Here is a 72,089-nt window from a genome sequence, read left to right on the forward strand (position 1 = left end):
CATCCAGAATCATATGACATCTCAGTGGATTTTATTGTACTTGCCGTAGAGATGTGTGTGTTACTTACAAGTAACAAATTCGGAATCTTTCCGTGGTAAGTCGGCCTTGATTATGAAAAATAATGCAGTTAGCAGTGCATCAACTGCACTGTCAGCGCCACGAAGCTCCAAGGCTTGAGCGGAAAGCACTTTGTAAAGTATTATAAGCACCATTTTGCCAAATTTCTGAAGATGACCTCTGCTGAATGTGTGCAATTTTTAAACTTCCTAAAGTTCTTCCAACTCATTAAAGTTGTCGAGGGGTTTAAAAAATTGTGTTTGAAAAATCTGGGAACATTTCAATTGCTGGAAGTTGCTATGTGATTCACCTTTGCAAAAGTTTCCTGACGGAAGTCTACTTTTCCATGCAGTGTGTTTGCCCGGCAGCTTAGGACTGGCTCAGTTGAGTATTGAGTCTCTTTACAGAATGTAGTTAGCGTTACACAGGCATAGCGCTTCAAACCACATGCGTGTTCCATAACTTTACACTTCAGGGAAAAAGTGACGCACCGGTGGCGCAAGGCCTTCATAAATAAGGCCCCAGGTTTTGACACAGGTGTAAGCCTCATCTCTGTCCAATTCTTCGATATATTACATTTCTTTACTTGTTTAAATATGTAAAATATGTATTTTTAAACTTTTTGAAAATGAATTTTATTGGGGAAAATGTACATATCACATTGTCCTGATCGACACATAAAGAGATCGAATGAATACATATGTTACCAGTATAAAAAGTCAATTTATAAGACATTCCATACTTAGACTGAACATACGAGAGAAAGGTCAGAAAAGAGATTTAAGACCAGGCGGATGAAAGGAGCGACATTGAGGGGTGGTGGAAACGGGGTTAAGAGGATATATGTTCCCATACCTTTAAGGCTCGTGACAAGGAGGCCATACACCACATCTCCTACTATAGCATTCCTAGGAGACTCTAGAAACCGCATAAGACAAGAGTCTTGTTTAATAAGATCATCATCCGTGGCCCACATCAAAGATTCTGGGAGGGCGTGTAGTATCAAGATGTTTTTGATGGAGACTTTTCTTGAAAAAAAACATTTTTCTATTCATTTGTCAGTAATAAATAGGTATATTTTCAGAGATTTTTGCTCCACAAAAACGAATTTAGCAGATTTTTTATTCATTACTTTAAAAAAACATTGGCATAGCCAATAGGTCTTGCTTTTGAGACCTAATAAGTATTTACATATGCAGCACAATATCCTTGGTGCAACATCAACTGTTGTGTGGCTAAACACTTATAAGGTCCCAAAGGCGAGACCTATTGGCTATGCCAATGCTTGTTTACTGCTTGGCACCACCAGCAAACCCTGGCAGTAAGTGACGGTAAAAAAAACACAAAATGTTTCCCTCTCCATGGGAGATGGCCTCCATGGTGAGTAGGCATTATCTTTTTTCAATTTAAAAAAGAAAACCCAGCTTTGAGTTTTTCTTTTTTCGACAAAAAAATCGAAAAAATACATCTTGGTGCAAGGTTCCATCATGTTGGCAGAGCCCTGCACCAAACAAAAAGAAAACACACAGGAACCACCATGATGGGGGTTCATGGCAAAGCTTTAAGAAATAACCGCCTGCTTGGTAGTCATTTCTAAATCTGATGGATAGTACCTCCATCAGGGTCACAGAGTCATTTAATTCATGGCCCTTGCAGAGAAACAGGCCATGTGCCAGGATCAAAGTTAGGTCCTAGGTTTGACCTGACATCTAGCACTGACAGATTTCCCTGACTGAGGGTGTTATAAAGAGATCAGAATGTTCAACTCATTAGGGCCCCTTCTAACGCAATGTGATGCCCTTCAGATTCAAAAATGCCCCTGCTACCTTCCAGAGGGCAGTCAGTAAGGGACTACCTTGGCTGGAGACCTGTATTGTGGCATGTCTGAATGATATTGCTGTCTTTAGCTCATCTGGAAGGAAAACATGAATCAACTTTGGGAAATGCTTCATGCCACACAACAGGCTGGACTAATTATCAAGGCCAGCATGTAACAAATAGGGTAGGGGGTCTGTGGTGTATCAGAGCCATCAATTTAGCAAGGTGCAACTATCCAACACAAGTTATAGATTATCATGGTTTGAGAACATCCATAAAGTTAGTATATCCAATAGGTTAGTATGCTTGTTTAACACCCACAATCTCTTAAAAATACTCACACTCACTTGATGATGTTATCATTATTTGAGATGTGATAAGTGATGTCATCAGTGATATCACTGACCATGTCATGAGTGATGTAATATGGCATAAGCAGTGCATTGCGGGGCGGAAGTTATGGTTATAGCTTGCATAACCATAACTGCTGAGTTTCAAGTGAAATCTGAGCCTAACAATAAAGTCCCTGTAACCTTTGTTTTTTAAAGTGAATTTCTAAGGTTTTTTAAAATTCTATTTCCTAACTATAATGTCCATGAAGCCTTTGTTTTTGTAAGGGAGTGTATGTGGGTTTTTAACTAGCAGTCATGTTTGCAGAGTGGTGGCGAAAGGGGGCTGGCCTCCAACCAACTCTCAGGAATCCTGATGTGTTGGACATACTGGAGGTAAGAGGCAGGCTTCTAGGCCCCCAAGACCCCACAGCATTCAAGAGAACTTCATACCCCAACCAGCAGTGTGCCAGGAGGTGTGTTTGCAGAGTCATGAAGAATGGGGGTGGGCTGTTGGCGATTTGCTGGTTCTGCAACTTAAAAAATGCGTTTTGGGGTACATAAGGCTCCCCTCCCCAGGCTGATCATGTCCCTGGGGACCCCATCCCCCAGTGCCCGGCTCATACTTTTTAATTTTTATTTTTTTACAAATGGAAGTGGGGCTATGTGGCCCCCCCTTCCCTGGGCCGATTTCGGACCTGGGGACCCCATTCCCAGGTCTGTCCTTTATTTTTAAATTAAAACATGGGAGGGGTGTGCGGCCTCCACTCCCAATTTGATCTTGGCCTCAGGGACCCCATCCCCTTGGGGACTGGCTGCATTGCTGGGTATCCTGATCCCACCCAGTGCACCTTGTTTGTATCGTTGGGGACCGTGGGGGGAACCTGGAGGCCCCCACAGTCCCTGCTGGCTCCCCACATCCTGTGGGAGCAGGCATTGCTTTTAGACGGAAGGAGCTGTTCAACATGCAGCTCCCTCTGTCCAAAAGCAAATCTGCTCTGCTTTCAGCAATCAAGAGCATTTTTGAAACTCTAGCTTGCTGAAAGCGGAGCAGTGTTTTTTATGGCTTGGCTGGAGGGGGAGCCCCACATTAATATTACATCTTGCCACAGGGAGGTGGCGTTCCCGGGGCTAAGGGGGCCATGGGCCCCCCTGCATTATTAAAACATTTGTCCTGGGGCAGTGGCTGTCCCCAAGGCCCTGGGGCCGTTTAGAAATGAAGCACAGTAGTTCATGCTTCATTTTGTTTTTACGTTTTTGATGGGATTCGAGGATACAGCGCAATACCACGGCACGGTTCAACCAAGTCAAAAGATGGCTGCCAACACTTCCTGGTTTAAAGTGTTGATAGCCAATCAGATCTAGGTACAAAATCGGGAGAGGTCGTGGATCCACAGCATCCCTATGTATATACAACTGGAAATTTCTTTTAATAACACCACAACTACTGAACAAGATTTACACCATTTCACAAAAAGGTCACTTTCTGGACTAACAGTTACCTTTCTGACAGATCTTGTGTAATTCCATTCAGCATTTCGGGCTGTAGACTTTTCTGACATTTCCTATGGAAAAGATCAGGGGCAAAATGTGTTTTGGTACCCCACCTACCTTTTTCTCGGCCTATGCTTGACGGATCACCCTGAAACATTTATATATTCTTTATAATTCCCCAACTGACAATGCGCCAGGGCGCGCATTTGCAGAGTGGTGGAGTAAGGGGACATGGCCTTTGTCTGCCTCTCAGCAATCCCACTGTGGGGGCTTACTGGAGGTAAGAGGAAGGCTAGTTGGCCCTTAAAGGAACCCCAGAAGGAAAGGGGACTTCAATCCCCCTCCAAGAGCACACCAGGGAGTGTGTTTGTAGATTGGTGGGCAAAAGGGGCGTGGCCTGCTCTTCAAACTTAGCAATGCTGATGTGTAGGACTGACTGGAGATAATAAGAGGGGTATTTGGCCCCCAAGGATGTCCTTGGGGGTCAACTACCCCTCTTTTTATCTCCAGTAAGTCCAGCACAGTGGGATTGCCAAGATGTCTTCGGAGGCCATGACCCCCTTTCTCCACCATTTTGCAAACACGTCTCCTGGCAGAATAATTTTTGGGGGAATGGAGTGGATGTCCGTTGTGTGTAGTGGAATTATGTGGTATGCTGTTCAGTAAAATTATGGTGATAGAATGTATGTGGTATTTGGTGTATAGGAATTATGTAATGTAGGATTATGTGTTATGGAGAGTAATTATGTGGTATGGTAGTCTATGTTGTGAAGTGGTAACCTCAGGTTTAGCCTTCCTCATTTCCATTGAAGCTCAACTATGAACTCAGTGAGACAAAAAAAGATGGAATCACTGATGAGCCCTGGTGGACCTACTTAGAGGTATGACCATGGCCACTTGAATTATGTGACTGTTTGACTGCACTGACTTTCACACAATTATACATTTTCTGCAATAGCCACATAATTCATAATCTGCACCCTAATATGCAGATTTGAACAACAAAAGCCTTCTTTCTAGCTAAAACGGGTCAAACGTTACCACAAATGTAGCAACAAGTGTTACAGCATGGTGGAAGGCCCTTTGCAAACCTAGCATGGTCACCTGTTACTTATTGCTAAATGTGGGTGTAAAATTGCTACTAATGGTGTGCAGGCCACTCTTGCGTGCTTCTTTCTGCAACCCTATTGTCTCTTTATGTACCTTTATGTTCCTCTTTTGCCTCTTTCAGCACTTTTCTTGCCTTTTCTGCACCTCTCTCCCCTCTTTCTACACATCTGTTACCTCTTTCTGCACCACATTTGCTTCTATCTGCTCACCTATTGCCTAAGGTACAGAAAGGTCCCTCTTTCTGTACCTTTCCTGCCTGTTTTTGCATCTCACTTGCCTCTTTCTTCACTTTCTTGCTTCCTTCTACACCCCTGTTGCTTCTTTCAGCAATTCTCTTGTGTCTTTGTGCACTTCTCTTGCGTGTTTCTGCACTTCTCATGCCTGTTTCTGCACTCCTCTTGCCTCTTTCAGAACCCCTGTTGCTTCATTCTACACTTTCCATGCTTCTGCACCTGTCTTGATTCTTTCTGCACACCTGTTGACTCTTTATGTACCTCTTTTGCTTCTTTCTGCATTTTTCTTTTCTTTTTCTGCACATCTCTTCGCTCTTTCTGCGTGTCACCTGCTTCTTTATGCACCCTTGTTGTCTCTTTGTGTACCTCTTGTGCCTCTTTCTGCACTTTTCTTGCCTTTTTCTGCACATCTCTTCCCTCTTTCTGCTCGTCTCGTACCTCTTCCGGCACGTCATTTGCTTCTTTCTGCAACCCTGTTGTCTCTTTCTGCACTTGTTTTCCCTCTTTCTGTACCTTTCCTGCAAGTTTTTGCTCCTCACTTGCCTTTTTCTGCACTTTTCTTGCTTCTTCCTACACATCTGTTGCTTTTATCAGCAATTGTCTTGCCTCTTTGTGTACTTTCTTTGCCTGTTTCTGCACTTCTCTTGCCTGTTTCTGCACCCCTGTTGCTTCATTCTGCATTTTCCATGCTTCTTTCTACACCTGTGTTGCTTCTTTATGCACTCCTGTTGTCTCTTTATGTACCTCTTTTACCTCTTTCTGCACTTTTCTTGCCTTTTTCTGCAGTTCTCTTCCCTCTTTCTGCACGTTTTCTGCCTCTTTGTACACCTCATGTGCTTCTTTCTGCTTCCCTCTTGTCTCTTTATGCACTCGTCTTCCCTCTTTCTGAACTTTTCTTGCCTTTTCTATGCACATCTCCTCCCTCTTTCTGCATGTCTCTTGCCTCTTTCTGCACCTCATTTGCTTCTTTCTGCACCCCTGTTGTCTCTTTCTGCACTCGTCTTCCCTCTTTCTGTACATTTCCCACCTGTTTTTGTTCCTCACTTGCCTCATTCTGCACTTTTCTTGCTTCTTTCTTCAACTCTGTTGCTTCTTTCAGCACTTCTCTTGCCTCTTTCTCCACCTCTGTTGCTTCATTCTGTACTTTCCATGCTTCTTTCTGCACCTGTCTGACTTCTTTCTGCTCCACTGTTGTCTCTTTATGTACCTCTTTTGCCTCTTTCTGCACTTGTCTTGCCTATTTTTACACCTCTCTTTCCTCTTTGTGCATGTCTCTTGCCTCTTTCTGCACCTCATTTGCTTCTTTCTGCACCCAGTGTTCTATTTCTGCACTCATCTTCCCTCTTTCTGTACATATCCTGCCTCTTTTTGCTCCTCTCTTGCCTCATTCTGCACTTTTCTTGCTTCTTTCTGCACCCCTGTTGCTTTATTCTGCACTTTCCATGCTTCTTTCAGCATCTGTCTTGCTTCTTTCTGCACCACTTTTGTCTCTTTATATACCTCTTTGCCTCTTTCTGCACTTTTCTTGCCTTTTTCTGCACATCTCTTCACTCTTTTGTAAGTCTTTTGCCTAAGCATGGGCTGAAAATTTGCTCCGCTCGCGGAATTTGCGAATTTTCCGCGATTTTCCGATCCGCGAATCTCGCGAAATCGCGGTAAAACCCGCGAATCAGCGGGGACGAATTTTCAGCCCAGCACTTACAGGGTTACAGCAGCAGGTGCAAAAGTAGAAACTAATTTTTTGTAACCTTTTTCAAGAGGGTTACAAAGAAATTAACTTCAACTTGGGCACCTGCTGCTGTAAGCCTGTAAGTGCTTCCTGGCGCCTCGTTGCCTACTTGCAACTATTCTCTGACCCTGCTCTGACCCTTGAAGCAGGGTCAGAGAATAGTTACAAGTCGGCAATGAGGCACCTGTCACGAAAATTAAACCTCAACAGGAAGCACTGACAGATAAAAACAAGCATTTGCAATGCATTAGGTCTCGCATTCGGAAAGTTTGAGCTATTGGTCCTGTAAATGACAATTTTTTTTATTTATGTGTTGATTTTGAAAATATCCTAATTAATAGCTATGTCATTTACAATGCCAATAGTTATAACTTTCGCAAATGTGACACCTATAGCATCTGTAATGCAACATGTTTTGTATTTACGTGACTTAGATGTATTGATATTACAAATTACAATGGCTTTTAATTTTTTTAAATAATTAATACTTAAGTAAAAGTAATTTTAATTTATAATGGCAATAGCTTAAACTTTTGTAAATTCATTTTTGTGAAGATTATGTTCAGTGTATTTTATTGTGACGAAAATCCAAGAACAGAAGTGAAATATTAAAATCTTTTTGTGACATTTGTAATAAAGCTTGAAACATTGAGAGAACATATTTGAACGAGTTGTTGTTGAATGGTTGTGCAGATTGATGCTGGGGTGGCGCTGAGTGGTGCTGTGGTGGTGCTGAGTGGTGCCTTGGTGATGCTGGGTGGTCCTTGTTGGTGCTGAGTGATACTGGGATGGTGCTGAGTGATGCTGGGGTGGTGCTGAGTGGTGCTGTGGTAGTGCTGAGTGATGCTGTGGTGGTGCTGAGTGATGCTGTGGTGGTGCTGAGTGATGCTGTGGTGGTGCTGAGTGATGCTGTGGTGGTGCTGAGTGATGCTGTGGTGGTGCTGAGTGATTATGTGGTGGCGCTGAGTGATGCTATGGTGACGCTGAGTGATGCTGTGGTTGTGCTGAGTGATAATGTGGCGGTGCTGAGTGATGCTGTGGTGACGCTGAGTGATGCTGTGGTGGCGCTGAGTGGTGCTGACTTATGCTGTGGAGGTGCTGAGTGATTCTGTGGTGGTGCTGAATGATGCTGTGGTGGTGCTGAGTGATGCTGTGGTGGTGCTGAGTGATGCTGTGGTGGTGCTGAGTGATAATGTGGTGGTGCTGAGTGATAATGTGGTGGTTCTGAGTGAAGCAGGGTAGCGCTGAGTGATGATGTGGTGATGCAGTGGGCAGAAAGGCACAAAAAGCAGTCTAACAAAGGGCAGAAGGGCAGAAAAATAAGGGGAAAACGAGTCTAACGGAGGGCAGAAGGGCACAAAAAAGCAGTCTAACAGAGGACAGAAGGGCAGAAAAACAAGGGAAAAATGAGTCTAACAGAGGGCAGAAGGGCACAAAAAACGAGTCTAACAGAGGGCAGAAGGGCAGAAAAACAAAACGCATCTGTGCCGTAAAAGCAACGCATTGCTGGAGCTGCGTTGCAGGCACGACGCAGCTCTAGCAATGCTCTGGGTGGCCCTATCTCCTCAATGCTGCGTCAAGCCTTGCGCCTGCTTCAAGAAGAGGCAGGGTTTTGACGCAGCATTGGCCTAAAAGTGACTGAGTGAAATCTTGTAGATTTCACTCAGCCACTTTTAGGAGGCGTTCCTGCGCAGGAACGCACTCCCCTGCACCGATACGCCTCCTGATGGCGCAGGGCTTTACAACGTGAGGAATCTCTCAGCATTGCTGGACGCAGCTCCAGCAATGCTCTGGGGTCCCTATCTCCCCAATGCTGCATCAAGCCTTGCGCCTGCTTTAAGCAGGCACAGGGTTTTGACGCAGCATTGGCCTAAAAGTGACTGAGTGAAATCTTGTAGATTTCATTCAGCCACTTTTCGGAGGCGTTCCTGTGCAGGAACGCCCACCCCTGCGCCGGAATGCCTCCTGATGCGCAGGGCTTTTACAACGTGATGCATCTCTCAGATGCGTCACGTTGTTAAAACCCAGCACAATGGCGCATCTTTTGGGGCTGCCGCTGCGTCACAAAAGTGACTTAACTGCGGCGCAAAAGAGGCGCAAGTGGCTTGTAAATCTGCCCCATAGTGCTTTTACTACATTGTAGCTGCGTAAAGGGCCAGAAGATGTGTCTCCAGTGACCATGTGTGCCTGTGCCTGTGTTACAGGCACACATGGTCACTGGAGACACGTCTTCTGGCCCTTTACGCAGCTGCAGTGTAGTAAAAGCACTATACATTTACCCAATGAGGGAGCACTTACTGGATTAGCCAGTAGAAAGTACTCCAGGGCAAATCGTAAAACAATCTGCGATTTCGCGGGAAAATTTGCAAACTTGTGGACTTTTTTTGCGATTTTGCGGGGAAATCCGCGAATTCGCGGAACGCGAATTCGCAAATTTTGCCCATGCTTACTCTTGCCTCTTTCTGCACCTCATTTGCTTCTTTCTGCACTTGTCTTCCCTTTTTCTGTACCTTTCCTGACAGTTTTTGCTCCTCACTTGCTCCTGACTTTTCTTTCTTCTTTCGACAACTCTGCTGCTTCTTTAAGCAATTCTCTTGCCTCTTTGTCTACTTCCTTTGCCTGTTTCTGCACTTCTCACTTCTCTTGCCTCTTTCTGCACACCCCTGTTTATTCATTCTGCATTTTCCATGCTTCTTTCCCCACATCTCCTGCTTCTTTATGCACTCCTGTTGTCTCTTTATCTACCTCTTTCGCCTCTTTCTGCCCTTTTCATGCCTTTTTCTGCAGTTCTCTTCCCTTTTTCTGCATGTCTGTTGCCTCATTGTACACCTCATGTGCTTCTTTCTGCTTTCCTATTGTATCTCAATGCACTCGTCTCTCCTCTTTCTGCACTTTTCTTGCCTTTTTTATGCACATCTCCTCCCTCTTTCTGCAAGTCTCTTGCCTCTTTCTGTACCTCATTTGCTTTTTCTGCACTCCTGTTGTCTTTTTCTGGACTCGTCTTCACTCTTTCTGTACATTTCCTACCTGTTTTTGCTCCTCACTTGCCTCATTCTGCAGTTTTCTTGCTTCTTTCTACAACTCTGTTACTTCTTTCAGCACTTCTCTTGCCTCTTGCTGCACCCCTGTTGCTTCAGTCTGCACCATCCATGCTTCTTTCTGCACCTGCTTGACTTCTTTCTGCATCACTGCTGTCTCTTTATGTACCTCTTTTGCCTCTTTATGAACTTTTCTTGCCTTTTTCTATACCTCTCTTACCTCATTTCGCATGTCTCTTGCCTCATTCTGCACCTCATTTGCTTCTTTCTGCACCCCTATTGTCTATTTCTGCACTCATCTTTCCTCTTTCTGTACCTTTCCTGCCTGTTTTTGCTCCTCTCTTGCTTCATTCTGCACTTTTTTTGCTTCTTTCTATAACTCTGTTGCTTCTATCAGCACTTATCTTATCTCTTTCTGTACCCCTGGTGCTTCATTCTGCACTTTCCATGCTTCTTTCAGCATCTGTCTTGCTTCTTTCTGCACCACTGTTGTCTCTTTATATACCTCTTTTTCCTCTTTCTGCGCTTTTCGTGCCTTTTTCTGCACATCTCTCCCTTCTTTTGTACGTCTCTTGACTCTTTCTGCACCTCATTTCCTTCTTTCTGCACTTGTCTTCCCTCTTTCTGTACCTTTCCTGACAGTTTTTGCTCCTCACTTGCTGCTTTCAGCACTTTTCTTTTTTCTTTCGACAACTCTGTTGCTTCTTTCAGCAATTCTGTTGCCTCGTTGTGAACTTCTCTTGCCTGTTTTTGCACCTCTCTTGCCTCTTGTTGAACCTCCATTGGTTCTTTTTGCACATCACTTGCTCCTTTCTACACTTCTCTTGCCTCTTTCTGCACGTTGGTGCTTCATTCTGCCCTTTCCATGCTACTTTCTGCACAACAGCAGCAACAGCAGCAGCCACCTGAGATGCATCCTGCTCAACACCCGCTCCGTCCACAGGCACGCCATCGAGATCTGGAACCTGCTCGACACCACAGCCCCAGACGTCGCCTTCTTTATGGAAACCTGGAAGAACGCCTCCTCTGCACCTGACATCGCCATCGCCATCCCAGACAGCTACAAGATCATTCGAAGGGACCGCATCAACCACACCGGAGGAGGCATCGCCATCGTCCACAGGAACACCATCCGCATCACGACCAACACCGATGACACCCTCGCTAACGCCGAGCACCTGCACTTCCAAGTCCACACCAACCACAAGACCACCCTCAGAGGCACCCTCATCTACAGACCCCCTGGACAACGCACACAATTCAGCGAAGACATCGCCGACTTCATCAGCCCGCACGCCCTCTGCTCCGCTGACTACATCCTCCTCGGGGACCTCAACTCCCACCTGGAGAACAACAACGACCGCAACACCACCACCCTGCTGGACAACCTCGCCAACCTGGGACTCAAGCAACTGGTGACCACCCCCACCCACTACGCCGGACACACACTCGACCCCGTCTTCTCATCCAGCAAGGACATCGCCTTCAGCCACGCCACCGGACTCCACTGGAAGGACCACAGCTGCATCCACTTCAGCTTCGGAAGGACCACGATCCACCACCACCAGCAACAGGCTGCAAGCAGGAACTGGAACAAGATCACAGCCGACCAGCTCGCTTCCTCCCTGAGCAAGAACCCCCCCACCAGCACAACAAACCCTAGCCAGGCGGCCACCAACCTCACGAAGTGGATCAGCGACTGTGCAGACGAGCTCGCCCCCTGACGACCCCGCCCAGCAGACCCGGCAGCAAGAAAGCCCCATGGTTCACCGACGAACTCAAGAGCTCCAAGAAGAACTGCCAAGCCCACGAGAGAACCTGGCGCAGAGACCCTACACCGGACAACATGACTGCCCTTAAGCTCGCCACCCAGAAACACCACCAACTCATCCGCGCCACCAAGAAAACTGCATTCAAGGAACGACTGGACAACAACGCACACAACAGCAAAGAACTCTTCAACATCGTCAAAGAACTCTCCAACCCCAACACCGGAAACAACGACATCACCCCTTCGCAAGACCTCTGCAACTCCCTCGCCTCCTACTTCCACAACAAGATCGCGGACATACACAACAGCTTCAGCACCCAACCGACGAGCACCACGACCGAACCACCGCCCCCCACCACCACCCTCCTCTCCTGGACTCCGGTCAGCACCGAAGACACCGTCCGCACGATGAACTCCATCCACTCCGGATCTCCAACCGACCCCTGCCCTCACCACGTCTTCAACAAGGCCGACGCTATCATCGCACCGCACCTGCGGGACATCATCAACACCTCCTTTGACACCGCTACCTTCCCGGAGAGCTGGAAACACGCCGAACTCAGTGCTCTACTCAAGAAGCCATTGGCTGACCCCACCGACCTCAAGTACTACCGCCCCATCTCGCTGCTCCCGTTTCCTGCAAAAGTCATCGAGAAGACCGTCAACAAGCAGCTGGCCGCCTTCCACGAGACGAACGGCTCCCTCGACCCCTCGCAGTCTGGCTTCCGGGCCAACCACAGCACCGAGACCGCCCTGATCGCAGTCACCGATGACATCCGAGCGCTGCTCGACAACGGAGAAACAGCGGCCCTCATCCTCCTCGACCTCTCCGCGGCCTTCGACACTGTCTGCCACCGCACCCTAGTACAACGCCTCAGCAACGTCGGAGTCCAGGAGAAGGCACTGGAGTGGATCATCTCCTTCCTCGCTGGAAGGACACAGAGAGTCCGCCTCCCCCCGTTCACATCAGAAGCCACCGAAGTCATCTGCGGCGTCCCTCAAGGCTCCTCGCTCAGTCCAACCCTCTTCAACATCTACATAAGCCCCCTCGCAGACATCGCACGCCAGCACAACCTCAACATCATCTCCTACGCCGACGACACCCAGCTGATCCTCTCCCTTACCAATGACCCCGCCACCGCCAGAGCCAACCTTCACGAAGGGATGAAAGAGGTAGCCGAATGGATGAAGAACAGCCGCCTGAAACTGAACTCGGACAAAACGGAAGTCCTCATCCTGGGATCCTCACCCTCCGCCTGGGACGACTCCTGGTGGCCCCCCGCCCTAGGCAGCGCACCCAAACCAACAGACCACGCATGCAACCTGGGCTTCATCCTGGACTCCTCCCTCTCCATGACCAGACAAGTTGGTTGCCTCTTTCTGCACCCCTCTTTTCTCTTTCTGCTCCTATCTTGCTTAATTCTGTATCCCTGTTCCCTCTTTCTGTACCTTTCATGCCTGTTTCTGTGTCCCTTTTTTGTCTCTTTCTGTACCTCACTTGCCTCTTTCTGTACTTTTCTTGCCTATTTCTGCACCCCTTTTGCCTCTTTCTGCTCCTCTGCTGCTACTTTTTGCACTTCCATTGCCTCTTTCTGCACTTCTCTTGCTTCTTTTTTCTCCTCACTTGCCTGTTCCAGCACCTCTGTTGCTTTTTTTTGCAGATCTCTTGCCTCTTTTTGCACCAATCTTTTTGCTTTCTGCAACTCTCTTGCCTCTATCTGCTCCCCTGTTCCCATTTTCTGTACCTTTCCTGCCTGTTTCTGTACCTCTCTTGCCTCTTTATGTATATCTGATGCATCTTTCTGTCCTTGCCTTGCTCTTTCTGCACCCTTTGCGACACTTTCAGAACTTCTGTTACTTCTTTCTGCACTTCTCTTCCTTCTTTCTGTACCCTTCCTTTCTCTTTCTGTACCTCTCTTGCCTTTTTGTGCACCCATCCTTCCATCTTTTCACTCTGTAAATATCTGATATATACTTGTCTAAGCCGAATCGTTAGTAAAATGGAATCCTGAGAAAATCTACTATTTGTATATACGTGTATATAGAGATAACTCTAACCACTAGTATATGTAGTAGACCTTTGTACTCACTACCATTCCTATGTGATTCATAGAGTTTATCCATTTGTATCTCTTCCTTGAGTGACTTTACAACTTGTACGTTTTTCTATTTGTATCACTTCCCTGTGCGACTTTACAACTTGTACATTTACAAGTTTTTTTTCCTATTTGTATCTTTTATGTAACTCATGTAATCCTAAGTCCTTATGTATCGCAACTGATTCTATTGTAAAGCGCTCTGACACCATCCGGTAATGTTTGCACTTTGGAAAATCGCATTAAATAAATAAATAAATACATTAAAAAAACACTTTTCTTTTTCTCCACCCCTCTTCCCTCTTTCCGCACATCTGTCGGTTCTTTCTGTACTTCTCTTGCTTCTTTCTACACCTCTGTTGCTTCCTTCAGCAATTCTCTTGCTTCTTTCTGCACCACTGTTGTCTCTTTATATATTACTAGCAGCCCGTCCCAACGTTGTCCGGGTATGAATTGCTGCCGGCCAGTAGTATATTGTTTTGTAGGATTTCCGTTTGATAGCATTTCTTATCTGTGACAGGCTTGAGAAACGCTCTGATTCACAGTGCACTGCTGATGCACTTAAGAGTGCGCGTTCAGTAGTGTGTAAACTCGAGTTTCCCTACTTTATTTTTCCTTGCAATATTATATAGCGCGAACTCGACAACATGGCATGAGCACAATTAACATTACAGAAGAACACATTTATTTGTGGTAGGCATAGGGAGACAAAGCGATTTGCCTGGAATCACAGGATGTTGAGCTGATGCTGAGATTCGAACGTAGCTCCCCAGCTCTAAAGTTCGCAATTCTAGAACTTGTGGCAGGAGTTGTGTCTAAAAGTGTATGTTGGTGCTGGCCATCAATGAGAGAGACCTGTGCATTTTTCAAATGGGTGGTGAAAAGTACATTGCTGGAGATGTGGGCTGCCGTGCCACCAATGTTCTTACCGGGGGAGGGTAAACACCCATTATTCCGCAACTTTCTTTCCGTATACCATCACTCCGCATACTTTCATTACGAAAGTACCATGACTCCGCAATGCCATTATAACGCATGGCATTACATTTTATATGCTTTTACCTCTCATACATTTACAACAAAATTCGTTGTAAGTGCATGAACGGTAAAAGCATGTTTTTTATGTTTAGATAAGGTAATTGTGGGTATATATGTTTTGGGGTACTGAGGTATATGTTTTGGGGTGTTTGAGTATTTTATGGGTTCAGATATATTTTTGGGTTATGGAGTACAAGGGTAGTTTTAGGGTTTAGGGATAGGTATGAGTTTTGGGGTACAGGGGTATTTTTAGGGTTCAGGGCTAGGTTTTGGGGTATAGGGGTATTTTTAGGGTTCAGGGTAGGTTTGGGTTTTGGGGTACAGGGGTATTTTAAGGGTTCAGGGCTAGTTTAGGGTTTTGGGGTACAGGGGTATTTTTAGGGTTCAGGGCTAGGTTTGGGTTTTGGGGTACAGGGGTATTTTAGGGTTCAGGGGTAGGTTTGGGTTTTGGGGTACAGGGTTATTTTTAGGGTTCCGGGCTAGGTTTGGGTTTTGGGGTACAGGGGTATTTTTAGGGTTCAGGGGTAGGTTTGGGTTTTGGGGTACAGGGGTATTTAAAGGGTTCAGGGCTAGGTTTGGGTTTTGGGGTACAGGGGTATTTTAGGGTTCAGGGGTTAAGTTTGGGTTTTGGGGTACCGTGATATTTTTAGGGTTCAGGGCTAGGTTTGGGTTTTGGGGTACAGGGGTATTTTTAGGGTTCAGGGGTAGGTTTGAGTTTTGAAGTACAGGGGTATTTATAAGGTTCAGGGCCAGGTTTGGGTTTTGGGGTACAGGGGTATTTTTAGGGTTTAGGGATAGGTTTGGGTTTTGGGGTACAGGGTATCTTTATAGGGTTAAGATGGGTTAGTGTTTAAGGGTGTTGGGGTATTTTAAGGAGTAAGGGTGGGTTATGATTATGGGTTCAGGGGTATTTAAAGGGAGCAGGGTGGGATTAGCACACGATATGAGACATGGCATGAAGGGCGGAACGTACCACACGCCCCCAGCGTTTGTCACGCCCCCAGCACACACCCACAGCACAACGCAGACAGGCCCACAAGAGACTACTTTGCTGGCACGGTTCTTTTACCTTTTAAATGTATCTGGTGGGCGTCTGCATAGCCTATGTCCTTCTGCTGCAACTGCCCTTTCCAACGCTGTATTGGGTGTTGTGATTGGTGCTGTGGTTCTTGAGATTACCCGCCTCAAAGGTTTGGGCTCTCTCTTTATTATATTAGTATGGATGTACCTACTTCGTCTCTTTCTGTACTATTCTTGCCTTTTTCTGCACCTCTCTTCCCTCTTTCTGCACGTCTGTTGCCTCTTTCTGTACCTCATTTGCTTCTTTATGCACCCCTGTTGTCTCTTTCTACACTCATCTGCCCTCTTTCTGTACCTTCCCTGCCTGTTTTTGCATCTCACTTACATCTTTCTGCATTTTTCTGGTTTCTATGTACACCTCTGTTCCTTCTTTCAGCAATGCTCTTGCCTCTTTGGGCACTATTTTTGTCTGTTTCCGCATCCCTGTTGTCTCTCTATGTACCACTGTTGTCTCTTTCTGCACTTTTCTTGCCTTTAATTTCACTCCTATTGCCTCTATATGCACCTCACTTGCTCCATTCTACAATTCTCTTGCCTCTTTCTGCACCCCTGTTGCTTCATTCTACACTTTCCATGTTTCTTTCTGCACCTGTCATACTTCTTTCCGTACCCCTGTTGTCTCTTTATGCCCCTCTTTTGTCTCTTACTTGTTTCTTGTCTTTTTCTGTAGTCCTCTTGCCTCTTTCTGCACCTCTGTTGCTTCTTTCGGCACTTCTCCTGCTTCTTTCTACAACCCTGTTGTCTCTTTCTGCACTCGTCTTCCAACTTTCTGTACCTTTCTTTCCTGTTTCATCATCTGACTTGCCTCTTTCTGCACTTGTCTTGCTTTCTTCTACACCTCTGTTGCTTGTTTCAATACTCGTCTTCCCTCTTTGTGCATCTCTCTCGCCTCTTTCTATATCTATCTTCCTTCTTTATGCACCACCTATGCCTTTTTTTGTACCTCTGTTGCTTCTTTCTTCACTCTTGTCTGTTTCTGCACCCTTAGGGCCTCTTTTAGCACCTCTGTTGCTTTTTTCTGCATGTCTCTTTTTTTGTATGCACTCCTCATGCCTCCTTTTGCACCTCTGTTGCTTCTTTCTGCACTTCTCTTGGTTCTTTATGCACTGTTCTTGCCTCTTTCTGCATCCCTCTTGCCTCTGTGAGCACCTCTTTTGCTTCTTTCTACACTTCTGTCACCTCTTTCTGCACCTCTCTTGCCTCTTTGTGCATCTCTGATGCTTCTTTCTGTCCCTGACTTGACTCTTTCAGCACCTCTGTTGCTTTTACCTGCAATTCTCTTTACTCTTTCAGCACCTCTGTTACTTCTTTTTGCACTTCTCTTCCTTCTTTCTGCATCTTGCTAAATTCCGCACCTCACTTGCCTCGTTCATCACCTCTTGCTTTTTCTAAAGATCTCTTTCTGCACCTCACTTGCCTCTTTCTGCACCTTTGTTGCTTTTTTTGCAGATCTCTTGCCTCTTTCTGCACCCCTCTTTTCTCGTTCTGCTCCTCTATTGCTTCATTCTATTTCCAGTTCCCTGTTTCTGCACCTTTCATGCCTGTTTTTGCATCTCTCTTGCCTCTTTCTGTACCTCCCTTGCCTCGATCTGCACTTTTATTGCATCTTTCTGTACCCCTTTTGCCTTCTTTCTGCTCCTCTGCTGCTTCGTTCTGTACTTCTATTGCCTCTTTCAGCACTTCTCTTGCTTCTTTCTGTACCTCACTTGCCTGTTCCAGCACATCTGTTGCTTTTTTCTGCAGATTGCTTGCCTCGTTTTGCACCCCTCTTTTCTCTTTCTGTACCTCTCTTGCCTCTATCTGCACCCCTGTTCCCTCTTTCTGCACCTTTCCTGCCTGTTTCTGCACCTTTGTAGGTATAGTTAGAAATTAGCCTAACCTTTGAAATTCACTGAAAAAAACACAGGGTTCAGGGGGTTTATAGTTAGAAATTAGCATTTAAAAAAAAACCTTTGAAATTCACTGAAAAAAACATCCGTTTCTGGAACGTTATAGTTAGAAATTAGCATTTAAAAAAAACCTTACAAATTTACAGAAAAAAACACAGGTCCCATTATAGTTAGTTGGACATTTCCCTCATACAAAACCAGAGAAATTTGTCCGTTATAGTTATTTCAGCTAACTATAACTTGCGCCCCCGCATTGCACTGCTGATGACATCACATATTACTTCATTCATGACATGGTCAGTGACATCACTGATGACAGCTCAAATGACATCACTGATGACATCATCCATGTGATATTCTGATGCACCTCTTCATACTCTAATATAACCTTTGATACACCCAGTCTAAAATACAGACTACCATTTTTGAAATCATAGACACACCAATTCCAGTTAGTACATACCCACTCAGTAATTCCTAGGTCTACACACACATCTACTCATTCACTCATACAGTCACTCATACATGTAGTCAACCATCAATACAGTACTATCATATGCACTCACCTATCTATACAGACACTCACACACCGTCCTTCATCCATATAGTTACTCACATACTGAGTCAGTCAGGAAAATAATCAATAACACTCCCATTTATTCACCTATACAGTTATACACACACCACCTCACTTATTAAAACATATACAAAAACATACTTACACTCTTGTACAATAACTAATACCAGCACTTACTCATCCATACAGCCACTCTCACAATCACTCACTCTCGCATATAGTCATTTATATACTCCAACACTCACATATACTGCCTTTCACATATGCAGTTACTCACACATGTACAACTAAGGCATCTATTCACTTACCAACACACCCATACATACACTCACCCTCCCATACATCCCTTCATAGATGCACTCTTGAACCCATACACCCAAAGAATCACCCATTCATACATCTGTGCACAGAGTCACACCCCACCCTTACACAGACACTCAGGCACCCATACAGATACTCAGAGAACCAATCAATGACGCATATAGACCCTCATTTAGCTACTCACCAACCCATGCAACCACTTACACACCAACTGACAAACTAAACTGTGTGAATGTCTTTATCAGTTACTAGCCCATGCATTCAGTAAGACACATTTAATCACTCACTTATACAGCCAGTCACTACCTATTAAATCATCCATTTAGACAATTATACACCCACCCATTATTCAATGCACCTTAGCTTATATATATATATATATATATATATATGCCATTAAAAACAATTGAAACACAGACCCTGGAGTGCGAGTCTCTTTGTGTGGTTCCTGCTAGAACGTTGGCCGGGAGCCCTTTCTGACATATATATATTACCTACTGGCGGTCGCCAGTAGGTATATATAGTTAGGATTTTTTCTCTATGGGATTTTTGAAAATTCTATGTCTAATAACTTTGGCGTTTGTGGACGGAATTGGCTGAAATTTTCAGGAAAATGGAACATTTTGTTTCTGAGCAGCCCCTGACAATTTGGGGGGGTTTTATCAAGGGGGGGCCGAGAAAAATGGGGGGTCCCAAAACGCGTTTTTCCCATGTTAATTTCCATAGGGCGGTTGGCCTCACTTTTAGCTCGAACGGCTGAATGGATTTGCACGAAACTTGGCAAAATTGTAGGGACTGTTAGCCCGATGTGCCTTTGCTAGGTCTCAATATATGTGCTCCAGTGGATTTTGAGTAATTTAGGTTCAACAAAAAAGATATATATCTGGGCGGAGCCTAACCACACATCTGATCTGATTGGCTGTCAGCACTTCATCCAAGAAGTGTTGGCAGCCATCTTGGGACCAATATACATGATAGCACCTCATTAAAAAGCATTGTAGTTAATAGAGGGTTTTAGGACTTTAGTTACATTATAAATCATTTGTTGATGGTACCATACTTGTTTTAGGAATTGTGGTGGGTTCTAAGGTGATTTTACCATGTGAAAAAACCTTCTGCTGTGATATCATGAATATTGTTTGAAAGAAAACTAATATCTCATGATTTTCCCACAGTGGTTTGGAAGGGGATCTATAAGCTAAACTGAAAGCATATTTTCTGTAAATTCACATTATCTTTCTCAGTCATGTGAAAATGAAGTCTGACATTCTCAGTAAAACATGTACATCCAACAAGGACAGAGACTGTCAGTTGATTCCTTTGTGTTCTACTGCAGCCTCCTAGAGTGTTCTAAAGAACAACTAGAGCGCTAACAGTCCTACTTATTACAAAGGTATGGCACACCTGAAGCCATCTTGATTGGAATAAAGTGGTAACTCTTAAAACATTTAATTTAAAAAGAAACAACATGAGGGGGTATATTTTGCCATAGAAAGTATGATTAGTGCTGCAGAATGAAAAATTAGGGCACATTTTGAGTGACTTCTCAAATCCTTTTCTATTTCATTAAAACATTCTGACATGCAGTCTCCCAAAATGGCCACCAGAGACAAAAGAGCCCAAATGTAGCCCAAATATCACCCAGATGTAGCCCAAGTATAGCCCAATGACAGAATGTCCCAGAGTGTTCTAAAGAACAACTAGAGCGCTAACAGTCCTACTTATTACAAAGGTATGGCACACCTGAAGCCATCTTGATTGGAATAAAGTGGTAACTCTTAAAACATTTAATTTAAAAAGAAACAACATGAGGGGGTATATTTTGCCATAGAAAGTATGATTAGTGCTGCAGAATGAAAAATTAGGGCACATTTTGAGTGACTTCTCAAATCCTTTTCTATTTCATTAAAACATTCTGACATGCAGTCTCCCAAAATGGCCACCAGAGACAAAAGAGCCCAAATGTAGCCCAAATATCATCCAGATGTAGCCCAAGTATAGCCCAATGACAGAATGTCCCTGAGTGTTCTAAAGAACAACTAGAGCGCTAACAGTCCTACTTATTACAAAGGTATAGCACACCTGGAGCCATTGTGATGGGAATAAAGTGGTAACTCTTAAAACATTTAATTTAAAAAGGAACAAAATGAGGGGGTATATTATGCAATAGAAGGTATTATTAGTGCTGCAGAAAGAAAAATTAGGGCACATTTTGAGTGACTTTTCAAATCCTCTTCTATTTCATTAAAAAATTCTGACATGCAGTATCCCAAAATGGCCACCAGAGACAAAAGAGCCCAAATGTAGCCCAAATATCACCCAGATGTAGCCCAAGTATAGCCCAATGACAGAATGTCCCAGAGTGTTCTAAAGAACAACTAGAGCGCTAACAGTCCTACTTATTACAAAGGTATGGCACACCTGAAGCCATCTTGATTGGAATAAAGTGGTAACTCTTAAAACATTTAATTTAAAAAGGAACAAAATGAGGGGGTATATTTTGCCATATGAATTATGATTAGTGCTGCAGAAAGAAAAATTAGGGCACATTTTGAGTGACTTCTCAAACCCTCTTCAATTTCATTAAAAAATTCTGACATACAGTCTCCCAAGATGGCCACCAGAGACAAAAGAGCATAAATGTAGCCCAAATATTACCCAGATGTACCCCAAGTATAGCCCAATGACAGAATGTCCCAGAGTGTTCTAAAGAACAACTAGAGCGCTAACAGTCTTACTTATGACAAAAGTATGGCACACCAGAAGCCATCTTGATTGGAATAAAGTGGTAACTCTTAAAACATTTAATTTAAAAAGAAACAACATGAGGGGGTATATTTTGCCATAGAAAGTATGATTAGTGCTGCAGAATGAAAAATTAGGGCACATTTTGAGTGACTTCTCAAATCCTTTTCTATTTCATTAAAACATTCTGACATGCAGTCTCCCAAAATGGCCACCAGAGACAAAAGAGCCCAAATGTAGCCCAAATATCACCCAGATGTAGCCCAAGTATAGCCCAATGACAGAATGTCCCTGAGTGTTCTAAAGAACAACTAGAGCGCTAACAGTCCTACTTATTACAAAGGTATAGCACACCTGGAGCCATCGTGATGGGAATAAAGTGGTAACTCTTAAAACATTTAACCCCTTCCATGCTGGGCCGATTTTCCTCGTGTGCTAGGCTTTTAAAGAATCAATGGCTTTATGACGGCCCCCAGCCGTCATCAGCACATGAGCACTGTAATGCATGACGGATGGGGGCCGTCATCAGCATGGAAGGGGTTAATTTAAAAAGGAACAAAATGAGGGGGTATATTATGCAATAGAAGGTATTATTAGTGCTGCAGAAAGAAAAATTAGGGCACATTTTGAGTGACTTTTCAAATCCTCTTCTATTTCATTAAAAAATTCTGACATGCAGTCTCCCAAAATGGCCACCAGAGACAAAAGAGCCCAAATGTAGCCCAAATATCACCCAGATGTAGCCCAAGTATAGCCCAATGACAGAATGTCCCAGAGTGTTCTAAAGAACAACTAGAGCGCTAACAGTCCTACTTATTACAAAGGTATGGCACACCTGAAGCCATCTTGATTGGAATAAAGTGGTAACTCTTAAAACATTTAATTTAAAAAGGAACAAAATGAGGGGGTATATTTTGCCATATGAATTATGATTTGTGCTGCAGAAAGAAAAATTAGGGCACATTTTGAGTGACTTCTCAAACCCTCTTCAATTTCATTAAAAAATTCTGACATACAGTCTCCCAAGATGGCCACCAGAGGCAAAAGAGCCTAAATGTAGCCCAAATATTACCCAGATGTACCCCAAGTATAGCCCAATGACAGAATGTCCCAGAGTGTTCTAAAGAACAACTAGAGCGCTAACAGTCTTACTTATGACAAAAGTATGGCACACCAGAAGCCATCTTGATTGGAATGAAGTGGTAAGTCTGAAAACACTCAATTTAAAAAGGAACAACATGAGGGGGTTAATTTTGCCATAGAAAGTATGATTAGAGCTTCAGAAAGAAAAATTAGGGATCATTTTGAGTAACTTCTCAAATCCTCTTCTATTTCATTAAAAAAATTCTGACATGCAGACTGAAATATGCACTTTGAATACCAGCAGCAGACGTCCCTGGTGAGCAGTAGCTTTACTACAGTGATCTAATGTGCAACTAGAGTGCTAACATTCAGAATTTATGGCAAATGTGTGACACATCTGAATGCCTTCTTGATGGAACCAAAGTAAACAAGCATTGAAAATGCAATAGATCTCGCCTTCGTTTAAGTTAAAGCCATTCTGTTTGTAATGAGGTGGCTTTTTAGCTTTGCTTTTATTAGTGTTTTTTCAACTTTCATGTAAATAACATGCATCTGTATGCATATAAGTATATGTATGCAAGCATTTATGTTTGTATTTATATAGATATACAGATGATATATGTTTATATATGTATGTATAAATATATATTCACTGAAAAAACCATAGGCTATAGACCATATATAGTTAGGAATTAGCATTTACAAAACCTTGAAAATTCACTGAAAAAAACCATAGGTTATAGACCATATATAGTTAGGAATTCGCATTTACAAAACCTTATTTTACTCACACAAAACCATTGAAATTCCATATATAGTTAGTTGCACTAACTATATATCGCGCACCCGCAATCCACTGCTGATGATGTCACATATTACATCATTCATGACATGGTCAGTGACATCACTGATGACATCTCAAATGACATCACTGATGACATCACTGATGACATCTCATTTGACATTACTGATCAGATCACTGATGATATCATTCATGTGATAATACGATGAACCTCTTCAGACTCTAATATAACCTTAGATACAATCAGTGTAAACAGACACTCACAGACTGTCACTCATCCAAGGAGTTACTCACACACCTAGTCAGTCATGCAAAGAATCAATAACACCTCCATTTCCTCAACTATACAGTTATACAAACTTTACTTATTCAAACATATACTAACACATATTTACTCTCTTATACAATCCTTGATACAAGTTCACAATGATCCATACAGCCACTCACACATTCACTGGCTCTTATGCACAGTTATTTATATATGTCAACTCTCACATGTACTGTGTTTTACATATGTACTTACTTTGACATGTAGCACTGAGATATCCATTCACTTACCAATACACTCATGCACACAGTCAACCGCCCATACAGCTGTTTCCACATGCACTTTTGAAACCATACAACTAGTGAATCAACTGCTCACACATCTATGCACAGAGTCATACACCTCCCAGCCACCCACACACACACTCAGTCTCCCATACAAATACTTGGGCAACCAATCAATAACCCATATAGTTACTCATATAGCTACTTATCAACACATGCAACAGTTTACAGAACAACAGACATAATGATGCACAAATTAAGACAGTTTAGTCACTAACCCATGCACTCAGTGAGACACATTTAATCACTCACTCATACAGTCAGTCATGCACCTACTAAATCCTTCATCCAGACACTTATACAGCCACTCATTCTTCAATATGTAATACATATTTTAACTTTACAGAAACATACAGTCACTGGATGTTGTCATCAGTGATGTCATCAGTGATGTCATTTGAGATGTCATCAGTGACGTCATCAGTGATGTCACTGACCATGTCATGAATGATGTAATATGTGACATCATCAGCAGTGGATTGCGGGTGCGCGATATATAGTTAGTGCAACTAACTATATATGGAATTTCAATGGTTTTGTGTGAGTAAAATAAGGTTTTGTAAATGCGAATTCCTAACTATATATGGTCTATAACCTATGGTTTTTTCAGTGAATATATATATATATATATATATATATATATATATATATATATATATATGGTTAATCAAGGCATCACCCTACTGAAGGTGGCCCACCAGGGGGCTGAAATGTATAAATGAACGGAAATGACTTCGTGGCTCACAGATGCTGAAAGACTATCCTTTGATAAAGGTCGAAGACGACCGAAACGCGTCAGGAAAAGGCACGAAACAAAATAAAATAATTGCATCTATAATCACTGTTCGGAGTGCGGCTCAATTTCCTTTGGAGGAGGGATTTAGGTTAATATTCAACGGCGTGGTTCTGCCGTAGAGGAACGCACTGCCAGTGAGAGCGCCGCTACTGCCCGAAAATGAACCATCTCTGTTAAAACGTGAAAACGTCAAGGGACAGTTTGTGCGCCGCCGAAGACTGGCTTCGGCATGGTCTCCTTTTGCACTTTTGAAAGTGAAGATGCGACGGAGCAAACAGTGAATGCAAACAAACGAAAACATTTAAAAAAGAAAGTGAATTGATGGTTAATCAAGGCATCACCCACCGGAGGGTTGAATTTTAAACCACAAGTCCCAAGATTCATTGCACAACCTACTGAAGGTGGCCCACCAGGGGGCTGAAATGTATAAATGAACGGAAATGACTTTGTGGCTCACAGATGCTGAAAGACTATCCTTTGACAAAGGTCGAAGACGACCGAAACGCGTCAGGAAAAGGCAAGAAACAAAATAAAATAATTGCATCTATAATCACTGTTCGGAGTGCAGCTCAATTTCTTTTGGAGATATATATATATACAAGCGGAGTGCGAAACGCGTCACGTAGGGCTTATGGCGTGAATAAACCCTACTTGTTGGCAGACCCGATTTGTTGGTGTGGTTATTGCTGTGCCTGAGTGCGCGCTTGGGACGCCGTTTTACTTTGCATATTAACTACCGGATACCTCACCGGCAGCGCGCCACCCCCACGAGACGACGGATGCCCCATTGAGGTAATCTTTGGACTCATATATATATATATATATATATATATTACCTACTGGCGGTCGCCAGTAGGTATATATAGTTAGGATTTTTTCCCTATGGGACTTTTGAAAATTCTATGTCTAATAACTTTGGCGTTTGTGGACGGAATCGGCTGAAATTTTCAGGAAAATGGCACATTTTGTTTCTGAGCAGCTCCTGAAAATTCGGTGGGGTTTCGTCAAGGGGGGGCTGAGAAAAAAGGGGGGTCCCAAAACGCGTTTTTTGCATTGAGTTTTCCATAGGGCGGTTGGACTCACTTTTAGCTCGAACGGCTGAATGGATTTGCACGAAACTTGGCAAAATTGTAGGGACTGTTAGCCCGATGTGCCTTTGCTAGGTCTCAATATATGTGCTCCAGTAGTTTTTGAGAAATTAACGTTCAAACCAAGATATATATCTGTAACAGCGCTCTGGGCAGCGATCCGGTCCGCTTACTTTTCGCTTATCGGAACTTTGCGCGCAGAAAGCTGATTGGCTCTCCGGTGTCTGTCAACATTCTAAACAGTCCGGAGCGGACGCCATCTTGTCTCTCGGTAGGATCGAGAGAGAAGAAGAGGTGGAAAACGAAGGGGGAATTTAATGAAAGGGGGCAAGGTATCCCCCTCTTGACCTCCTAGGAATGTTGTTGGGGTTATTAAAGGGTCCCGTGGGGAAAATAAAAAAAAAATGATTTTTCACAGTAGAAGCGCGGCCGCGAACTGGTAGCGAAACGGGAATTCGCCATTTTGTGCTTCGTAAATTAAATTACTAGTTATAAGTGGGTACGGGAGACGTATCCTAATCCCCTATGTTTCCTGAGGGTGGGTGAGGAGGCTGATATATGTTGATACATCTCTTCCAGCGGCTGTGCGTGAGCTTTTTTTTTTTTTTTGCTGCGTGACAGTCCGGAGCGGCCGCCATCTTGTCTCTCGGTAGGATCGAGAGAGAAGAAAAGGTGAAAAACTAAGGGGGAATTTAATGAAAGGGGGCAAGGTATCCCCCTCTTGACCCCCTAGGAATGTTGTTGGGGTTATTAAAGGGTCCCGTGGGGAAAATAAAAAAAAAATGATTTTTCACGGTAGAAGCGCTTCACGGGCCGCGAACTGGGCCGCAAACTGGTAGCGAAACGGGAATTCGCCATTTTGTGCTTCGTTAATTAAAGTACTAGGTATAAGGGGGTGCGGGAGACATATCCTAATCCCCTATGTTTCCTGAGGGTGGCTGAGGAGGCTGATATATGTTGATATATCTCTTCCAGCGGCTGCGCCATCTTGCCTTTTTTCGAATGCCACAATTTTGTCGTGCACGGCAGCCATTTTAGATGCCAGGCTGGTCCCAGGCTATCACCTACCCCTGCGGATGTAGTTTATGGCCCCAGCTGTAGAGAATTCAGACATGCCAATTCTCCTGATTCAGGCGTGTGAGTACTGATTTCAGTGCTAGTCTCCCGCCTCCCGATTTCTGCAAGCAAAAACCCGGGGGCATATTACTAACAACTAGCGATAATTTTTGTCTATAACTTGTTTAGAGACAAAAATTATCGCCGCACATCGGCGATTTTTATCGCAGATAAACCTTGCTATTATCGCAGAAAAGTCAGCGATATTCATGTATTATCGACCTAATGCTCTTAGCCATGTTATCCACCTCCCATTGGATAACATGGCTAAGAACTGCTCAGGGCAGGTGTTAGCTTTTGGAGATATTCGCGCTTAGTGCGAATATCTCCAAAAGTTGGTAATAGAAGGCAGCGATGTTAGGGACTGTTTCCAGTCGCTAACATCTTGGCACGCCACTTTGCATGTCATTAGTGATAAGTATCACTGACATGCAAAGCCGGGCCCAAGATGGTCGCTATCTCCTTTTAGGTGTCACTAACTGGTGTTAGCGACAGCTTGATAATAGGGAAATAATTTTATCTCCGCTTTCATGGTTTTTAAAGCCAAAAAAAGCGGAGATAAACCCCCTTGATAATATGCCCCACGATTCCTTGGGGGTTTCAGCTGATAGGGCTTGGTATTGTGTTACATGGTAATTTTTCCATGAAACGTCAGAGGGTCGATGTAGGGGTTCTAGAAGAGGTGATAAACCATTTAAGCCTCATGAACAAGCGCATGGTCTTTTAAAGATTTCTGAAGTACTCGGGGCGGCGGTGTGTGTGTGCCCTCTTTCAGGAGTGGGCGGGGGGGCACTGCCAGCAACTTGCCAGGTCAGGTAGTGTTCAACACGTGCATCACCCTTTCTCTGCCTGCTATTGCGCTCCATGCTTCGGAAAGGTAAGAAAAAGAACGTGCATTTGAGTTTGAAATGTCCGATCCTGCAGCAGCACACTTCCAAAGCCCACACATGACAATAACCCGATTCAAGGCCCCATTCACCCGTTTTTCAAAAAATAGATAACACTCCAACAAAGTAAGGTTATAAAACTTTATTAACTTTTAACGATAATGAACAGAACAAAAACTAAAAACATTTAAACATTTATTAACACAAAAAGCAACAATGGTTAGAAGCTGTCTTTTGTGCGAATAGTCCCAAGGCAGCACAACGTGCAGAGTTCTGGACGGCACCCAGGTGATGTCGCCTGGGTGCCGCACTGGTTTAGGGATCCTACAATGCTGCTCCGAAAATTGGCGTGGGGCGTCCCGGGTGGGGCGGGGGGAGGCCTCGTCAGTAGCGGTCTGTTGTGCGAATAGTCCCAAGGCAGCACAACGTGCAGAGTTCTGGACGGCACCCAGGTGATGTCGCCTGGGTGCCGCACTGGTTTAGGGATCCTACAATGCAGCACAGAAAAACAGCGTGGGGCGTCCCGGGTGGTGCGGGGGGAGGCCTCGTCAGTAGCGGTCTGTGTCCAGTGTCACATGGCTGACACAACATGTACGACAGGCACCCAGGTGATGTCCAGTAAACTGCCGCACTGGTTTTGGTATCCTACAATGCTGCTCCGAAAATTGGCGTGCGGCGGCCCGGGGGGGGGGGGAGGCGGCGTGAACGGGCCTCCCCAGGTGGCGGCCATTCAGCTGTTTACCGCCCGCTCTTGCGACTACAGCGTCTCGCTCACCATGTAGTTGAGTTGTTCCCACTCTTGCGGTGCAGCGATAGGCGGCTGCCACATGACTCTTAAAATGGCGGACGGCTCTTCGGTTTTGGGCCTGGTCCACTGAAATGGCCCTGGGACACCTTGGAAGTCGGATGCTTGCCTGCTAGGGCTTGGGCTCCATTCTCGAAAAGCGTCCCCTCAGCCGTGAAGATTGTATAAAAGTCTTGGGGGCTCCCGACTCCCGCAGGCTTTCGGTGGGGAGCGGTTGCCATGATTGCTCGCGGAATGACCACGACGGAGCCACGAGATGGTGGTGCTCTCATGCTGACGCCAGCTTCAGTCTGAATGATCCAGAAACAAGGTGGGGCTTTCATCGTTTGGGAAAAAAAAATGTTCTAAACCAATGAAAAGTGTTATTTTTAGGTCATATGACCAAGCCTTCCATCTTTAGGAAACCAAAAGTAAAATGAACCAATGAAAAGTTTTATAAACAAGTCACATGACCTGTTATGCGACATAGGGCTACAAAAAGCGTAGAAAATCCGTTGGCACGTGAGGCGGCGTCAGTAGCGGACCGATGTGCGAATAGGCCGAAGGCAGCACAACGCGCCGAGGTCCGGATGGCACCGAGGTGGTGTCCAGCAAATTGCCGCACTGGTGTGGCCATCCTACAATGCTGCGCCGAAAGACGGCGTGTCCAGCTGAGTTGCGGTCACTGTTGCGGTACAGTGACTCGAACGCGCCGAGATCCGGATGGCGCCGAGGTGGTGTCCAGCAAATTGCCGTACTGGTGTGGCCATCCTACAATGCTGCGCCGAAAGACGGCGTGTTCAGCTGAGTTCCGGTCACTCTTCCGGCACAGTGACTCGAACGCGCTGAGATCCGGATGGCACCGAGGTGGTGTCCAGCAAGTGGCTGCACTGGTGTGGCCATCCTACAATGCTGCGCCGGAAGTCGGTGTGGGGTGCCCCGTTGGCTTATGAGGTGATGTCAGTAGTGGACTGATGTGTGAATAGGTCGGAACCAGCACAAGGCGCCAAGATCCGAATGGCAAGTCCTGGATGTTGAGTGCCTCAGTTGAGATTTCTGAGCAGTGCTTGTAGAACTGTCTGAAGCTTATTTGCACCTGCTGCAGCTTCACTAGGTCCGGCGGAACTTGTTGCCTTTTCCTTTCTGCTTCTTTTCCTACAATGCGTTTCTTCTGAAGACACGACCAGGTCCCTGAATGTGTGCAGGGGGACGCTATTGAATGAATGAACGCGCCGAGATCTGGATGGCACCGAGGTGGTGTCCATCAAATTGCCGCACTGGTGTGTCCATCCTACAATGCTGCGCCGAAAGTCGGCGTGGGGTGCCCCGTTGGTTTATGAGGTGATGTCAGTAGCGGACCGATGTGTGAATAGGTCGGAACCAGCACAAGGCGCCCTGCACTGTTGAGCCTTTTTCAATGTCTGTTTTTTGTTCTTTCCCTTCCATCAAAAACAAAACAAAAATACAAGGCGCCAAGATCCGAATGGCAAGTCCTGGATGTTGAGTGCCTCAGTTGAGAGTTCTGAGCAGTGCTTGTAAGACTGTCTGAAGCTTATTTGCACCTGCTGCAGCTTCACTAGGTCCGGCGGAACTTTTTTCCTTTTCCTTTCTGCTTCTTTTCCTACAATGCGTTTCATCTGAAGACACGACCAGGTCCCTGAATGTGTGCAGGGGGACGCTATTGATTGAATGAAAATGGCGGCTTGACACAAAGCTGACTCAAGCATTACTGTTGGTGCTATACAGACAAAAATTGGTTTTCAGTTTGTACATTCTTCAGGTTTTTTTTTCCATCCAAGTCTGATTGAGAGTTTGTAGAAAAATGGCTTCAGATTTTCCACATACTACTCTTCAACATTCTTCCTAAATGTAACAATGTGAAACTCACTAGGAGAACGGCTGTTTCTGTTTCCTTTCAAAATGCTGCCACCAATATTTTCTGAATGGAAGACATCATCTTGTAACATAAAGGGCCGAAAGGGGTTCTGGTCTGGCCGATGGTTGGTGGAGACATTTTGACTATATCTTGGACCTGCCCGGCCTCGCCCAAAATGGCGCCGGTATAAATGGGACTCGTAACTCTTTGCCCGCAAATGTATATCTAGAAAATGTTATTGTAAGTGGCCCTGTCGTATTTTAATTACAAAATGTACGTCCACCGATACCGCAACTGTTAGACACCTTTGTTCTTGTCACCTAATGGCCCGCTCGTTACGTTCTTCTACAGTGTAAATGTCTCCTCATCATATACGATTTGAGTTTGCTCTGTGGCCGGCCCACGTGGTTATAGGCCCGTATTTGTATACTGACATTTTCACAATAAAGGTTTTTAAAACAAAACACGGTAGTAGTATTTTCATTTGTAAAGTTTTTACTTTTAGTGACTGTTTTCGAATCAGTAAAAGGCAAGTGAAATAAAGCAGTCCAATTACATGACGGATAAAAGGTATAATATGTAGGAACGCAGTAAAGATAAATGGTCAAGGGCAGTTGTGTTTTTCATGTCTGCAACATAAAGTGATCGATAAGAATCTGATAATCAGGCGTATCGGCGACTAAGACAGCAGGCCGAATCTCTTTTACTCAACGGCTCCGTCATGGAAGGAAGAAACGCCCTTTTTCTCGAAAAAGGAATATATTTTACTTGCCAGACAGTTGTAAATTTTCCGGGAAAGTACATTAGCCTGGAATATTATAACATATGTTTGAAAAAAAAATATTGTTCGAAAATAATAAAAAGCGTAATTTTTAGGTCATATGACCAAGCTTTTCATCATTAAATTAACAAAAGTAAAATGAACCAATGAAAAGTTTTATTAACAAGTCACATGACCTGTTATGCTTACGTTACGCGCTGCGCGCCGCGCCTCGGATCACTTCCGGGTGCGCTAACGCGGCGTGTCATAAAACGCATTACGCGACAACGTAGGTCAAGAATATAGTCTAAATGTCTCCACCAACCAGCGTTCAGAACACAACCCCTTTCAGCAGTCCAAAAAGTTCTGTTAAATGACAACAGAGGGGACAGGCAACAAGAACCATCAGTCAAAGAGGGGAGGGCAAGTTCTTCTCTTCCGGGTCATGTTGGGGCGCTACCGGAACTGATCGAATTGGTAGTCTACAGTGTTTCTGGATGTTTCAGACTAAAGCTGGCGTCAGCATGAGACCACTACCATCTCGTAGCTCCGTCGTGGCCATTCCACGAGCAATCATGGCAGCCGCTCCCCACCAGAAGCCTGCGGGAGTCGGAGGCCCCCAAGACTTTTGTAGAATCTTCACGGCTGAGGGGACGCTTTTCGAGAATGGGATCCAAGCCCTAGCAGACAAGCGTCCGAGTTCCAAGGTGTCCCAGGGCCATTTTAGTGGACCAGGCCCAAAACCGAAGAGCCGGCCGCCATTTTGAGAGTCCTGTGGCAGCCGCCTATCGCTGCACCGCTAGAGCGGGCGCATCTCAACTACATGGTGAGCGAGACGCTGTAGTCGCAAGAGCGGACGGAAAACAGCTGAATGGCGGAAGAGGCACAGTGTAGCAAAAGCGGGCGGAATGGCAACTAAAACGATAAAGGGGCGCCTCACTACAGCTTGTCTTCAGGTCAAACGGATTGTGGGACAAGGTCCAGAATTGAAGAGTCATCAAAAGGCAAAAAGTACCGCCGGACCCCGGGAGCCGGCCGCCTATGTCGGGGGCGATCTCAGGCTACACCAGTGCTATAAGACTTGGGGAGGGTGTCGGAGCCAAGCGTCTTCTCCGAGTCCATGGCCATCACAGCGCCCCTCAGGGGCCTCCGTCAAGCTGTTTAGGAAGGTAACATATCATATTGTTTTCTAATGCAGTCAGGTCCACAAACGACACTCACTTACTTTGAGAATAGTGAAGCTGCAGTAGGAGGAAATAAGCTTCAGACAGTGTTACAAGCGCTGCTCAGAACTCTTAACTATGGCACCCAACATCCAGAACTTATGCTATTTGAGAATGGTAGTGACATCGAAGCATCTCGGGGACCAAAACCATTAACGTACTTTCACGTATGAAAATCTTACTTGGGGAGGGGGCAGGAGCGAAGCGCCCCCTCCCAGTCAGCGCCACCACACCGTATGTTGAAAATCTGAAGCCATCGTTCTACAAAGTCAACCAAACTTGGATTGAAAAATCTAGAAAAATGTACAAACTGAAAACCAGTTTTGGTCTGCATAGCATCAGTAACAACGCTTGAGTCAGCTTTGTGTCAAGCCGCCATTTTGATTCAACAAAGCACAGGCATTGAAAAAGGCTGAAATTCAGAACTCTAAACTATGGCACCCAACATCCAGGAGCTTGCTATCCGGATCTTGGAGCCTTGTGCTGTTTTCGATCTATTCACACATCGGTCCACTACTGACATCATCTTATAAACCAACGTTATGTAAATAGTTTTTTAATAAAATGTTTTACCCTATTTCTTTGCTGGTGTGTTGTCTATATTTTTAATATTTGCATGGGGTTTGTCGTTATTTTGTGCGGGATGGGTGATGGAGCCGAGCTGTCTTGCAGCCCTCATGGTGTGGAGCTCAGTTCATCTCACTATTTTCGTATTTCTCAAGAAGGGTTGTTCCTAATATTTCTATTTTAGCGAGGTCAAAAAGAGATCCAATTAGTGGCCTACTGATTTTGCTCGATTACTTTTATTTTTTTACACGATTTTTCACTATCTGCAAAGACTAAACAGAGTATTGCGACTTTGTGCTTGTTTGTAAATAGAGAATGATCCAAAGAGAACCAATTCTAAAACAGTAAATGCTTGGACAACAATCAATCAAATGGAGAGACAAGGAGGTACGACGGATTACAACGGGGGTAAAGGCCTGCGTTAACTACCCTTCTGTATCTGCAAAGAGAGAGTACTAACAAAGGCAAAAGAGGGGAGGGGGGGGGGGCAGCGTTCAAAGCACATCAGCGTGCATAAATACGAAAATGTTTTTATCTATCAAGTACTTGACATTTTAAAGCTTTTCATATTTGCTATTAAAAAACCAATGAAATTCACAGAAAAAACCATAGGTTATAGTGGATATATAGTTAGGAATTTGGATTTACAAAACCTTGAAAATTCAATGAAAAAACCATAGGTTATAGGCCATATATAGTTAGGAATTAGCATTTACAAAACCTTATTTTACTCGCATAAAACCATTGAAATTCCATATATAGTTAGCTAACTATAAGCGCTAACTATATATCGCGCACCCGCAATCCACTGCTGATGATGTCACATATTACATCATTCATGACATGGTCAGTGACATCACTGATGACATCACTGATGACATATCAAATGACATCACTGATGACAACTCAAATGATATCAATGATGACATCTCAAATGACATCACTGATGACAACTCAAATGACATCACTGATGACATCTCATTTGTCATCACTGATCACATCACTCATGTGATAATACAATGAACCTCTTCAGACTCTAATATAACCTTACATACACTCAGTATAAACAGACACTCACAGACTGTCACTCATCCATGGACTTACTCACACACCTAGTCAGTCATGCAAAGAATCAATCACACCTCCATTTCCTCAACTATACAGTTATACACATCTTACTTATTCAAACATATAATAACACATATTTACTCTCTTATATAATCCCTGATACAAGCTCACAGTGATCGATAAAGCCACTCACACATTCACTGGCTCTTATGTTCAGTTATTTATATATCTCAACTCTCACATGTATTGTGTTTTACATACGTACTTACTTGCACATGTAGCAATGAGAAATCCATTCACTCACCAACACACCCATGCACAGTCAACCGCTCATATAGCTGTTTCCACATGCACTCTTGAACTCATACTCCTAGTGAATCAACTGCTTACACATCTATGCACAGAGTCACGCACCTCCCAGCCACCCACACACACACTCAGCCTCCCATTCAAATATTTGGGCAACCAATCAATAACCCATATGGCTACTCTTATAGCTACTGATCAACACATGCAGCAGCTTACACAACAACAAACATACTGATGCACGAATTAAGACAGTTTAGTCACTAACCCATGTACTCAGTGAGACACATTTAATCACTCACTCATACAGTCAGTCATGCACCTACTAAATTCTTCATCCAGACACTTATACATCCACTCATTCTTCAATATGTGAAACATATTTTAACTTTACAGAAACATACAGTCACTGGATGTTGTAATCAGTGATGTCATCAGTGATGTCACTGACCATGTCATGAATGATGTAATATGTGACATCATCAGCAGTGGATTGCGGGTGCGCGATATATAGTTAGCGCTTATAGTTAGCTAACTATATATGGAATTTCAATGGTTTTATGCGAGTAAAATAAGGTTTTGTAAATGCTAATTCCTAACTATATATGGCCTATAACCTATGGTTTTTTCATTGAATTTTCAAGGTTTTGTAAATGCAAATTCCTAACTATATATCCACTATAACCTATGGTTTTTTCTGTGAATATATATATATATATGTATATATATATATATTTATATATATATATATATATATATATATATATATATATATAGGTACCCACCTGTTTTAGACGCACTCTGACATCCACTTTAGCAACCGTCATGAATTAAAAGACGGATCAGTGAGCGGATCCAGTTTATAGCACGCCTGTCGATTTACGCCGGACGCATTTCGTGCTCATTGCACTCTTCAGCAGTTTGACAGTAATTTTGGCATAGAGGCCACACCTCTCACCTAAAAATATGAGCCCTCCAATGGGTGACTCAAATGAGTCTGCGTTGGTTTGGGGGTCTTGTAGTGTGTGTTTCAGTTATGTGCCGCTGTCTGAGCTGTTTCAAGCCCACCAATGGGCCTCCACTCGCACATCAGGCTTGTCAATCCTCCATGGATGCTTCCACATTGAGACTCCATGGATCGGAGCTCCGTGGCCCCAAATTTCCGGGTGGTGCATCTCCCGTGGCTGGAAGGCCGCGTATAAATCAAAGCTCCATGGTTCCCACCTGTTAGAGACGCACTCTGAAATCCACTGCAGCAACCTTCATGAGGTAAAAGCCGGAGCGACGAGCAGATCCAGTTTATAGCATGCCTGTGGATTCACACCAGACGCGTTTCGTGCTTATTGTACTCTTCAGCAGCGCGACAGTAATTTTGGCATAGAGGCCACACCTCCCACCTAAAAGTATGAGCCCTCCAATGGGTGACTCAAATGAGTCTGCGTTGGTTTGGGGGTCTTGTAGTGTGTGTTTCAGTTATGTGCCGCTGTCTGAGCTGTTTCAAGCCCACCAATGGGCCTCCACTCGAGCATCAGGCTTGTCAATCTTCTATGGATGACTCCACATTGAGACTCCATGAATCGGAGCTCAGTGGCCCCAAATTTCCAGGTGGTGCATGTCCCGCGGCTGGGAGGCCAAGTATAAATCAAAGCTCCAAGGTTCCCACCTGTTGGAGATGCACTCTGACATCCACTGCAGGAACCTTCATGAGGTAAAAGCCGGATCGGCGAGCGGATCCAGTTTACAGAATGCCTGTCGATTCACGCCGGATGCTTTTCGTGCTCATTGCACTCTTCAGCGGCACGACAGTCATTTTGGCATAGAGGCCACACCTCCCACTTAAAAATATGAGCCCTCCAATGGGCGACTCAAATGAGTCTGCGTTGGTTTGTGGGTCTTGTAGCGTGTGCTTCAGTTATGTGCCGCTGCCTGAGCTGTTTCAAGCCCACCAATGGGCATCCACTCGCACATCCGGCTTGTCAATCCTCCATGGATACCTCCACATTGAGACTCCATGAATCGGAGCTCCGTGGCCCAAAATTTCCGGGTGGTGCATCTCCCTTGGCTGGGAGGCCACGTATAAATCAAAGCTCCAAGGTTCCCACCTGTTGGAGACGCACGGAGACGCACTCTGACATCCACTGCAGCAATCTTCATGAGGTAAAAGCCGGATCGGCGAGCGGATCCATTTACAGAATGCCAGTCGATTCACGCCGGACGCGTTTCATGCTCATTGCACTCTTCAGCGGCACAAATATAATTTTGGCATAGAGGTCACACCTTCCACTTAAAAATATGAGCCCTCCAATGGGCGACTCAAATGAATCTGCGTTGGTTTGTGGGTCTTGTAGTGTGTGCTTCAGTTATGTGCCGCTGCCTGAGCTGTTTAAGGCCCATAAATGGGCCTCCACTCACACATCCAGCTTGTCAATCCTCCATGGATGCTTCCACATTGAGACTCCATGAATCGGAGCTCCGTGGCCCCAAATTTCCGGGTGGTGCATCTCCCGCGGATGGGAGGCCAAGTATAAATCAAAGCTCCAAGGTTCCCACCTGTTGGAGACGTACTCTGACATCCACTGCAGCAACCTTCATGAGGTAAAAGCCGGATCGGCGAGTGGATCCAGTTACAGCATGCCTGTCGATTCACGCCGGACGCGTTTTGTGCTCATTGCACTCTTCAGCGCCGCAACAGTCATTTTGGCATAAAGGCCACACCTCCCACTTAAAAATATGAGCTCTCCAATGGGCGACTCAAATGAGTCTGCAATTGGTTGTGGGTCTTGTAGTGTGTGCTTCAGTTATATGCCGCTGTCTGAGCGGTTTCAAGCCCACCAATGGGCCTCCACTCATACATTTGGCTTGTCAATCCTCCATGGATGCCTCCACATTGAGACTCCGTGAATCAGAGCTGCGTGGCCCCAAATTTCCAGGTGGTGCAACTCCGTGTGAGTGGAAGCCCATTGTTGAGCTTGAACAGGCACAAAGTGGTTTCAGGACTCAGCATCAATTTAATTAATCATGTCGCCCTCAATCCCAGGTACAAGAGACGTGTTTCGGCCTGCACAGAGGCCTTTGTCAATCCAGTTTGGCTATATTAATCAAGCTCATTATATATCCCTTCCCACTGGACCTCATCATGGACATAGAAAACACATTCTTGTGTAACCATTCGTTACATAGCCCACATAATGCATGTGTGTATATGTAAAATACAGCTTGAAGTCTGCAACATAACAGGTCAAACAAAACGTAAGAATAGAATTCACGAACTATGTAAACTCAACTGATGGGGAATCCCATTAGAGCAGACAGAGTAAATAACACACATGCATTAAATTATGTCACAGTAGGAATTCTAAAGGCAAATCAAATCTGCAGCCAAACTCGTAGTCCTGTAAAGTCTGTTTCAAGTAATAAAATTAAAACATACTTAAAAGTCCATGCTGTGACTGTTAGTCCAAAATGACAGGCACCTTAGTCCCAGAAAGCTCCCTCGAGCCGATAATATTTCCGTTCATCGCGTCCTTTGCCCTCAGCTGCACATGTTTAAACTTGTTGAAAAGGTTGCCTGCCAAGCTGCCATAATTGTTTGTGAAGAGATCGGATGATAATAGTCTCACCTCGGGGTTACATTTTCCAACATCGAATGTATTTTAAACTCAATGTCAAAATTTGAGCCTGTGCAACACACCCCTCGGGACTACCGGTCTCATAATGCCCCACAATAAACGGTTACTATGAGCAGGCACAAGTCAAAAATTGTTGTTTTTGCTGGGTCAGACTTTTTAATAAATGGATAAAGCTGGGGCAGAGGCATATACCTGGCAGCATGGATGTATTTCCAATCAGACATTAACTTGGGGTTGAGGGTGACCCCTCAACAAAATGATGTTTGTGCTGTAACCACCTTACCGCATCACCATATGCTTCAGCGGTGCCCAGTCACTGGAAAGCACCAGTTTTCCGGGCGATGCATTTCTTGTAGCAGGAACACCGGATACCATGCTGGCAGCCGCAAAAACCGCCCGGCTATGAGACCACCGTCCCTCACCACAGTCATTCACAATCCGCTTCCTGACTGCACATCCGGGGGCTTCCCCTATAGCACTCATGAACTCCTCCAAGCATCCGGTCTGAAAGGGAGAGCCACAGATGACTGGTGTCCCATGAAAGCGTGACGACTGCTCACGCTGCAATTAATGAACAGAACATCCAGCTCCCACAAAGACAAACTCCATGGAAGAAGGCACAGGCACTAAGTGGTTTCAGGATTCGGCATCAATTTAATTAATCATGTCGCCCTCAATCCCTGGTACAAGAGACGCGTTTCGGCCTGCACAGAGGCCTTTGTCAATCTAGTTTGGCACCATTAATCAAGTACATTATATAGCCCTTCCCACTGGACCTCATCATGGACATAGAAAACACATTCTTGTGTAACCATTCGTTACATAGCCCAAATAATGCATGTGTGTATATGTAAAATACAGCTTGAAGTCTGCAACATAACAGGTCAAACATAACGTAAAAATAGAATTCACGAACTATGTAAACTCAACTGATGGGGAATCCCATTAGAGCAGACAGAGTAAATAACACACATGCATTACATTACGTCACAGTAGGAATCCTAAAGGCAAATAAAATCTGCCGCCAAACTCGTAGTCCTGTAACGTCTGTTTCAAGTAATAAAATTAAAATATACTTAAAAGTCCATGCTACTGAACATGACTGTTAGTCCAAAATGTCAGGCACCTTAGTCCCAGAAAGCTCTCTTGAGCCAATAATATTTCCGTTCATCGCGTCCTTTGCCCTCAGCTGCACATGTTTAAACTTGTTGCAAAGGTTGCCTGCCAAGCTGCCATAATATATAAATATAAAACATATTTAAGCTTTACAGAAACACACAGTCACTGGATGATGTCATCAGTGATGTCATCAGTAGTGTCATTTGAGATGTTATCAGTGATGTCATCAGTGATGTCACTGACCATATCATGAAGGATTTAATATGTGACTTCATCAGCAGTGCATTGCAGGGCCATGAGTTATAGTTAGCTGACCTAACTATAATGGCCGAATTACTCTGGTTTTGTATGAGTGAAATGACCATCTAACTGTAACGTCCCTGAAACCTGTGGCTTTTTTAGTGAATTTCTAAGGTTTTTTAAATGCTAATTTCTAACTATAATGTCCCTGAAACCTATCTTTTTTTTAGTGAATTTCAAAGGTTTTTTAAATGCTAATTTCTAACTATATCGTCCCTGAAACCTATGTTTTATTCTGTGATTTTAAAGGTTTTTTAAATGCTAATTTCTTACCATGCCTACATGGGTAGGACATGTGCAGTAAGAGGAAGAAAGGAGCAGAAAGAAGTAAGAGAAATGCAGAAAGAGGCAACAGAAGTGCAGAAAGAGGAAGAAAGGTGCAGAAGGAAGCAAAAGATGTACAGAAAGAACCAACAGAGGTGCAGAAAGAGGCCTTGTTGCAAAGTCATTCTGTGCCCTGGGCACCCCCTAACTTTTTGCTGACTGGTACATTGTGGTACCTGAATCTGAATGACCATGGGCGCTGTCTAACCATGCCGGGTGCTAGTGCTATGCTGAAAGACACTTAGAATACAGTGAAAACACCTACATTCACTAGTGTACACTATGGGTTGGGGTACCCCTGTGATTGGCAAGTTCTCCCCTGTAAGGCCCAGTACATAATAACGCAGGGGGTTAAATATACCCCTAAGTCACTAGCATACAATATGGCATGGCAGTTTAGAGGCCAGCAGCACGTTTCTGCATTTGCATGTGTGCAGTGCTGAGCCTGAGGTCAGTTTAAAAGTAGCCCGGTGTGTGCAGAAAGAGGCAAGAGAGGTGCAGAAAGAAGCAAGAGAGGTATAGAAAGAGCAAGAGAAGTGAATAATACAGTAAGAGAGGTGCAAAAAGAAGCAAGAGCAGTGCAGAAAGAACAAGCAGAGGTTCAGAAAGAAGCAAGAAGGGTACAGAAAGAAGCAAAAGAAGTGCAGAAGGAGGCAAGAGGGGTGCAGAAAGAGGTAAGAGCAGTAAAGAAAGAATAAAGAGATGTGCAGGAAAAGGGAAGAAATGTAATGACGTAAATAATTAATTTACTCTCTTAATTTCTATGCAGGTAAGTACTTAATCAATAATAACTCAATCGGAAATGAAAGAAAACAGAGTCCGTGGTGTTAGAGTTTCTAAGGGTTTTATTCCTCATAAAGGAATCAGGATATCATGTTCTGACCACCACAGGGGTGTCAGAAGGGATAGAGCGCTGAAGTTTATTATCAATACATAGCTTATATACTTGATTTATACATAGGAGTCAATGTAAGAGGCGTAACAGCTGAGAGAAGACAAGATAACAGTATACACGTGGTACTAGTACATCATCAAGAGGCGTAAACTAGGCGTGAACTAGAGGTGTGTGCTAGAAACGTCACTGATAGGTGACGCAAGTGGGTGGCACCAAGGGGTGGTGCTAACAGAATGTTGCAATGTCAGCAGAAAATCGGAAGCTTGGATGCGCGCGCAGCTGCATGACGTGTGATTGACGGGGTGCAGGGGACTTGACATTTACACTGACGGAAAGAGACAGAAGTCTGGCATGTCAGATCAACTTGTACTTCTATCATATCTGATATCTGATGTTTAGGAACTATACTATCTGGGCGGAAAGGTCTCTAGGGCAGAAGCTACTCTATGCTAACTGTGGATGCGTGTATGAGCGCCTAAGTGTCTACATGTGAAGCGTGGGGGCACGGGGCCTTCCATGGAAGCATGGCAACGGAGGCTATGAATTACTTGCATTAAGACAGGTCGGCCCTTTGGCTATGCAGCTGGAGAGGATGTTTACAGGATCTAGTAGGCAGGAATGTATTCTCGGGGAGCGGAACAGATAACTCGAAGGTTATAGTCAGTCTTGGCAGAAAGCAGGCTTGAGCTGAGCGCGAGGGGCCGCGCTGAAAGTAGGACAGAGTTCACGAGTACAGAAGTAGCCTGGGCAGAGCCAGGAGCCACAAAAGAGGTTCAGATGGCAGGAATTCAGGGCCTACTCTGGCTAGAGCAGGGAAAAATGAAAAGTGTACTACAAAAAGACGGTGGCATAGCATACTTAGGAACGGACTATATAATCCATTCATGGTGGATCTGAAAGAGGACAAGTTGACGGTGGACGCAAATGTATTTGCGTCTTCATAGCTGGCACAGGAGGGAAGTTACATGCACTTTAAGCTGGTACATGGAGTCGGTGGGGTACGCGCTAGGGAACACATCATGACCAAAATTTAATTTTCCTCATTCCCTCCTTGTTCCCTACGGACCCTTCATGAAATATCGATCCTCATGAATCGATCAGTCTGTTCTTGTAACATCATTTGCTCTTCTTTCTTTCGGTTACGTTTTGAATGAAAACTGGAATGTTCAATACAAGAGGTGGCACACAGTCCACAAATCGCTGGCCCACACTGCAGGCACAGGCAGCAACTGAACACTAGGACTAGGCCAATGCCTAGGAAGGATAGGATCTTCCATCCCCAAGCTGTTAACGTTGTCCAGAACCAACCGGACCAAGTCCAGGTACCTGGAGTCTGATGTATCTGATTTGCAATCTTATGGAGACGGGTGATAGCTTGATATACAGATGGTGCATTTTGTGGGATGAAAACACAGCAGCTTGACCCGATGACCTTACAGGCTCCACCTCTATCTGCCAAGATGACGTCAATTACAAGACGATTCTGAAGGACAACAACCCGCATAGCGGACTGCTCTTCTGTTAAGTTACCTAGGGCGGAGGTAGTTTCATTTACTACTGCTTCAAGTGTTCTAGTTAATCTGCGTATTAATTTACTATTCTGGACAGGGCCTAAAAAGAAAAAGAATCCTTTATTAAAATCAGTGTACTGTTCCCATGCCGTTTCTGTGTAGTCGACAAGGGGGGCATCTCTTCTGGGTCTATTCTTTACTAGATTGCTATTTCTATGGTAATCAGAAGGAGCTAGAAAAACAGGTGGTAGGAGGAATGCAATATAACAGGTACCATCCCAATCTGGAGGTAGACGAATGTATGCGGTATGACCACACACAAAGTAAGAATGACTGGTAGCTTTAAAAGATGATTTCCCATCATCACTGAATTCGACCACAGTAGTGCATTTACTATGACCTAAGTGTACTGAACCTTTCTTCTTGATACATAATTCACCAGTGACTGGCAGCACTGACATAATGGGTAGAACTGGTGTGGCTTCGGATTCGACAGTAAGAATCATAAGGCTAATTGTATAATTACCTAATCCATATACTTCATTTTCTAGATCAGTTCCTATTCTAGTGGGGAGTCCCTCCTTATCCGGGTAACAGACATCGAGCAGGACCAAGTTCAGGTTTCCCCAAACCCAACCCCCATCGAAAACAGCGATGTCGGGATCTAAAGAATTAATTATCTTAAACCATGCTCCGCAGGAGCCATTGTGAGTGAACGGATACGGAAAGAGAGGCAGGGCTCCCTTGTAATTCTGGTAGGGAGGGAGTCGGCCACATATCCAGCAATTTGTAGCATTGTTAGTTTGATGAGAATGATGTAACATACTAATGAATGTATTGTTGCGCAGCGCGAGTCTGTAGGAAAGCTCATGAGGAGGTAACTCACTAAAAGTGTGTTCAGCAGAGACATTGTAAGCAGATTGTTCACGCTTGAAAATAGGATAGTAGATAGGTAACAAGATGCTAGCAACAATGATTAAAATACTGAGAATAAACATAATTATTAGTGTCACTATGCAGTGACTACGAAGTGATTTGCAATATGTTCTTTTCTTTTCTTCTCTCTCTCTAACTCGATCTAGGGGATACATGTCAGAAACTATTTAACCGATTCACCTAGGGGAGGACTTAAACAATTAAACTGTCTGACTTGCTAGATCGTAATTTCATGCGGTATTGTTCTTGAGGAGTTTTTTCTCTCTTGACTTCGGTAAAGTCTTTGTTATCACAGTCTTTGGTGGGGGTGGGTGTGTCCTGTTCCGGTTTCAGTCCTGGGAATGTTTTGATATGGCTTAGGTGGACCCACCCCTTTCTGCCTTCCAACTTGACTGCGGTCTTTGTAGTAAGGAGAACGGTCTTCGGAGACTTCCAGCGGGGCTCCAATGGACTTTTCCTGTCGAAATTACGGACGAGGACAACGTCCCCGGGGCGGACGTCATGCGGCTTCACATCGGTGTTGTCAGGGAAGGCTGCGGCAACCTGTGAACGACATGATTGGAGTGCAGACATCAAGGAGGCAAGGTAATCTGTCAACATATTAGAATCAACATCGGTTATCTTTTTAGGAATGGGCGTCCCCCACATATTCGGTGGTCTGCCAAAGACCACTTCGTACGGAGATAGCCCTGATCTCGAATGGGCGACCATTCTCATATAGAATAGTGCCACTGGCAGGGCGACTATCCAGTCGACCCCTTTTTCCTGACATATTTTGGCAAGGCGGACCTTTAATGTCTGATTATGCCTTTCTACAAGGCCTGCTGCTTCTGGATGTCGGACACAATGGAACTTCCACTGGTATCCCAATAACAAGGAAACTTCTTTCATTAGGGCAGACGAGAATGGCTGACCGTTATCTGAGTACACGACACAAGGCAAGCCGTACCGTGGGAAAAATTCACGAACCAACTGTTTGGCAGTGGTCGGAGCAGTGTAATCTGGGACTGGGTATGCTTCGGTCCAGCGGGACAGAGCACAGACAATTACGAGAACATATTTAAATCCTCGACAACGGTCCATCTGGATATAATCCATCTGGAGGACTTCAAAAGGGTGATCGGGAGGATGGAATCCACCTTGCTCTACAGGGACGCTTTTACCTGGATTGAACTGACAACAGATCATGCAAGTACGCACTTTCTGTTTTGCTGCTGCTCGTAAGTTTTTATTGTACCAGAGATTTTGCAAACTGTCTAGCATTGCTTTCTCTCCTAGGTGGGCCGGACTATGTGCTGTATTTATCATGACTTGAACCATGGAGTCAGGGAGAAACCATATAGATTTCCCCTTCGTCACCCAACCTTGATCTGTCTGGATCCCTCCTAGTTCAATCCATTTCTTTATTTCTTCTGGAGTAGCATGTGTCTGAATGTCAATAACATCTAGTGTGGGATCTCTGACTGTCATGCAGTTTGTCGGATCTGTTGTCTTTATCGTATCAGTTGTCTGAGTGTGAGTCAGTGCTGTATGTTTTGCTGTCTGATCTGCCAGGTCGTTACCCTGGGAAACAGAATCTGTGACTTTAGTATGTGCTTTGCACTTCATGACGGATATGCCTGAAGGCAGATGTATTGCTTCTAACAGTGCTTGAATGAGTGGACCATGTTGTATTTTTGTACCATGAGAGGTCAGAAAACCTCGTTCCTGCCAGAGCATGCCGAAGTCGTGTACGACTCCGAACGCATAACGGGAATCAGTGTATATGTTAACATTTCTGTTCTTGGCTAGTATACAGGCTCGGGTCAGAGCGATGAGCTCTGCCGCTTGAGCAGACAGTGTATCAATACGATGTGTTTCTTTAACTTCAGTTTCAGTGGTCACGGCATATGCGGCCACTAACTCTCCTGTACTTGTTCTCATGCATGAACCATCCACATAAAGTGTCAGGTCTGGATTTGTCAATGGAACATCTGTTAAATCTCGTCTGGGCTTTGTTACTGCATTAATGATTTCTATACAATCATGTGGAGCTGGATCTGTCATAACTGTAGGTAACAATGTCGCTGGGTTCAAGATACTGCAGCGTCTGATTTCTATGTGTGGCTGGAATAATGTCAATTCGTAACCCGTAAGTCGTGCTATAGTCAAGTGTTGAGTCTGGGTTCTGTTTAACAGAACCTCTACAGAATGTGGAACTTGTACTGTTAACTGATGACCTAAAACAATTGAGTCGCTTTGTCTGATTGCTAATGCTGTTGCTGCTACTGACTTTAAACATGCAGGGAGTGCCTGGGCTACTGAATCCAATGTACTTGAAAAATAAGCACAAGGCTTATGTGAACCTGCTTGATCTTGAGTGAGGACAGACAACGCTGTACCGTCACGTTCTGTAACAAAAAGTGTAAACGGTTTACTGTAACATGGTGTCGCTAAAACTGGTGCTTGGCATAAAGCTTTCTTTAATTCCTCAAAGGCTTGTGTGTGTTCCTGAGTCCAAGGGAGGACAGTCGAAGTCGCTGCCTCCTGTGTCGTTAACTGAATGAGTGGTTTAGCTAGAAAGGCATATTGAGGAATCCATTGTCTGCAGTACGAGGTGAGGCCTATGAAGGCCCGCACTTCCTTTTGTGTCTGGGGTTGTGGCATGTTTACAATTAATTGAATGCGATCGGGAGTGAGCTGTCTCCCCACTTTGGACAGCAAGTGACCCAGGTACACAACTTGCTGAACACAGAATTGGAGCTTTGAAGGGGACACCTTGTGTCCCTTGTCGGCCAGGAAATGCAAAACTGTTAGTGATGCTTGTTCACATTCGGGCTCACTTCGTGCGGTGATCAGTAGATCATCGACGTACTGTAGTAAGGCGGTATTAACTGGCATTTGAATACAATCTAGTTGTCTTTTCAGTGCTTGACTATAGATGCTGGGGCTTTCTGTAAATCCTTGAGGTGCGCGTGAAAATTTGAAACTTCGTCCATTTAAACTGAATCCGAAGAGATATTGGCTCTCCGGGTCAATAGGTACACTGAAGAAAGCGTTCTTGAGATCGATTACAGTAAAGAACGTTGCTTCTGAATCAATAGCCGTCAATAGGGAGGAGATATCAGGGACCACAGGGTACTGTGGCACACTACATTTGTTCAGTTCTCGAAGGTCAATCACCAGCCGATATACTGGCGGTGCATTGCGGTCTGTACGTTTAAGAATTGGAATGATGGGTGAATTACAGATATTGGAGTCGGTCTCTACGACCACTCCTTGGGCAATAAGCTCTTCAATGATTTTCAGTAAAGCCACTACAGCATCGGGTGGTAACTTGTATTGTCTGATTCTGGGTAGAACAACTCCTGTCTTGAGTGTAACACGATATGGAGTGATATGCATACAACCTACATCAGCTGGGCCTTTTGCCCATAAGTGATCTGGTACATTTTTCAATCTGGCATCAAAGTCACGTAAAACGTAATGACCCTTGAAATCCCGTAGAAAGAGTCTGACTCCTTCCGGGGAACAGCATATGATAGCTCCTAGAGCCTTCAGTGTTTTAATTCCTAACAGATTTTCTGGACATGATTTCGTAAGTAACAAATCTGTAACTCGAGATAATGGACCCACAGCTAGTGGTACTGGTTCTGACACTTCATTTACAATAGGCTGTCCTGAAAAACCAAGGGAAACATTCTGTGAGCCTGAGAGGGGTGCCCCTGGAACTTCATTATGACTTATAGTAGTGCGACTTGCCCCTGTGTCAATTAGAAACTTTCTGTCTTTTCCTAATACGTGACTATGTACATAAGGACCTTCTTGATCTACAGGAATTTCAATAAGAGGCAAATCACCTTCCCTCTCTAGGCTGTTTCATGTATATCGCTGATAATCTGGATATGCCGACTGGGCATACTGGTACATCTGTTGTGAAACTTGCCGGGTTGCGGCAGCGGGCTGTGTCTGAGCATGCTGTGGCTGTGGTAATGCTACTGTCTGTACTGTATGGGACTGATCATGCATAGGCTGTGTATTCTGCATTGGCTGTTCGTTCTGTGAGGTCTGTTGATGACCCTGTTCATGTCTAGGCGGACGCGGTCTTTCTTTAGTTTTACCTGTCTCGATGTTATGTTTCAGGACTGGACATTCATGTACGTAGTGACCTGGCTGCTTGCAATAATTACATGTCCCTTTAACGGGAGCGGCAGAATGATTGGTCTGGGCCCCACCTTTTCTATGACCCTCGGCTGGAATTGTCTGAGCTACTAACATTTTCATTTTCGTGTCTTTCATACGTTTCTGTTCCTGATCTTGTTCTTCCCTAATTCTGTTCTGGTGATATTGTAACATTTGTAACATCTGTGATGGCGTATTTGCCTGCCAAGTACTTTCAACCTTGTACACTCTATTTTTAACTAGTGGTAGGGCATTCTCTACTAATTTTGTTACAAAAAGGTGTGGATATGACTCTCTACTAGTTTTTAGACCACTATTTATGATGAAACATTTCTCGAATCGTGAATAAAAGTCACTAGTATCTTCATCTTGTTTCTGTTTACAGGACGAGATTGCGTCCCAATCTTCCTTTCTAGTTGTCAATAATCTTGGCAAAACCTGTACGATTAGACCTGGTAATGCTTTAGTCAGATCCCCAAGGCCTAACCCTGGGACTCGTTTGCTTTCTTCGTCTTCTATTTCCGCCCATGCTATCTTTGACTCTCCCACCTCCCAATCCTTCTCCTTTAATTTCTCGTAAATGCCCGTGGGCAACAGTACTTTCAACATTTTCGTAATATCATCATACGTGTAATCTCCCATTAGTAACATGTCTTTGAGCTCTCTGTGAAAACCTGCAGGGTCTTTATCATGGCACGGAACTAATTTCTTCATTTCTAACAGTTCTAACTTAGTCAGTGGTGTGTGAACATACACACGCTTCAAGCGTTGGTCCGTACCCATAACTGGGTGTACTTCTCGTAAGGGATTCTGACTTTCAATGCCACCACCGCATTGCATGTGGTACGTTTTTCTTTCTGGAGGCGGGGCGGGAACATATTCAGAGCTTAGGAAGTTGTAATACTTACGTCGTTGCTCTAGAATTATCTGTATTAATTTGGTACTAAAACCTCTCCATCTATCCATGAGTAGTGCTTCTAATGTCTCGTGTAAGGGACCTGGATCAGAATGATGATTTCTGAACTTGATGAGGAGGTGCTGAATCATATATACACCTGCTATTTTCTGTTCTTCCGGGGAAAGGTTCAAGAATGTCTGTACTAACGTGTCATCATTATACATGTCTGGATTTTCGGCCCATAATACAGCTGACCGAGCTAATTCCTGTTCGTCCATAGAGTTCAGTACATGGTACCCCATTCGGTCTCGAAGCCTTTTATCAGTTTCCTGGAACTGATGTTCAGAAGAATTCGGATTTGTTAACTCAGAGAGAAAGACTCTCTTGCTTTCTGGACGGACACCCTTCCTAAGGTAGGCTCCCCTACCTACATACGCTATAGTATCTGTAGATTTTCCTGATGCTTTTCCTGACGTTTCTTGTTCCTCTTCCTCCTCCGAGGAAGTTTTATCATTCTCTTCCTGGTGTGCTGTCAATACTGCCTTTCTTATTTTCTGGGACATACTGGCTATACAAGTCCCTTTATCATGCCTTGCGTCTGCTATATTTTGACCCCACTTGTTCAATGCGTCTAATTCACTTTGATCTGTCCCAGGCCTGTCTCGTTCCCTTATCACACAATTTATGAAAAATCGTAATATCTGTGCTTGAATGTCAACTTTCTGTTTATGCATGGCAGCTTTAACACTTTCGGGGTCTTTCCCTGTCAGTATGAACTTGTATAGTCTGTCGAGAATTTCCTGCATTCCTACATAGCATAGCAAGTTATCGGTGGCAGATCTTAATCGGAGTGATGCTAATACCATCAAATCGTCTTTTCCGGGTACCGGATCATATCTACAAACTGACATCCTATCTTTGAATGCGTCAAGCCGGGATGAGTAGGGAGACTGGAAAGGATTCTGCGTGTCCCTTAAATGCAATCTGTGTGTCGGTGGCGGGGTCTGTAGACCCGCTGTCGCACCTCCTGAGGCGGATGCTTGGGCATTATCTCTTCGCGGAGTCTGGATTTGGACTTGAATTTGTCGTTTAGTAAGATCAGGTAGGACTGGTTTCGGTAGGTCCGTTTTAAGTGGGGGAAGTGGCGGAGCTGGCGGAACAGGGGAGGTCTGTCGTGGTACCGGCGGAACATTATCTGGGGGCGCAGTGCCACCCCCATCCCTGTCAGTAGGCAGGGCACGAACAGGCAGATTGGTATAAGCTGGTACTACATCCTCTAGATATGAATTTAGGAATATGTCTTTAGTAGTTTTATGCATTACTTTAGTTGGAACTAATGGTGTCGGTAAGTTTTTCGGTATTTCTGATTCAGTTTCAGATGTGCCATCTGCGGCAAGATACATACCATTTACAAGATTATTTCGGGCACGGTCTATTTGTTCTGTTTTTACTCGGATCCCTTCAGTAACTAATTCGTTTTCTTGCTCTTTATCGGATTCTTTAAGTCTGTCTTCTCTACGGAGTGCTTTGTCAGCACGCTTACGTGATTCCTTACGCCAAAACTCTATGGCGTCCTTCTGAGATTGTCTGGCTTTCTTTTTCCATAATGCTTCTTCTACCCTCATGATGCACTCGGCATCCCACGTTCCAGTGACAGGCCATCTGTGTCTTTCGTCTAGGTGTTTGGTATAATCGGCCCATAAATCTAGATATAGTATGGCATCTATGCCGTGTTTTTGATACATAAAATTGCCTGGAGTGTCCCTAGGGGGGATAGGAATTTCTTCCTCCAGTAACCCTTTCCTAGTTCCTATCTGTTTTAACTTGTTAAAGAACGGCATCTTGCTTACTTATTACTGAACGCTAGATCTTTATTCCTTAATACTTTTGACAGCTAGATTATACGAGAAACACAATAATACACGTTTGAACAGTCACATTCATACCACAACATTAATCACATAACACATTGTAGACATAGATGACTACCCCCTATACTAGATGTACTGCTCAACAGTACGGATACACTGCTGTAACAGTGCAGGAATTCGGAATACTTGATATACTGCTAAACAGTACAGATACACTGCCTAAAAACAGTGCAGACCGGACTTGCGTACCCAAACCCGTCTAGATACGACCCAGCAATGGTACTCACCGGGAAGCACGGAAACAGAAGGCCTCGGAAAACTCGACTGGACTCGACTCGGAACTTCGGAAAACTTCAGAAAACCTCGGAAAACTTCGGAAACTTCGGAAAACTGGTGGGCCTCTTCACACCTCGGACCTTGCTTCTTTCGGCTGGGCTCTGGTCGGGATCCTCCGCACTCCTCACCGCCTCGTCTGGGCACTGATCGCAGTCTTCGTCACCTCCGTGGGTCAGAGGGGGATGCAGGAAATCCTGCCAGTACACGTGTAGTCCGTCTAACTGATGGCAGGGGACACAGTATGCAACGCACCAACCGGCGCGTGAGGTGGGGGAGGGGTCCCTATTCGGGCGCCAAAATGACGTAAATAATTAATTTACTCTCTTAATTTCTATGCAGGTAAGTACTTAATCAATAATAACTCAATCGGAAATGAAAGAAAACAGAGTCCGTGGTGTTAGAGTTTCTAAGGGTTTTATTCCTCATAAAGGAATCAGGATATCATGTTCTGACCACCACAGGGGTGTCAGAAGGGATAGAGCGCTGAAGTTTATTATCAATACATAGCTTATATACTTGATTTATACATAGGAGTCAATGTAAGAGGCGTAACAGCTGAGAGAAGACAAGATAACAGTATACACGTGGTACTAGTACATCATCAAGAGGCGTAAACTAGGCGTGAACTAGAGGTGTGTGCTAGAAACGTCACTGATAGGTGACGCAAGTGGGTGGCACCAAGGGGTGGTGCTAACAGAATGTTGCAATGTCAGCAGAAAATCGGAAGCTTGGATGCGCGCGCAGCTGCATGACGTGTGATTGACGGGGTGCAGGGGACTTGACATTTACACTGACGGAAAGAGACAGAAGTCTGGCATGTCAGATCAACTTGTACTTCTATCATATCTGATATCTGATGTTTAGGAACTATACTATCTGGGCGGAAAGGTCTCTAGGGCAGAAGCTACTCTATGCTAACTGTGGATGCGTGTATGAGCGCCTAAGTGTCTACATGTGAAGCGTGGGGGCACGGGGCCTTCCATGGAAGCATGGCAACGGAGGCTATGAATTACTTGCATTAAGACAGGTCGGCCCTTTGGCTATGCAGCTGGAGAGGATGTTTACAGGATCTAGTAGGCAGGAATGTATTCTCGGGGAGCGGAACAGATAACTCGAAGGTTATAGTCAGTCTTGGCAGAAAGCAGGCTTGAGCTGAGCGCGAGGGGCCGCGCTGAAAGTAGGACAGAGTTCACGAGTACAGAAGTAGCCTGGGCAGAGCCAGGAGCCACAAAAGAGGTTCAGATGGCAGGAATTCAGGGCCTACTCTGGCTAGAGCAGGGAAAAATGAAAAGTGTACTACAAAAAGACGGTGGCATAGCATACTTAGGAACGGACTATATAATCCATTCATGGTGGATCTGAAAGAGGACAAGTTGACGGTGGACGCAAATGTATTTGCGTCTTCATAGCTGGCACAGGAGGGAAGTTACATGCACTTTAAGCTGGTACATGGAGTCGGTGGGGTACGCGCTAGGGAACACATCATGACCAAAATTTAATTTTCCTCAGTAAGGCCCAGTACATAATAACGCAGGGGGTTAAATATACCCCTAAGTCACTAGCATACAATATGGCATGGCAGTTTAGAGGCCAGCAGCACGTTTCTGCATTTGCATGTGTGCAGTGCTGAGCCTGAGGTCAGTTTAAAAGTAGCCCGGTGTGTGCAGAAAGAGGCAAGAGAGGTGCAGAAAGAAGCAAGAGAGGTATAGAAAGAGCAAGAGAAGTGAATAATACAGTAAGAGAGGTGCAAAAAGAAGCAAGAGCAGTGCAGAAAGAACAAGCAGAGGTTCAGAAAGAAGCAAGAAGGGTACAGAAAGAAGCAAAAGAAGTGCAGAAGGAGGCAAGAGGGGTGCAGAAAGAGGTAAGAGCAGTAAAGAAAGAATAAAGAGATGTGCAGGAAAAGGGAAGAAATGTACAGAAAGAGGCACGAGCTGGATAGAAAGAAGCAAGAGAGGTACAGAAAGGAATAAGAGAAGTGCAGAAAGAAGCAACAGGTTCAGAAAGAGGCAAGAGAAGTGCATAAGGAAGCAATAGAGGTACAGAAAGAGGCAAGAAAAGTGCAGAAAGAGGCAAGAGAGTAGCAGAAACAGACAAACGATGTGAACAAAGAGGGAACAGGGGTGTACACAAAGGCAAGAGAGGTACAGAAAAAACAACAGAGGTGCATAAAGAGGCAAGAGGGGTGCTGAAAGAGGTAAGAGAGGAGAAGAAAGTGCAAGAAAGGTACACACAGGGGCACAAGGGGTACAGAAATTTACAAGAGAGGTACAGAATTTAGCAAGAGAAGTGCAGAAAGAGGAAATAGAGGTGCAGAAAAAGGTAAGAGGGGTGAGGAAACAAGCACGAGAAGTACAGAAAGAAGGAACAGCAGTGCAGAAAGAGGCATGATGGGTGCAGTCAGAGACAAGAGAGGTGCAGAAAGAGGGAAGAGGTATGCAGAAAGAGGCAAGAAGGGTGCAGACATTTTCAAAACAGGTGCAGAAAGAAACAAGAGCAGTACAGAAACAACAAGGAGAAGTGCAGAAAGAGGCTAGTGGGGTGCAGAAAGAGGCAAGAAGGATATCGAAAAAAGCAAGAAAAGTGCAGAAAGAAGCAACAGAGGTACGGAAAGAGACAAGAGAACTGTAGAAAGAGGCAAGAGATGTGCAGAAAGAGGGAGCATGGGTACAGAAAGAAGCAAGAGAGGTGTAAAAAGAGGGAAGAGAGGTATAGAAAGAGGTAAGAAGCATGTAGAAAGAGGAAACAGGGGTGCAGAAAGAAGCAACAGAAGTGCAGAAAGAAGCAAGAGAAGTTCAGAAAGAAGCAACAGAGGTGCAGAAGGAGGCAACAGGGTTTCAGAAAGAGTGAGACAAGTCCAAAAAAGAAGCAACAAAGGTACAGAAGGAGGCAAGAAAAGTACAGAAAGAGGCAAGAGAGTTACATAAACAGTCAAAAGAGCTGCAGAAAGAAGCAAGGGCAGCGCAGAAAGAACTAACAGAAGTATAGAAGGAAGAAAGAGGGGTACAGAAAGAGACAAGAGATAAGCAGAATAAGGGAAGAAGGGTGAAGAAAAAAGCAAGAGAAGTGTAGAAAGAGGCAAGTGAGGTACAGAAGGAGGCAACAGAACTACAGCAAGAGGCAAGAGAGTTGAAGAAATAGTTAAAAAGGTTCAGAAAGAGGGAACAGGTGTGCTGACAGAGGCAAGAGAGGTACAGAAAGATGGAAGAGGGGTACAGAAAGATGCAAGAGGGATGCAGAAATTTGCAACAGAGGTGCAGTAACAAGCAGTAACAAGCATGAGCAGTGCAGAAAGAACCGACAGAGGTGCAGACAGATGCAAGAGGGGTAGAGAAAGAGGCAAGAGGAGTACAGAAATATTTAAAAGATATGCAGAAAGAGGCAAAGAGGTGTAGAAAGATACAAGAGATGTGAAGAAAAAGGGATGAAGTATAAAGAAAAAAGCAAGAGAAGTACAGAAAGAGGCAAGTGAGGTACCGAAGGCGGCAAGAGGGCATGAGAGTTGCAGAAACAGGCAAAAGGGGAACAGAAGGAGGGAACAGGTGTACAGACAGAGGCTAGGCAGGTACATAAAGAGGGTAGAGGGGTACAGAAAGAGACAGGAGGGATGCAGACATTTGCAACAGAGGTGTAGAAAGAACCAAGACCAGTGTCGAAAGAACCAACTGAGGTGCAGAAAGAGGTAATATGGGTACAGAAATAGGTAAGAGAGGTGCAGAAAGAGGCAGGTAAGGTGCACAAAGAGGCAAAAAGGTGAGAAAAGAGACAAGAGGGGTACAGACAGAAGCAGCAAAAGTGCAGAAAGAAGCAACAGAGGTGCTAAAATAGGCAATACCGGTGCAGAAAGGGGTAAGAGAAGTGCAGAAACAGGCAAGAAAGGTGCAGAAAGAGGGAGCAGGGGTGCAGAAAGAGGTAAGAGTGATACAGACATTTGTAACAGGTGAAGGAAGATAAGTGTAGAAAGAAGCAAGAGAGGTGAAGAAATGGGGAAGTGGGGTGCAGAAAGAGAGATGAAGACATTTGTACAGAAATAAGCAAGATCAGTGCAGAAAGAACCAACAGAGGTGCAAAAATAGGCTAGAGGGAGCAGAAAGAGGTAGGAGAGGTACACAAAGAGGCAAGAGGGGTACAGAAAGAGGCAGGAGGGGTGCAGAAAGAAGCAATGGAGGTGCTCAAAAAGGCGCAAAGGGTGCAGAAAGAAGCAAGAGAAGTTGAGAAAGAAGCAACAGAGATTCAGAAAGAGGCAAAGAGAGGTACAGAAACAGGCAGGAATGGTGCAGAAAGGGAACAGGGGTGCAGAAAGAGGCAAGAGTGGTGTAGAAAGAAGCAAGTGAGGTACAGACAGAGGCAAGAGAGGTGCTGAAAGTAGGAGAAGAACAGAAAGAGGCAAACGAAGAACAGAGAAAGAAAGGTGTAGAAAGAAGCAACAGAAATGCAGAAAGAGGTAAGAGTGGCGCAGTAAGAAGCAAAACTGGTTTGCACCCCATTAGTATCAATTTAATACCCATATTTAGCAATAACTAACAGGTGACCATTCTAGGTTTGCAAAGGGCCTTCCACCACGGTGTAACACTTGTTGCAGCATTTTTGGTAACGTTTGAGCCGTTTGAACTAGAAACGAGTTTTTTTGTTCAAATCTAGAGATTATGCAGCAGATGATGGATTAGGTGGCAAACCTCAAGTTTAGTCTTCCTCAATTCCATAGAAGCTAAACTATAAACTCAATGAGACATAAAAAAGAAAGAACCACAGAGGAGCACTTCTGGACCTAGTCAGAAATTTGTGCAGGGCCACTGGAATTATGTGACTGCACCGACTTTCACACAATTATACATTCACCGCATGTGCAGCATAATCCATCATCAGCTACATAATCTGCAGATTTGAACAAAAAAAGCCTTGTTTATAGCTCAAGCAGCTCAACCAAAAATGCAGCAACAAGTGTTATAGCGGGGTGGTAGGCCCTTTGCAAACCTAGAATGGTCACCTGCTACTTATTGTTAAATGTGGGTGTTAAATTGGTACTAATGGTGTGCAAACAACTCTTGCTTCTTTCAGCGCCTCTCTTGCCTCTTTCTGCACCTCTCTTCTACTTTCTGCACATCTCAGGCCTCTTTCTGTACCTCTGTTGCCTCTTTCTGCACCTCACTTGCTTCTTTCTGCACCCCTCTTGTCTTTTTCTGCACCCTTCTTCCCTCTGTCTGCATCTCTCTTGCCTCTTTCTGCACCTCTGTTCCCATTTTCTGCACCTCTCCTGCCTGTTTCTGTAGCTCTCTTTCCTCTTTCTGCACTCCTCTTGCCTCTTTCTGCACCTCTGTTTCTTCTATTGGCACTTCTCTTTCATCTTTCTGCACCCCTATTGCCTCCTTCTGCACCTCTCTTGCTTTTTTCTGCACTTCTCTTGCTTCCTTCTGAACTTGTCTTGCTTCTTTGTGCAACTCTCTTGCCTCTTTCTGCTCCTTTCTTCCCTCTTTCTGCACCACTCTTGCTATTTTTTCACACACCTGCTCCCTTTTCTGCACCTCTCTTCCCCGTTTCTGCAACTCTCTTGCCTCTTTCTGAAGTTCTTTTGCCTCCTGCTAAACCTCTGTTGCTTCTTTCTATACTTCTCTTGCCTCTTTTTGCACCCCTCTTGTCTGTTTCTGCATCTATGTTGGTTCTTTCTCCACTGCTCTTACTTCTTTCTGGACCTCTCTTGTAAATTTCTGCATCCCTCTTGCCTCTTTCTGCACCCTTCTTGCTTACTTCTGCACCTCTGTTGGTTCTTTCTGCACCACTCTTGCTTCTTTATGCACCTCTTTTGTCTGTTTCTGCAACTCTCCTGCCTCTTTCTGCACTTCTTTTGCTTCCTTTTTCACTTCTGTTGCCTTTTTCTGTACTTCTTCTTTCTTCTCTCTGCACCCTTCTTACCTCTTTTTGCACCCTTCTCCTTCTTTCTGTACTTCTCTTGCCTTTTCTTCACCCCTGTTACTTTTCCTGCACCCCTCTTACCAGTTTCTGAAACTCTCTTCCCTCTTTCTTCAGTTCTCTTGTCTCCTTCTGCACCTCTGTTACTTTTTACTGCACTTCTCTTTCCTCTTTCTGTACCCCTCCTGTTTGTTTTTGCACCTCTGTTGGTTCTTTCTGCACTGCTCTTTCTTCTTTCTGGACTTCTATTGCAATTTACTGCACCCCTCTTGTCTCTTTCATACCCCTTTTCTCTCGTTCTACACCTTTGTTGGTTCTTCCTGCACTGCTCTTGCTTCTTTCTGCACCTCTTTTGCCTGTTTCGCAACTCTCCTCCCTCTTTCTGCACGTCTCTTGCCTCCTTTTGTACCTCTGTTGCTTCTTTCTACACTTCTCTTTTCTGACCCCTCTTGCCTATTTCTGAAGCTTTGTTGCTTATTTCTGCTGCCCTCTTGCTTCTTTTAGCATCTCTCTTGCTTCTTTATGCATCTCTCTTGCCTCTTTCTGCCCCATTCTTCCCTCTTTCTGTAGCTCTCTTATCTCTTTCTGCACCCATTGTTCCCTTTTTATGTACCTCTCTTGCCTGTTTCTACAACTCCCCTGGTTCTTTCTGCAGTTCTCCTACCTCCTTCTGTATCTCTGTTGCTTCATTCTGCACTTCTTTTGTCTCTTTCTGTACCCCTCTTGTCTGTTTCTGTACCTCTATTGGTTCTTTCTTTACTTCTCTTGCCTCCTTCTGCACCTCTGTTTCTTCTTTCTGTACTTCTCTTGCCTCTTGCTGCACCCCTCCTGCCTCTCTATGCACTTCTGTTCCTTCTTCCTGTACTTTTCTTACTTCTTTATTACCACTCTTGCTTCTTTCTGCACCCCTCTAGCCTATTTCTGTATCACTGTTCCTTTTTTATATACCCCTCTTGCCTCTTCTGCACACTGTTACCTTTTTCTGTACCTCTCTTGCCTGTTTCTGCAGCTCTCTTGCCTCTTTCTGCAATTCTCTTGCCTCTTTCTGCACCTCTGTTGCTTTTTTATGCTCTACTCTTGCCTCTTTCTGAACTCTCTTGCCTTTTTCTGCAGCTCTGACACTTCTTTATGCACTGCTCTTGCTTCTTTCTGCACCTCTCTTGTAAATTTTTGTACCACTTTTGTTTCTTTCTGCACCCTCTTCCCTCTTTCTGCACCTTTCTTGCCTCTGTCTGTACCCCTCTTGCCTCTTTCTCTACCTCTTTTGCTTTGTTCTGCACTTCTCTTGCCTTTTTGCTGCACCTCTCATGTCTCTATCTGTACCTCTGTTTTTTTCATTTTACACTGCTATTGCTTCTTTCTGCACCCATCTTGCCTCTTTCTGCAACCCTCTTGCCTCTTTCTGTACCCCCTCTTACCACTTTCTGCTCCTCTCTTGCCTCTGTCTCTATCCCTGTTCCCTCTTTCTGCACCTCTTTTGCCTATTTCTGCAACTCTCTTGCTTCTTTCTGAACTCCTGTCCCCACTTTCTGTACTCAAATGGGCAGTGCAAGTTGTCAAGTTTAAAGGTCTGTGTGCTCACAGGACTGAGGAATGTGTCTACTTGTACATGTATTCTTACATGTGTTAAGCATCTGAAGATAGCTTTAAAAGCTTGTAACTTCTCCTATAGGGCGTCAAATCTTTTCAGTTCTGCTTTATAATGCGGTTGCACAGGCAGACATGTGTTGTGTATATAGGTGTTAGAGAGCCCCTCAAACATACTATTGAATACCCAGGTGCCCTGTATTATGAGCAAAAATAAATGCATACACCTATTTGTACAAACTTTTACAGAGTATGCTGTTTGAAACACAGGTATTCAAGTATTTGTATGTTTATTTTTATGTAACATGTCCATAGGTAAAAGCAAAGGCACACGCATGCATACCTTCACAAACTTGGTGAGACAACAGTGATATGTTTAGGACTGCTGTTTTACATTTGGCAGGCCTAACATTCCGAGCAGTCGATCAATAGTGAACCTTGAAGAGAAAAGTGAGGTTTAAGACATCTTGGGAGAAGGATTAGTGATTGCCCTACTTTGTATGAGTCTGTGGAAAGATAAAGTTAAAGTGGGACTTTTTGTGCACCTCTGTTGCTCATTTCTGTACTTTTCTTGCTTTTGTCTCCACCTTTCTTCCTCTTTCAGGACTTCTGTTTCCTCTTTCTGTATTTTTCCTGCTTCTTTCTGCACCTTTCTTCCTCTTCCTGCACCTCTCTTCACTCTTTCTGTACTTCGCTTACTTCCTTCTGCACCTTCCTTCCTCTTTCTGAACATGTTCTACCTATGTAGGCATAGTTAGAAATTAGCATTTAAAAAACCTTAGGAATTCTCTGCAAAAACCACAGGTTTCAGAGACATTGTAGTTAGTAATTAACATTTAGAAAACCTAAGAAACTCACTGAATAATCCACTGGTGTCAGGAAAGTTATAGTTAGGGATTAGCATTTAAAAAATCTTAGATATTCACTGAAAAAAATACAGGTTTCAGGGACATTATAGTTAGGCTGACATTTAACTCATACAAAACCAGAGATATTCAGCTGTTATAGTTAGCTGAGCTAAATATAACTCGCACCCCACAATGCACTGCTGATGACATCACATATTATATCCCTCATGACATGGTCAATGACATCACTGATGACATCTCAAATGACATCACTGATCACATCACTGATCCCATCATCCACCTAATATCTGAAGCATCTCCTCACACCCTAATATAACCTTCCATACACCCACTTTAAAATACAGACTACCATTTTTGAAACCACAGATACACCGATTACCAGTTAGTACATACCCACTCACTGATTCATAGGTCTGCACATACATCCACACACTCATCTATACAGTTACTCATACATGCAGTCACTCATCAATACAGACACTGATGTATGCACTCATACACCCATAAAGAAACTCACACACCACCACTCACCAATAGATTTACTCACACACCTAGTCAGTCACCCAGAATCACTGCCATTTACTCACCTATACAATTATAGACACCACCTCACTTATTCATGCAGAAAGTAACGCATACTTCTCTCTTCTACAATCACTGACAGAAGCACACACTCACCTATATAGCCACTCTCGCACTCACTCACTCACACATACAGTCACTTATATACTCCAACACTCACATATACCACCTTTAACATATGCAGTTACTCACCCATATACCACTGAGACATCCATACACTCACCGACACAACCACAAGCACACTCATCCAACCATACCATCTCTCGCAGATGCACTCATGAAACCACATACCCAGGGATGTATCCACTCATACGTCCATGCAGGGAGTCACACAGTCACTTACCCACCTACACAGATGCTCAGGCACCCATAAAGGTACTCAGACAACTAACAAATAACCAATAAAGACACTCATGTACCTACTCACCAACCCATGCAGCCACTTACACACCAACTGACAGACTGATACACACATTAACACAGATTAGTCAGTCACTCATAGTCAGTCAAGCACCCAACAAATCATCCATAAACATTCCTACACCCACTCTTTCTTCATACACCTCGGTGTGCATATATATATATATATATATATATATATATATATATATACACACACACACACACACACGCACACACACACACATATCATATATATATATATATATATATATATATATATATATATATATATATATATATATATATATATATATATATATATATATATATATATATATATATATATATTCACTGAAAAATCCATAGGTTTCTGGGGCGTTATAGTTAGTTGGACATTTCACTCGTACAAAACCATTGAAATTCCCCTGTTATAGTTAGTTCAGCTAGCTATAACTCGCACGCCCGCAATGCACTGCTGATGACAACACATATTACATCTCTCATGACATGGTCAGTGACATCACTGATGACATCACTGATGATATCTCAAATGACATCACTGATGACATCATCCTTGTGATACAGTGTCAGACCTTCCCTCACCCTAATATAACCTTTGATACACACACTCAAATATAGAAACTAACAGTTTCAAAACAATGGACACACCGATACTGCCAGTTAAAGTTAGCTGAACTAACTATAACGGGGGAATTTCAATGGTTTTGTACGAGTGAAATGTCCAACTAACTATAACGCCCCTGAAACCTATGTTTTTTTCTGTGAATTTCTAAGGTTTTTAAATGCTAATTCCTAACTATAACATGCCTGAAATATATGGTGTTTTCAGTGAATTTCAAAGGCTTTTTTAATGTTATGTTATGGTATTTGTACTTATAAGGCGCACTGCTACCCTGGGGTGTCCTGGCGCTGAGTACTGGATTACCTGGGAGAGCTGTGAGCTGTTATTGAGAGATCAACCAAGTTTTCAGACCCTTGTGGAAGGAGATTAAATCAGGAGCATTTCTTAGTTGGAACAGGAGTTCTTTACATGCTTTAGAGGCACAGTGAAAGAATCTTCTGCCTCCCTAATTATTTTTCTTAAACATGGATGTTTGGAAGGTGGCCTATCTCTTGACTCCCGAAGCCCTGATCCAAGTCATCATGACTCTTGTCCTCTCCCGCTTGGATTTCTCGAACTCTATTTATCACGGTCTGCCTAAATCTTTTCTCCTCAGACTACAAATTGTTCAGAACCAAGCGGTGAGACTGGCCTTCGGGATCCCGAAATGGCAATCCGCCAAACCTCTCCTCACCAAATTGCATTGGCTCCCTGTCATTTCGAGGGCAGCCTTTAAGATCGGCTGCCTCACCTTCAAATCTTTAACCGGTCCCTGCCCTGCCTTCCTGAAATCCCTCATCAGGCCCTACTGTCCTTCACGTAATCTCAGATCCTCTCACCTCCACCTCCTGGCTGTCCCCCCTATCAAACTTTGTAGATCTGGAGGTCGGAGATTCGCACATTTGGCCCCTAAACTTTGGAACTCTCTCCCTCCGCCGCTCAAAACCTCCAATTCTCTCATTCAATTCCGTAAATCTCTAAAAACTTGACTTTTCCCACAATCCAGCTAAATCCCTTTGTCCCCTCAGCATCAGATCAGCGCCAGGAAACCCACGGTGACAGTGCGCTTTACAAGCATACCTTAACATAACATAACCAGTATCGAACCAGAGGAGCACAAGGTTCTGCTAGCGACATACCATGTGAGTCTATGCTTAAGAAACTCTGGGCCAATACCAGTCACTGCTTTAAAGACCACACAAAGGGCCTTAAACCAAGATCTCAGTGGGATTGGGAGCCAGTGTAGTTTCCTCAGCTGACCTCTAACCGAGCAAACCTAGCCATTTCCGACAGCAATCTGACTGCTGCATTCTGGACCAGTTGCAACTTGTACATGTGTTGTTTCTGTACATTAAGATAAACGCTGTTGCAATAGTCCAGACGGGACAAAATCATGGCCGTAACGACTGTCCTTAGGTTGCTAGCTGAGAGGAAGAGCTTGATTTTTTTGATTATTCTGAGGACCATGAACAGGATGAAGTTACCTGGTTCACTTGGTCCCCCATGGTGAGTTTATTAACCACTAGGACTCCTAGTTTCTTGGCTTTCCTGGAGGGTGTTGGGCAGTACCCCAGCTCTTCCAGCCATCAGTCCTGTGTCCAAAACCTGGGGATTATTGCCAAACATTATCACCTCCGTTTTTGCTGAATTGAGCTGCAGACAGTTGGCTGACATCCAGATGGAAATGGAGCTCATCTATTTCTGAAACCTGTCCCCTGCTTCTCTTTCCGCTCCCTCCATCAGCGATGAGCCCTGTGGCACCCTACAAGGAAGAGAGACGGGGTCAGAGACATTCCCATCAAGATCCATGGTCTGGGACCTATCCACTTGAAAAGAGTGTAGCAGATTCCATGCTAAACCCTTAACTCCAATGTCCAAGAGCCGATTCAGCAGGACCCCATGGTGGACTGTATCGAAGGCCGCAAATAGGTCCAGGAGGATTAAGATGGCACTTCCTCCCCTATCCACGGCCTCTCTGAATTCCTCCGTTGATTTTATTAGAGCCAGCTCTGTACTGTGAAAGGCTCCGAACCCAAACTGCGAGGAGTCTAAGGAGTTGTTAGCAAAAATGAAGTTACTAAGTTGGATATTCATTTCTTTCTCCAGTGCTTTAGCAGGCAAAGGAAGTCTGGAAATCGGGCAATAATTGTTTGAGTCCTTGGTGTCCAAAGATTGCTTATTCAGCAGTGGGAGCACAGAGGCCTTTTTCCAGTCTCTAGGGAAAATTCCGGTCTGTAAAACTGAATTTAGTAGGCGGGTCAGAACTTCTCCAATGATTTTACGGTGTGCAGCAGTTTAATCAGATCAGTAATCTCAATAGGGGTAAAATGATCCAGAGAGCCTTTGGTGGTAACTAGATAGCCTGAGTCCGTGAGATTTGAATCTGACTATTTACCATTGTTTTGACCCACCACTTTGGTTTTAAAATAATCCACCATTTTATTACAGAACTCTACATCGTCCTGTTTTTTAGTGGCAATGGGTTTAGCTAGTTTACAAATTGTTTTAAAGAGTTCTTTAGATTTAGATTCGGCCTTGGTTATTTGTAGTGAAAAGTATTCCTTTTTAGCTTCAAAGAGAGCTAACTTGTAGTTAGAAATACAGGTTTTGTTCTTCTCTTTCATTCCTCCGGAATACGATTTCCGCCAAACCCCTCTCTGCATATTTACAGATCCATTTTTTGGCCCTGAGCTCATCCGAGTACCAGGGTGCAGTGGGCAAAGCCTGTTTGGGAACCCACTTTTTAACAGGGACTAGGTGATCACAAGCATTGGTGAGCCAGGTGTTATAGGTGGATGTAGCTTCATCCATGTCTACCGGAGGCTGGACCATGGAAATCACCAGGATGTTTCCTAGTCTTTCCCCATCCAGCTTACCCCAAGATCTACTGCCTATCTTGCGATTCTGTTTGTGGTCTACGGACTGCGCCGGCAATGGTTTAAGTCCAAACTTCGTTGAATGGTCAGACCAAGGAATAGGGAAGACCATGATCTCAATTATATCTTTATTGTTGGTATAAATTCCATCCAGGGTATGACCCTTTTCATGTGTTGGCCCCTTGACCATTTGCTCCAGGCCACCAATACCCAGGATTTGATTTAGCCTAGAGGTCTCAGCATCTTTGGGATTTTCGAGATAGAAATTGAAGTCCCCCATCACTGAGAAGGATTCCAGGCACAGACCCTCCTCGAGCATCGAGCTCCAAAAAACTGCCTTTGGGGCCTGGAGGCCGGTATATCAGCATCCCCTTAAATGGTATGTGGAACTCAGAGTAGATATCAAAAGCTAGGGCCTCACAGGCCAAGCTAGTTGCTGGTACAAATTTGGGGGAAAGTGAATCGTGGTAGATTATAGCAAGACCGCCCCCTTCTTATTGGACCGATCCAGGGTGTAACAATGAAAGCCCGGCGGTGTAGGTTTTACCAGATCAGGACCAGAGCTATTGTCGGTCAAATGCTAATTTGTAACTATAACGTGCCTGTAACCTATGGTGTGTTCAGTTAATTTCTACGATTTTTAAATGCTAGTTTCTAACTATGCCTACAGAGGTAGGATATGAGAAGAAAGAAGAAAAAACACACAGAAAGAAGAAAAAGAAATGCAGAAAGAAGCAACAGAAGTCCCCAAATATGAAGCAAAAGGGCAGGAAGAAAGATGGTGTGCAGAAAGAACAAACAGAGGAGCAGAAAGAGGCCTTTTTACAAAATCATCCTGTACCCTCAACTTGTCCAGATGGGTACTGGTGGTAACTGACTCTGACTAACCAGTCCTAGAGCCAGTGCTATGCTAAAAGATACTTAGAATTCAGTTACATATGCTAGGGAACACTATGCATTGGGGTACCCCTGTGAATACCATGGCCTCCTCTGTAAGACCCTAGTACATAATAAAACCTCCTAAAATGCACCACTGGGCGCGTTTCACACTGGAAAAGGGAGGGGGGGCTGAGCTGAGGTATGCAAACATAGCCCACCAGGTATCTCCTGTTAGCGTCACAGACCTGCATTGCAGAGAGGTGTAAAAATGGGCACGGTCTGGACCAACTCTCTGCAACGCAGAGCAGTGGTGCTTACTGGAAGCACCTGGTGAACGAGTTGGCTCCCAGGGGCCCTCTGGATTGTAGGTGAAATATATCCCCAACTTAACACACGCCACAGGACGTCTTTGCAAACGTCACCTCAGGCCCTGTCCCCTCCCTTCACCACTGTGTAAATGCACCCTGTGGCCATTTTAAATTGGGAGATTAAGTACCCTTAAATCCTGAGGGTCCCTAGGGTAAAAGTAGTCCACTAGGTACCTCCAGTAAGCGCTGTTGTAGACAGGTGTAAAAAGGGGCACGGCCTGGACCACCTTTCTGCAATGTAGCACAATGGCGCTTACTGGTAGCATCTTGTGGGCTAGTTGGCCCCCAGGGGCTATCAGGATTGAAGGAGAATCATTTCCCCAACTTATAACATGCCACAGGGCGTGTTTGCTTTGCACAGGTCTCATCTTGCCCCATTCCTTCCCTTCACATTGTGTAAATGCGCCCTGTGTCTGTTTTAATTTGGGAGATTGAGTCTCCTGGAATTCTGAAGGTCCCTAGGGTCAAACTAGTGCACTAGGTATCTCCAGTAAGCGCCACAGAGCTGCGTTTCAGAGATGTGTAAAAAGGGGCATGGTCTCTGAACACCTCTCTGCTGCGCAGCTCCCTGGCGCAAACTGGAGGTACCTGGAGGACTATTTGGCCCTCGGGCAGGCTCACTATTGAAGAGGAATTAATTCCCCAACTTACAACTCGCCAGGGAGAGCGTTTGCACAATGGTGAATGAAGGGGACGGGGCCTGAGGTGACATGATTGCAAACACGTCCTGTGGCATGTTTTAAGTTTGGGAATTAATTTCTCTTCAATCCTGAGGGTCCCTGGGGCCAACTAGCCCACCAGGTACCTCCAGCATGCACCAGAGTGCTGCATTGCAGAGAGTTGTTCAGAGGCCACACCCCTTTTTACAACACTCTGCAACGCAGCTCTGTTGCACTTAACACCATGGCTGCTGGAGATTTTCATCTGCTGTACTGGGCCCTAATGTAAATGGGTGTGGTCATGACGAGCTCAGCTCGTCATGAGCATCAAAGGGGTTAAAGGAGGTACCTGGTGGGCTAGTTGGCCCCCAGGGACCCTCAGGATTAAAGATTAATTCATTTCCCAATTTAAAATGCGCCACAAGGGGTATTTGCACACATGTCAACTCAGGCTCCGCACCCTCCCTTCACCACTGTGCAAATACGCATGTGGGGCATTTTAAGTTGAGGGATTAACTCCCCTCTAATCCTGAGGGCCCCTGGGGTGCAACAAGCCCACCAGGTACCTCCATTAAGTGCCACAGAGTAGCGCAGCTCCCTGGCGCATAATGGTTGTTCCTGGTGGACAAGTTCTCCCCCAGGGACCCCCAGTATTCTAGGGGAATTAGTTCCCCAACTGCAAACGCACCAGGGGGCATGGCCTCCGGTGCAATGCCAGTCTTTTTTTGTATTTTTAAGAAGGGGGCTGAGTGGCCCCCCTTCTTTTCCTGATATTATTGGCCCTGGGGAACCCATCCCCCAGGGCCTTCTCCCAATCTCCAGGACCTATCCGCTGTCTTCCACACCATCTGCCACCGCACACTATGCACACGCCTCCACGACGCAGGGATCAGAGACAAGGACCAGGAATGTACCACCTCCTTCCTCTCCGACAGAACCCAGAGCATCCGCCTCCCCCATTCCGATCTGAAGCCTCCAAGATCATTTGCGCGTACCCCAGGGATCATCCGTCAGCCTGACACTGTTCAACATCTACATGGCCCTGCTCGCACATGTCGCTCGACAGCACACACTCAACATAATCTTGTATGCCGACGACACTCAACTGATCCTCTCCCTCACTAAGGACTCCCTCACCGCCAAATCCAAGCTCCACGAAGGAATGAAGGCGGTCGTCGACTGGATGAAGATCAGCCGACTGAAGCTGAACTCGGACAAGACAGAGGTCCTCATCCTCAGCTCCAACCCTTCAGCCTGGGATGACTCCTGGTGGCCTACGGCACTGGGCACAGCCCCGACACCCACCGACCACGCACGCACACAACCTGGGAGTAATCCTCGACTCAACACTCTCCATGACCAAGCAAGTCAATGCAGTCTCCTCCTCCTGCTTCAACACCTTCTGCATGCTCCGCAAGATCTACAGGTGGATCCCGATAGATACAAGAAGAACAGTACTAGGCCCTCGTCAGTAGCAGACTCGACTATGGAAACCCCCTCTATGCAGGAGGCCCGGCCAAGCTCATCAAATGACTGCAACACATTCAAAACGCCTCTGCACGCCTGATCCTTGACGTACCATGCCACAGCCACATCACCTCCCACCTGAGAAACCTGCACTGGCTCCCCGTCAACAAGAGGATTTCCTTAAAGCTCCTCATCCACGCACACAAGGCACTCCACAAGACCGGCCCAGCCTACCTCAAAAGACGACTCTTCTACATCCCCAACGGCCAGCTCCGTTCCGCCAACCTCGCCCTCATCACCATCCCACGCATCCAAAGAACAACCACCGGTGGCAGATCCTTCTTCCACCTCGCTGCCAAGACCTGGAACACCCTCCCAATGAGCCTACGACAGACCCAATACCGGCTGACCTTCAGGAGGCTACTCAAGACCTGGCTGTTCGACCAGTAGCACCCGCCTTTTTTCCCCCAGCGCCTTGAAACCCTCACGGGTAAGTAGTGCGCTCTACAAATTGTTGATTGATTGATTGAACACTCACTCTCCCTCTCCATCTCTTCATTTCTGTCACTCACATTCTTTCTCTCTCTCTCATGCTCTATCTCTTCCTTTCTCTCTTTCACGCTCTTTCTCTCTTTTTCTGTCTCTTTCTGACTCTCTCATTCTTTTTCTACTCCCTTCCTCTCTGTCTCCCTCTTTCTCTCTCTCTATTCCTCTCTCTCATACTGTTTGTCTCTTTCTCTCTCTCTTCCTTGAATTTATTCTTTCTCTCTCTCTTCCTCTCTCTCTCACTCTTGCTCTTTCTCAGTCTTCCTCTCTCTCTCACTCTTTATTTCTCTCTCTCTTCCTCTCTCCCACTCTTTCTCTCTCCATTGATGGACGCATGATGCACAATCTTATTTTGCTTTTTGTCTTGGAGGCTGTGATTCACAAATGATCCAGGGATGACACGCCATGCCTGTACATAGTTTTATTTGTTGCGGTTTTGTTTAAATTAAATAATTTATTTGTAAATCCATATATGACAGTGATACTTATTTGTCCAACCTCACATGCATCTTCTAAATTATAGTTCTGCGACATCAGCCACTTTGTTAGGTTCCTGATTTCCTAAGGTCGCTGTCACATTTGTTTGTGGTGGCGGTGAAGGGGGTTGGCGGACCCGAGCTGGTGGCGTGGGGTGTTGGAGCAGTGTTGGGTGTCCGAGCTGCATGATCGTTGGCTCCATTGCATCTGTTGTCATTCAGGTGTGGCTATGGGCTGGGCTCCCTTTCATGTTGCAGGTTGTAGTCCGACTTTAGACCAGCTCAGAGCAGGTGTAAACTTCCTGCTACTAACGCACCTTATTGCCTATTTTGCACTCTCTTCGACAATCTTGATGGTGGTTGAGAAACTTGCGAAGTGATGTGTTCGCTTATTTTTACACGGGAATGGCTACTCTACATCTCATTAGCAATATTTGCCGGGGTCATCCGTGACTATGCTTTTTGAGGCGGCTATCAATGGTAAACTGGTGATATGGGCTGTTGGCTTCAGCTTGTAAGTGGTGAGTTAAATTTATCACCATTTTGGTTGCGATAAAGTGCCATTAGCTCACCGATGTGTCCTTGAGAATGTACACCTCGAAGTTTGAAAGACTTAAGAAGTACTTGAGTGTCAAGCCGAGAGCCGCACACCCACCGCTTTCACACGGGGGGTCGAGCTGAGAGCCGCAACTCCATTTTTTATTTTTATTTTCAAACGTCCACTTTCACCTCAGGGCCCCATCCCCCGAAGCATGCTGAGATGTTCAATATTTAAAAAACAAACGATAAGAGGGCTTCGTCGGCCCACCTCATGTGGCCAGTTACAACCCCGAGGACCCAATCCCCTGGTGCCTGGCCTCACCCTCGGGGACCATGGGGGGAGCCGAATGCCCCCAAGGTCCCGCTGGTTCCCCGCATCCTGCAGGAGCCAGCATTGCTTTTCCACACGGGGTGCTGCTGACATGCCCCTCCACCTGTGGAAAAGAAATCAGCTTTGGATTTTGGAAGCGAGAGCAGGTTTCCTAGCTGTTACTTCCAAAATCCAAAGCAAATTTGCTATGACAGGAAGGGAGCTGTGCGGCTCCCGCCTTGTCATAGCAATCAGCGATGTCCCAGGGGTGGGTACCCCGGGCCACTGCAGGAGCCGGTCTTGAGGGGGAGGCAGTCCCAAGGGCCATCCCTGGCTCCAGGAGGGAGCCAGTGAGTGAAGCCCCGGGGAGGTGGTGGTCCACGGAGATGTGGGGGCCCACTATTATTTTTTAAGAATTGCCCCTCGGATCTAGCCCACCCGGGAGCCTCAATAAAATAAAACACCGGAAAACGAGCTTCATTGTTTTTAAACAATTCCGGTGGAACTCGCAACCCCAGCGCATATTGTGCTGAAATTAAAAAATATATATATTTTTGGGGTCCTTCTGAGACACCCTGAGCAGGCCTAGGGGGTGAGGGTGTTTCTACCCTGACCCTTTCTCTGTTTTATGGTGACTCGCTTCTACCGAGTCACAAGATGACTGCCAACACTTCCTAGTTTGGAGAGTTGGCAGCCAATCACAGTGAAACTCATGCTCTGGAGTTAGGCTCCGCCCAGATATCAAAACTTGTATTTTTTTAATTTCTCAGCAACTACTGAAAGGATTCACACCATTTAAAAAGAAAGATCAATTTGTGATCCAAGCACCACCTTTTTGCCAAATTTGGGGTAATTCCATTCAGTAGTTTCTGCTGTAGCCCTTCCCAAGTTTTCCTATGAAAAATAGCTTTTTTGACTCTTATTTTTAGAATTTCTTAAAAACTACTGAACGGATTTACACCATTAAAAAAAGGTCACTTTCTGAACCAAGCTCTACCTTTTTGCCAAATTTAGGTACATTCCAATCAGCAGTTCGGGCTGTAGCCTGTCTAAAAACTTTTCCTATGGAAATTAACATGGGGACAACTAATTTTGGGGCCCCCCTTTTTCTCAGCCCCCGCTTGACGAATCACCTATAACCTTTCAGGATAGCAGCTGACCTGGATAGACTTTTTTGGGGGGAGAATTTTGCGAAGATTCGCCAAACAATGCCAAAGTTATTAGCAAATAATAAAATGCTTTTCCTATGGAAACTTGGTTCGAACTATAACTACCTACTGGCGACCACCAGAAAGTAATCTATACTACTATTATAAAGAGAGAAGTGTGTCCTTTGAGCCAGGTAAACTCAAAAACTACACCACCAATCCAAACACCCAATACATCTTTGAAAATGTCAGGGCAAGCAGATGGACATAGGCTATATTAAAAAAACAAATATACGTTATTTAAAAAATTTTATATAAAAAGAAAGTAGTCCCTTGGAAGAAGCGCCGGCCGCGACATGCGTGCTGACATCAGAGGAGCGCGGGGAGGAGCGGCGTACACTCTTGCGGTCTCTTTCTTACTTAAGCAATAGTGGCTACAGAACAGTTTAAAGAATTCCTTTTTCCCTCGGTGGCCTGTTCCAGGGTCCTTGTATGCACCTTAAAAAGGCTCATGAAGGTAGGTGTGCACGAGTGCGAGTTAATCTGTGCTCGGTGGGTGTGTCAATAACAGGCATTTCTTTACAGAACAAGGTTTTTTAGGATTGCAAACTTTGAAAACGAGCGTGTCATTTACCGGCATTTACAGTGGAGGTCGACCCTGAGCCATGCAGGTGGCATCAGGGTAATGACGTCCCGACCTGTATTTCAAGTCCAAACAGACGTCATCACAGGAGCATGCTGATTGTCCATTGTCGATGTTTGTTAGCCATGCAGACCTAAGCAAAGAGACCCCTCTCTGTTCCTCAGACGGCCCCTGAATGGGAGGGTTAATTAGACAGGGCATTTCCCAGAGCAAGGGGTGTTACCCTGAGAAAGAGGCATTGTCTCAGATGTCATGAAAGACGCTTTTCCCATATGGAGGCGTACCTCTGTGGAGTGATGAGGGCGCGCGGGGATTTCCCCGTGAAGGGTAAATTCCCGAAAGAAGGGGCTTTGTGCAGAGGATCACAGATTAGCTAAGGCATGCCGAGACTCTTTTTTTTCACAACAGCAACCGGCAGCCACACATCTCCGTGCCAGGCCTGAGTGAGTTTGTTCACTTTGATTGCTCGACATCACGTGAACTGGGATGACTCCTCCCAGAGTTGATTAGGTTGCGAAAAATCCAGGACAGGAGAACAGCGTCCTTGGTGCAATGAATAATAATAATACAAATTGGTATTTGTAAAGTGCTTACATCTTACCCCTCAAAGGTTTCAAGGCACTGGGAACTGTGGGGGAGATTACGTGAGCTTGGCAACAGAAAAGCTTAAGCAGCCTTAACGCCAGGGCGGGCGGGGGCCCAGAAGCAGCCTTTTTCTCCCGGACTACGTCGGGACGGGCTGCTAGTATATATATACTTGTGAGCAAGGGACTTGGTCCCGAAACGCGTCAAGTTGTTCATTTCTGCTGAATAAGAAACTGCTTTAAAAGCCTTCAGGTGACTGCAGCTGCTTTGATTTTACAAGGTAACGGTGTGTGTGTGGTGTTACGAGGCTCACCCCCTCACCACGGACCGCCGTTGTGAGAGGAAGGTGAAAGGCGATTTCAGTGCTGAGCTTCAATTTTGCATATATATATATATATATATATATATTACCTACTGGCGGTCGCCAGTAGGTAGTTATAGTTAGGATTGTTTTCCATAGGAAATCCTCAACATTCTATTTGGAATAACTTTGGCTGTGGTTAAAGAATCTTAGCGAATTTCTCAAAGAAGATGGCTCGGTCCGCTGCGCTCCTTCCCTGATAGTTTGGGGGGGATTGGTCAAGTGGGGGCTGAGATATGAGGAGGGTCCCAAAACGTGTTTTCTGCATGTTATTTTCCATAGGACCTTTAGACTCGGCTACAGGTCGAACGGCTGAATGGATTTATAAGAAATTTGGCAAAACTGTAGAGTCTGGTTCGCAGATTACGCTTTTTCTGGAATGGTGTAAATCTGTTCAGTAGTTGTTGAGAAAATTAAAGTTAAAGTCAATTATATATCTATAGGCGCGCACGAGTGCGCGCACTCAAGCGGCTGCGCGTGAGCGGAATTTTTTTTTGCTGCGTGACGTCTGTTAATGTTCGATTCGAAGGAAATCAGGAAGTTTTGTCCGCCATTTTGTCACTGCGAGTAAATATATTGTTCATTTCAAAGCGTTGAAACATGGAAAGGGGAGAAGGTAGAGATTGTCTTGCTGCGTAGGTTTTCTCGGGGTGTGCAGTAAGGCCCTTAAACGCAAAAAGATATAATTTCTTCCCGAAAAAAAATACAGGGTGCGCGCACCCGGTCGCGCACACCTATTTACAAGAGTGTGAAAATGGAGATAAATCAGAAGTTTGAGTGCTTAGATATAAGGTGGCTCTGAAAAGAGCCATTGTGTTAATTGAGTGTTTTCTGCATTTATAAGTAAGTACTGATGCAGAGCCTGATGTTGCAGAGAAAGATTCTGTTTCCCTCATTCGTGAAATGAACACCGTCTCTCCTATAGACGTCTTGCATGTGGTATCGCAAGTTGTTGTGGTAAATAGAACCCATGCTATAATCTCTGAGGAAC

Source organism: Lissotriton vulgaris, chromosome 3_1 (genome assembly GCF_964263255.1).
Source record: "Lissotriton vulgaris chromosome 3_1, aLisVul1.2, whole genome shotgun sequence".
Lineage (NCBI taxonomy): Eukaryota > Metazoa > Chordata > Amphibia > Caudata > Salamandridae > Lissotriton > Lissotriton vulgaris.